The following is a 72,089-nucleotide window of genomic DNA, read 5'->3' as shown; positions in this document are numbered from 1 at the left end:
ATACTTCACGTGTTGTCACGCGCTGCCCAGAAGTGGCCACGCGTCGACAGTAGCTTCCACACGCCCCATGCGCCGGCAGGGTACTCCACGCGCGCGTCACGCACTCACACGAATTCGGGTCGGGTCGACTTGTTTCCACATTCAATTGGGTCAAATCCCGACCCATGTTTAACCCGTTGACTTGTTTGACTTTACGGGTCGAGTGTTGACCGGGTTTGACTGATCCATTTGGTCTTACGGGTCAGGCGGTGACTGGGTTTGACTGACCCGTTTGGTCTTGCAGGTTGGGTTTGACTAATTACAGAGTTTGACTAACCAGTTAGGTCATATGGGTCGTGTCCACGGGTCAACTTGACCCATTTTTATTTTTGTTATGGGTTGGGCCGCATAGGAATATATTGGATTTGTGCATGTAATTAACATAAAACAAAATTAGCCCAGTGGTTAGGGGCTTGGGCTTCAACAATGGAGACTTGGGTTCAAGTCTCATCACTTACGCCTATTTGAAATTTTTTTAAAAAAAGGAAGTCAAACAGGAGAAACGACATGTCATTCATCAGTTTGGATCAAAAACGACATGTCGGTTCTTATCGTCTTCAACCTCTATCCAGGTCTGCAACTGGGTACCCGACTCAGAAATTAACCCATACGAAACCCGAAACTTCAAAGAGGCATATCTAAGTCATTTAACTCCACTTTTTATGATTCAAAAACCATTTTCTTCATAATTTCATAAGGAATCTCTCAGTCTAATTATCATTACCAAAAAAACAACTTTTTACGTACAAAATTTGAAAAATTCAAAACTGCATTTGACAAACCAATAACATGTTTCAACATTAATAGTATGAATTTAAAACAATATGAACTACGGCTCTGATACCAATGTTGGAAATAACATAGAATAACATATATCCTAACATAATCCCAAGATCATAGTCACCATTGCAATCACNCATTATAAATTTATGATAAAATAATAAATAATTAAAATGAAAAGAAATTAAATAATAATATGAAATTATGATGATATTGAAAAATAGAAAAAAAATTGAATAATATAAATAAATTATATGAATAAATTATAAATATAAATATAAATTGAATGAAAAATTGATTGGAGATTTGGAGTTGAGAGATTGAGAGAATGAGAGATTGATTGGTGTGGAAAAAATAAAAGATTTTAGGGTTATTTATAGTGTACTTGTGGGTGGGGGGTGTGGGTGGGAGGAAATTTAAAAAAAAAAAAAAAGGTTATAATTTATATTATAACCGTTGGTTGGTATGTGACCGTTGCCAGCCAACGGTTAAAAAAAATATATATAACCATTGGCTGTTGCAGCAGCAAACGGTTAGTAAAACCTTTTTTTTTTTTTTAATAAATTTTATAAATTTTCATTTTAGCCCTCGTAATTTATGTTTATTTTAAAATTGCTAGAGGGTTTTATGTAATTGTGTACAGGACTACATTGAAAAAATCCAAAAAAATTTAGGCCCGGGCCTAGGACGAGGAGGGCCCTCCTCCTTAGGCTTGGTCCCGTTTTGGGACCAGTCCTAGGACCGAGTTTTGGGGCTGGGCTTTTGGGCCCAGTCCCAAATGCCCACCTCTAATCCTAACTCCAATTATATACTTAATTAATTGAATAATTAATGAATTTAATCTATTTTGAATTTTTTAAGTCTTAATTACATTCCTCAAAACTTTAACATTATAATATCATGATATATACCATTGGCTGCTATTAGTAAAACCTTTTTTTTTTTTTTTTAATAAATTTTGTAAAAAAATTTTTAGCCCTCATAATTTATGTTTATTTTAAAATTGATAGGGGGTTTTATGTAATTGTGTAGGGGACTACATTGAAAAAATCTAAAACAATTTAGGCCCAGACCTAGGACCGAAGGAGGGCCCTCCTCCTTAGGCCTGGTCCCGTTTTGGGACCAGTCCTAGGACCGGGTTTTGCGATTGGGCTTTTAGGCCCAGTCACAAATGCCTACCTCTAATCCTTATTAGAGTAGATGCCCTAGAGTCAATCAATTATTGTAGAATTGACTCTTTGTAATAATGTTCATTAATCAATAAAAGGCATTTTATTCTATATCGCGTAAATTATTATTATTGCAATATTTACTGATATATGTCCTTAGAATGGTAGAACCGTGACGAGGGTATCAAGTGTTTCAAATCTTGATAGTGAGAACCCTATGAGCACATATGGTGGCCATTCTAGAAATGTCTGTAGCCCTAGTATTATTCTGAAGTAAGGGCATATTATTAACGGGTAGGCTATCATAGTGTTGAACAATCTTGTCGAAAGGCAGTAACTGATTCCACTCGTCGAGCTTGTTTGGTGACAACCTGATGCAAACATGAGTGGTTGCGTAGTCAAATACATCACAGCAAGTTCACTAGACTGACCTACCAGATTCCATATGGATGGTAACCCCAGCGTCTATGGAACAATCCTCTAACGAATAGTGGTGCATGTAATCCTTAGACTTGAGATCACCGGAGCGCCTTGTGCACCGATTGGTGTAGTTTGACACTAGCCTAACGCAGTTCTTTTCAGAGCTGTCAATACGGTGGTGATTGGCTGCTCAAGGAGTGTATTAAGACTATGTGGATTGACAGAGGATTCATCACTCCTGGGTATGAGAGAAGTTATCTCACGCACAATTCAGTATACGCAATGACATTAAAACTGGGCCACAGTGGATTGAGTTGTTGCTCTATCCAGTTTATAATACGGGTCATGGTCTAGAAACTGAATACATAATATCGAGAGTAACCGAAGTTGACACATTTCTATGCCTTCGTCTCGTCGAGATAACGTTGATGAAATGATCAAATTGCACGGTAACCATATCATTGACAGGTAGCTCTTTGCTGAATCTAATCTATCGGGTGGCCGATGCTTGCTAGGGACCATCTTGGTCTGCATACAGTGAGACGAAATTGTGTTAATCGCGATACTATACGCTGCTGGTATGATGAGGAGCCTATAGGTCACACACATAAAAGATAATTTAAGATCCAGAAGAAGGAAGGGCATTTTCATCTTTTAAGGCGAATATATTTTGGTAATTTCACAGTGCAATTAAATTTGCTGAAGGGCGTAGCCTTTATTTAATTAGAAATTAAATAGGTGAAATTATCGTTAATATGTGTTCACATATATTTAATTAAATCATCATTATTGTTAAATGTTAATATATAGATAAATATATATTAATTGAGTTTATTGAGATAATGATGAAATAAATAAAATATCTAATTAGGGATGTTTTTGGTAACATGAGGTGTTTGGGTTGGAGCCCAACCTATCCATATGGGAATAAGGCAACTAAGTTTTTAACTATAACAGAAAATGTTAATTGTAATGAGTGTGGAGAGATTCATTATATCATTTGATTAAAAAGAGAGAACTCCTTCAGCCCCAAAAACACTCCCACGCAGAAACCCATTTTGCCTAAAATCAATTCATTTGATTTTTTCTTCTTTAATCTTAAAGCCAAAGAGGATCTAGCAAATCCCTCTTTGGTTCTTTGTGTATTGTCTCGTGTGGACTACGTGGGTTCGATCCTATGCTTGGGTCAGTAGCAAAATGTTCAAAGATAAACGTGGTTGAGCTCCCAACGTGCGTATGGTTCTACACTCTTGATTATCTTTTGTCAGATTTTATTTTAATATAAATTGTAAAATTATACCCTTGATCTTGGCTCATGTAAACGATCCTTAGAACAATATTTTTTTGTTTCCGCTGCGTATATGGGACCGTTTACTAACAATCCTAACTCCAATTATACACTTTTAATTGAATAATTAATGAATTTAATCTATTTTGATTTTTTTAAGTCTTATACATTCCTCAAAACTTTAACATTATAATATCGTTGGAAATAACATAGAATAACAATATCTAACATAATCCAAGATCATAGTCACCATTGCAATCACATTTGTATAAATGAACTACAATGAATTAACACAGCATAAATACCTCTATTCCTTATCTCAAAGCATAAAGTTAATCTGAGAAAACCACGAAGTGTATTTCTCTTTTCCAAATTCTAGAGAGAGAAGCGTATTTTTCCTTGCGTTTTGGTGAGTTTTTAGTGAGTTACCTTTTCTAAAAGAAAAAACCTTCCTTTTATATGGAACGGTTCGTGAGAAACTGCCAAGGCAGTTTCCACTCTCACACCCTTCATCATGGGTGTATTTATCCAATTCTCCCCACTCACACATGATGGGACTTTCTCTCTCTGTGTTCATACTTTAGTAATATCCATGTGACCATGCTACTTCGAGGCACGTTAGTCATATATCTGTTAGGAGTATATAACTTCTCGAATTGTGAACTCAGGTTGTATTTGTATGCATACCCGATTACTTATCACATTTTCTAACAATCTCATTTACAATAAATATGCGTTGTATTCATAATTATGTTTTGTCTTTACATAAAATTAAAACATAATTGGTCGACCAATGAATACACGTGATTATGTTGATAATTCAAAACGTAATCTTCTTTTTTTCTCGATTCTTGCAACTTTCATTTAACTTGCTTTTCTAGAAATGTCCCACAGATTGAATTTATCTTAATCCTTTGGTAACACTCTAAGATAGCAATCTTAAATGAAGTTTTCAGAAAACTGAATAGAGAATAAGGGTATTCTATGAGATTTATTCTTAAAAACTCAGTCTCACACAATGTTAAAGTTGATATTTTGACTTTCATTACCCCTTTGGTCAATGTTTGCACATGTGGTATGAATCACATGCTACAGCATTCATTCCTCCTTTCCCATGGAGTGCATGTCTCTTTCTTGTAAATGCGTACAGATTTTAGTTCAGACATACCTAATGTCTACTGAGTTCACTTACATACTTTTAATTCATCAGAACTCTAATCTGCAATTAGACAGATAAAGTGATCATTTATCACTTATGGTCACATTTCATTATGACATTATTTTATTCTCGTTTTAGGCGACGTTAAACTTTTAAGCTGGCTCTCTATTATCCCTAGATAATAAGCTTAAAATCGTCTCTCTCCATCCCTACGAAGTATGGAGGCGATTGCCTGTGTGAGAAGGCCAATCTTTTACTGTCCGACATGCTTTTCAAAATAACATATATTATTTACATAACTAATATGTATATAATATGCTCCTTCATGTATGTTCCATATATCGAAATTGAGCATTGCAATATGTTATTTAATATTGATAAGACAAATGTGAACAATTTTGGGAAATCTCAAAGTATAAGTACATTCCAACACCTACGTAAGCCTAGAGTCAACATGTTTATTGAAAGCATCTCTTGGTATAGCTTGGTGAATGGATCCGCAACCATGTCATGCATGATATGTACTTCATGTTCACCTCCTTTTGTGCCACAAGGTCTCCACAAAATTATATTTGATATCTATGTGTTTCGTTTTACCATGAATTTGGGATCCTTAGTGTATGCTATTGCTGCTTGACTATCACAGTTTATTCTTACTATTTCAATAGCAACATTATTATTCCCAGATGATTCATAACCGTCTTAACCAAACGGCTTCTTGCACTGCAGCTGAAATGCTACAAACTCAGCCTCCATTGTAGATAAGGCTATGCATGATTGTTCTTACTGCTCCAAGATATGGCCCCACCATTTAGTAGAAAAAACATATCCGAAGTAGATTTCCTTTCATCTAAATCTCCTCCCCAATCAGCATCGGTGTAGCCTCTCAAGTGTAATCATTTCCTTGATACATATGAGTAATCAGCTGTCCCTTTTAGATATCTTAAGACTCTCTTCATGCTTTCCAATGTGCTTGTCCTAGGTCAGATTGTATCTGCTTACCAACCCAACGCTAAACAGATGTCGGCTCTAGTGCACATCATGGCGTACATGAGACTCAATAGCACTTGTATAAGGAACATTCTTCATTTGTTCCTTTTCTTGTGGAGTCTTCGGACACTTTTATGACTTAAAGTCTCGCCTTTCGCGATAGGGTTGTCTATGGGTTTACAATCTTTCATATAAATCGTTCAAGAATTTTCTTAATGTATGGTTCTTGTGAAAGAGATACTAATTTCTTGAGCGATCTCTTGAAATCTTGACTCCAAGAATATATGCAGCTTCACCCATATCTTCATCTCAAAATGAGATGATAACCATCCTTTGATTTCATTGACAAATCCCTTTCATTTCCATCTATAAGTATATCATCAACATATAATGATAATATAACAAATTTGCTATTGGATCTCTTTGTATATACACAGTGATCTTCATTTATCATTTTGAATCATACACTTATCGCATTATGAATCGAATATCCATTGTCTTGAGACTGCTTGAGGCCATAAATTGACTTTAAAAGTCTACACACTTTGTGTTCTTCCTTCTCTAATAAACCTATTGGTTGATCCATATAGATTTCTCTTGTAATTTCCATTGAGAAAAGCATCTTTACATCCATTTGATGCAATTCAAGATCCATGCTAGCAACTATAGCTAGAATAAGTCGGATTGAGGTAAACCGCACAATAGGTGAAAAAGTTTCTTCATAACTTATTCCTTCTTATGTGTATACCCCACGCGACTAAGCGAGCTTTGTATCTTTCAATACTGCCATCAGCTTTACGCTTGATTTTGAGAACCCACTTGTTCCCAATGGCTTTGCGTCCTTTAGGTAAATCAACCAATTCCCATACTTGGTTTGATTTCATAGACTCCAATTCTTCTTCCATTGCTTTCATCCATTTTTCCTTAGAAGGCAATTGAGAGCCTCTTTTACATTCCTTGGTTCTTCGTCATCTTGTGGAGTAACTAGAAAAATTTCCCTCTCAATCTCAAATCGTCGTTGTGGAACTTGTTTCCTATTGATCGACTATTGAAGATTGATTGGCGTACTCCCACTTGGACCAGCTATCATAGTTGATCGCTAGTAGGGAACGATTGGGATCTGAAACTGATTCATCAACTTCCATATTGCTCCCACTGGGATGTAGTATAACCAACTGATTGTCGGAACAGAATTGCCTTGGTCTTGTATTTCATATAGAACACAGTCTATACCTATCTCGCCCTTCTTAGGAAAATCGGTTTCTAAGAATGTGACATCTCGTGATTCAAACTCAGTATGCTACCACTTTCTTGTTCTCCTATGAAGACATATCCCTTTGAATGTTCTGAGTATCTTATGAAGATACATTTCTTCCCCTTGGACCTAATTTTCCATATTATGGGAAGGATCATGAATATAGGCAACACATCCCCATGGTTTTAGGAGACTCAAATCGGGTTTCCGATTTGTCCATAACTCATATGGTGTAGTATATAGATTTGGATGGTACTCGATTAAAGATATATGTGGCAGTCATAAGGCATCACCCCAAAGGTGATGGCAAGTTTGCTTGTGCCATCATAGACCTCACCATCTCAAGTAGGGTTCTGTTTCTTCTCGTTCTACAACACCATTTTGTTGCGGAGTTCTGGAATGTTAATTGACGTTCTATTCCCATTTCTGAACTGATCAGATAAATTCACGACCTCGATCGTTCGTGAACTTTTATATTTATCTAATTGATTCTCAACTAAGTTTTTAAACTTCTGAAAGCATTCTAAGCTTCTGATTTTTGAGAAATCAAGAAAACATAACCATATCGAGTGAAATCATCTATAATGTGATGAATAAAACGCCCCATGTCTAGCCCTCACATTCATTAGACCACATATTCAGAATGAATTAGTTGCAATGGAACTTCAGCTCTTATCCGTTTTCCAAATGTGTTTCTTGCTGTTTTTCCAACTAGGCAATGTTCACAAGTAGTCAAGTCTACTTTTATTAAGGATCCTAACAAGCCTTCTCTGCTAGGATATTCATTCGTTGTTGGCCGATATGGCCAAGCCTTGCATGCCATATATTCACATCATCATTATTTGAAGATGTAATAAAGGAAAACAAACATTACTATATTATAAGCAACATCAAAACCATCCGAATATAACCACAACCATAGTATGTTGTGTCCAAAAATAAATGGACACCAGTACTGGAAAAGTTTAAATGAAACCAAGTTTAACAAGTTCTAACACGGAAATCATTTCAACGAATATCAGGTGCAAAAACACGTCATGTAGGTATAAGATTCGACCTCCACGCTGATCAATTTGCATGTGCTGATCCCTTTAACTTCCACTTTGAATTGTTACCTACATATATCCATTTTGTTTCCCGTGGTATCGTCAAAAATCCACGAAAGCACTCCTGTCTTTCGCTATGTGGTCTGTTGCTGCTGAATCTTTTTCGGCTCGCTACAATCGCGAGCAAAATGTCCCTTGTTACCACAATTATAGCTTTCACCTTTGCCATATTCCTCTTCCTGGCAGATGCTTCCTTTTTTGTGTTTGAAAAACTTTCTCTTCTTCCCTGAGCCTTATCAGAATTGCCTTTTCTTTGGGATCCACCTTGGAATTTACGTTTAAATCCCTCCCACCATGTGAACTGGAACCAGCCATATACACATCAGATTTGCCTTACTCGCATTAAGCGATCTTCTTCCAGTTCCAAATGGCGTATGGCATCTTCTAAATTTCTGATGCCCTCATTGTGGGTAAGGTGTATTTTCATATGTTCCCAATTTTGAGGCAATGTCTTATGATAGCTTGAACCTGTGGTTCATCAGTTAAGACATGCCCTGCATCTCTCAACTCATTTATCATGTTTGACAATGCCGTAAGTGTACTCTCATAGTATGTTCAGGCTTCTTTTTATATGTGTCAAACTTGATAGTGGGTAACCGGAGTTTGATAATGGACATACCGCCAAACTTTGTAGCAAGTGCGGACCCGTGTCCTTTGCTAATTCGTAATCCCGTACTTCTTCATGAGATCATTGTCCATGCTGCTCAACAAAGTGATGCGAGCAATGGAATTCTTCTTCTTCCATATGTCATAAGCGGCACGGTCTCGTCTATGTTGACCGTGACTCCTTCTTCAGGCTCTTCCATGGTTGTAGTAAGAGTCTTAAGAACCTCTTATCTTCCAAAACATATTGGATTTTCATGCTCCATATCTCATAATTGTCGCCGTTAAATTTTTCTCCTTTGTTAAGTTCGGCGACAATGTTCTTAGATGCAGATGCCATTTCTAACAAAATTACTGTTATAATGTATGTTATTCAGTGCTCGGAACATACAATTCATTTAATTAATTATACCAATATAATTGTATATTAGATTTGGAATCAAAAGTTAACAGTGTCAACAATCATCATCCAAATTCCAATTTCCAATTATCATAGATATAATTAACTGCAATTCAAATATATTTAGACACAATTATATAAATATAAATCAACATCAATTCACATAAATATTAAAATTTTAATAATAAATAAAATTAATTCCATTATGTATAGAATTCAACATGTAATGAAATAAAACATACAATTTCAAAAAAAAATTAATGTACAGCCACATTCCTAAAACTGGGAAGGATCTGATAATCCTTATCCTAAGGTCTTTATCTAACTTGTAATTAACCTTAGGCAGGGAACTCCCATTTTTCTTGTGATGTCCTTTACGAGTGGGAACTCCTATTAATGCTCCACTGTCTTTTTCGCATCTCAATCTATGTACTCCTTGATATAGTTATTGACTAAACGTCTATAATTTTTATTGTCATCTTTAAAATTATGAACTTTCAGCTTGGTCCAAACCATATCAAGGAGACCAACGAGATTAGGGTAACCAAGAGCTCTCTTAGAACTTGGTATTCGACTCCTCCTTTAATCCCCCTATCCACAATTTTTTGAATCTTTTCATTCACATAAATGAAATGATTTACGAGTTGCACCAACTCATCCTCTGTGTCTCTTAAAATCAATGTGTGAGTTTGAAGTTCTAATCATGTTCATAACCCTTTCCTTTAACGGGTGTTCTAGCAACCATTGCACGTCTATAACGTAACATTTTTCTGTAACAAATACAAAAAAAAACTATTTATTTATCAAATAAAAGTTGACTATATTTGATAAATAATATATATACGTGTTTATGTTTAATAACAAAATTAACTCATAACAATATCAAGTATTCATTTTATTCCTTACAGCAAAGAAACAAAATTTAGAATACTTCACGTGTTTCACGCGCTGCCCAAGTGGCCACGCGTCGACAGATCTCCACACCGCCCCATGCGCCGGCAGGGTACCACGCGCGCGTCACGCATCCCACGAATTCGCGGTCGACTTGTTTCCACATTCAATTGGGTCAATCCCGACCCATGTTTAACCCGTTGACTTTTTGACTTTACGGGTCGAGTGTTGACCGGTTTGACTGATCCATTTGGTCTTACGGGTCAGGCGGTGACTGGTTTGACTGACCCGTTTGGTCTTGCAGGTTGGGTTTGACTAATTACAGAGTTTATACCAGTTAGGTCATATGGGTCGTGTCCCACGGTCAACTTGACCCATTTTTATTTTTGTTATGGGTTGGGCCCATAGGAATATATTGATTTGTGCATGTAATTAACATAAAACAAAATTGCCCGTGGTTAGGCTTGCTTCAACAATGGAGACTTGGGTTCAAGTCTCATCACTTACGCCTATTTGAAATTTTTAAAAAAAGGAAGTCAAACAGGGAAACGACATGTCATCATCAGTTTGGATCAAAAACGACATGTCGGTTCTTTCGTCTTCAACCTCTATCCAGGTCTGCAACTGGGTACCCGACTCAGAAATTAACCCGAAACCCGAAACTTCAAAGAGGCAATCTAAGTCATTTAACTCCACTTTTTATGATTCAAAAACCATTTTCTTCATAATTTCATAAGGAATCTCTCAGTCTATTATCATTACCAAAAAAACAACTTTTTACGTACAAAATTTGAAAATTCAAAACTGCATTTGACAAACCAATAACATGTTTCAACATTAATAGTATGATTTAAAACATAGAACTACGGCTCTGATACCAATGTTGGAAATAACATAGAATAACATATCTAACATAATCCCAAGATCTATCACCATTGCAATCACATTTGTATATAAATAAACTCAATGAATTAACACAGCATAATACCCTGTTCCTTATCACTGAAGCAATAAAGTAATCTGGAGAAAAACCAGAAGTATATTTTCTTTTCCAAATTCTAGAGAGAGAGAGCATTTTTTTCCTTTGCGTTTTGGTGAGTTTTAGTGAGTAAACTTTTCTAAAAGAAAAACCTTCCTTTTATATGGGAACGGTTCGTGAGAAACTGCCAAAGGCTTTCCACTTCTCACACCCCTTCATCATAGTGTATTTATCCAATATAACATTATATATATATATATATATATATATATTATATATATATATATATTATATATATTATATGTCTACTGACCAAGTGGGGGCCTCCACCCCCTTCGTCACATCACCACGTGTATCTTCTGCTTTGGATTTTTGTTTTTTGATAGCAAAATTAAGAGCCCCCATTCTTTACTATATTCTGTTCCAACCTCAGTTCCAACAAGTTCCATCCTGGTACCCGACCTCGGGTCCAATTCCAGGTTCCAGGTCTAATTCTAGTTCTTACACGAAACAGACCAGTATAGTGTCAGTTTCAAAAAATTGGAACCGAAACCGACCTTGTGAAGGTCGGTTTTGGGTAGGTTCCAATTCTACTCGTCATTCCGATTCTACTCACTACCCATACTCACCCTTCATTGATGCCTCTTGGGATAACTTCAAATCAAAGATCACAATGCTAATTTGAAACATACCATACTTTTAAATTTGTATCCGAAAATTTTATCATTATCTCTATGCAGTATTGCATGTCATTTACATGATGCATTACTTTGGAATTAGATCTTGGGATTCTTCTCCAAGAATTAATGCTTTCTTTTACAATGAACCATTTGATTAATTTATACTTGTGCATAAAACAAGAATGATTGGAATGGAGAATACTCATTGTAACTACACCTGTAACTTTTTTTTATTTTTTATTTTTTAATTTCGATGATGCTTTTTTCGGGTAAACCCTTGAAGAATAGTCCCATTTATAGCTGGAGTTGAAATAACATTGCCCTTCACCATGGAAATAATGTTACAGGAAGAGTGAGTTCCTCTAGGTTTTGTTTCATTCACCAAGTCCAAGGTACAAAACATCAGAAAGTTCTGTGTCTGTTTGTTCTACTTAGTGTTTCTAAACTGGGGCATAATTAGATATGGTTTTGAAGCCTACAGCTCCACCAGGCACGATGAAACATTGAACCAAATTACAAAAGCGTAGAAACATTTATGATTCCCTAGAAAAGCTGATTAATAAGAGATGAGAAATTCAAGTTTAGGGTTATTTTAGCTTAATATGTTGATGGGTGATATGTTATTTTCTTTTCCTTTTTCTGTGTCACAAGGACTCAACCTTCTAGTTTGAGAGGAAGTGCAACAGGCCAGAGAGATTGAGATACCATAGAAATATTACAAAAAACACTCTGAAGACCATAAAAAATAGTGATAAAATCAAAAAGACACCATAAACAAGGTTTGTTATTTCTTTCCAATATATTTTTGGAAGCACACTCAGTTTTTGTTTACTCTTCCAAAGATCAAAGTCAAGGAGTCCCAATCACTGACAGAAAAATCATGCCATGGAAGAGGGAATTTTAGCTTGGAGTGCTATTTGTTATACATAACGAAAAAAAGCATCTACAATATTACATGATTACCACATCCTCCGTAAGATGCGAATATTAAAAAAGGCATAGTCGATGTCAAATGCTTGGGTGGATTTTAATGTATCGACCCATGGGAATGTGTCGCCACATGAGGCTTTGGCCATCAAGTTTGAGTTTTTTCTTACCTAAGCTAGAATGAAAGAAGTTCTAGTTAACCAAAATGCAATACAAGCCAACCCATTTATACGAGCGATCAAATGCATAATCTTTTTTGATAAATTTTATAGATTTAAAGAAATGAATTTTGGAATCAATTTATAATGATTTTAAAAAGAGTTTCATCTATCTGTTTTGCAAAATTTTATAATAGTTCCATATTCAATATCTCACAAGAATTGGAAAACTAAAAAGTAGAATAATATAATTTACATAACATTTCAAAATAGTTTTCTTACACCCACTACAGTATGCACCAATATTTCTGTTTTCTCTCTAATGAATCTTTTACTGTACACAAAATTTGATGACAGTAATAAATTACAGGAACCAATCAATTATAGAAACTTTTTCTAGAAAGTGTAATCAAACAATGACTGTAAAAGACTTTTACGCACTTTATCATCTAGTACCTTTAGAAGGCAAGCAACTTCACATAACCCGACATGATATCTATACAGAGATTCTTCAATCACTTCTAGTTTCATCTCATTATTTTTAGAAGGTTTCAGCCTTCTTAGAGCCCATTGCATTGCCCATATGGCCATCAGACGCATGTAACATAGTACTCTTAAACCATGATCTGTAGTCCAAGCTTCTGGAGTTTGGTAAGAGTAACTACGAAGAAAACAGCAATATGTTAGTGAATCAAGAATAAATAGTTTTGGAGCAGATAATTATCAGTGTAAATTATGCAAAATGGATAGTTTACTATTGGAATCGGAAGAATATATCCTAAAGGCAGTAACCTGAAGAGCAAAAATACTATCTATTAGACATTATTACTACCGGAGTTTTGTCCAACAATTTTCACCACCAAGAATCTGCAAGTAAATGGCTATTCGGCACATCCACCAATTTATGTTTGCAATAAATTTTAATCAATTGACAAAACCAATGATGCAATGAAATCTATAAACATTTCAAACTGATTTAGATCTAAAAAACAGACTTATAGCATAGTTAACAGCCTATTTATGGCAAATGGCTAGCACTAGACCTTGTCCTTCAAGGTTTACAAAGGTAACACCGTTATATAAGATAAAGGGGATCTTACGCATGTCCATTTTTAGACCATGCTGCTTCATAGATTCCACTGACAGTTTGAATCCCATATCAACCAGATCTTCATGGATCATCGTTACAACAACTGAATGCGTGACGACAGAACATATTTCTCTTGACAGCAATGTTGTCATATCAACTGCATTCTTCGTACAGTAACAAAGACAGAGCCTTTCCGCAGCTAGCTGAAGCTTTTGCAGTTTCATATTTCAATGTTGTCAAATAATGCTCTCCTGATAAGGATACTGCTCTGAAAAAGTGAACCACTCAATAAATTTTTATCATGAAAACTTCAAATTGGCTTTTGGACAAGAAATGAAGGAAGCAGGTTCAAACATTCACGATATTTTTGTCTTTCGTTAGTAAGTGCATTACTAAGGACATTGTATGTTTATTCGGTCTAACATTTCTGTCTGCCATCTTATGAAGGAGTTCGACAACTGTTGGTATCTCACTATTTTTTAGGAAACAAAGATAAGCGTATTAAATGTGACTAAATCTGGAGCACAACCTTTTCCCTCCATATATGACAACAACTCATTTGCCATTTCTAGTTGTCCATTTTTACACAACCCATTGATCAAAATGTTATATGTTACAACGTTTGGCACCAGGTATCCATGAAGAGAAAAATTCTGAAATAGGTCCCAAGCAGTTTCGAATCTCCCTGTTTTACATGATCCATCAATGAGGGAATTCAAACCTTCAATGCTAACTGAAAACTTTACTAGAGTATTAAACATATCCACTGCTTGCAAACCACATCCATTCTTGCAAAGTCCATCAATAAAAATGTTATATGTCCAGGAATCAGGAAAAACACTGTTAAATTGCATCTCACCAACTAAATTCTGTGCATCTTTTGCCTTAGCTTTAAGAAAAAAGCCAGTTAACAAGGTGTTTTACATAATCACATCAAGCCTAATTCCTTCTGAAATCATCTCTCGATAAAGACTAAGAGCTTTGTTGACTTCTTTATTCTTGCAATACCAATTGATTAAAGTATTATAGCAAACAACATTGGGTTTATACCCCTTTCTAGTTATAGAATCAAACAACTCCCTTGCATCACCAATTCTATCTACCAAGCAATAACCATTCTTTAAAATGTCATAAGTACAAATGTCGGGATCAACACCTCTTTGAATCATCAATTCCATAAACCTATTTGTTTCGTCCAAATTCCCTTTCTTGCAACATTCATGTATGACCACACCAAAAGTCACCACGGAAGGCCGCACACCTTGATCCATCATCAATATAAATAATCTTTTACCCTCCTCCCAATCACCCACACAACACAAACCATGAATGAGAGTGGTATAAGTGATCACATCGGGCCTACTATCAACAGCAACCATTTTCTTAAACAACTCCCTTGACTCCATAATCCTTTTCTCTACACATAGACCTTTAATCAAACAAGTAAAAGTCACAGCATCAAGGCTGAAACCCTTCTTCAAAATCCCCCAAAAATAGCAAAACCATCCAAAACCCTTTTGATATTACACATGCAATTAATCAAAATGTTCAAAATCATAAGGTCTGGAGACAACCCAATTGAATTCAACACCTTATAAATCACTTCATAACCAAACAATTTGTTGAATGATGACATTGGAGAAATGGGTTGTGAATGAATCATGTAATCAAAAAAGTAAAGGGCTTCATTGAATGTGAAGTTACCTGATCGACCATTTTCTTCAAGGAATTTAGCAAGTAAGGATCGTTCAAGGGGTTTTTTGAAAGAACACAAAACTTCCTTTTTGGATCTTGAAGTTGTGAGGTTCTACAAAGGATTTAATAAACATGAAACATTAAGTTTCAGAGATGGGGTTTGAGAGAATGAAGACGAACAAAATGTTGCTCTAAAAGCCATGAATCGAATTTTTTTTTTTTTTTTTTTTTTTTGTTAGGGTTTCTTTAAGGTAACTGAGGACAATGCAAAATGCAATTGCAAATGCATTTTAAGATTAAGAGACGAATGTTTTGATAAATTTTAGAAATAACCCTTAAGTTTCATAGTATATTGCTTTCGTTTACTTCTGTTATGCCTGAAAAGATAGAGCTGACGCTAAGCCTTATCAGCGTGGGTGGTCAGAGCTTAAGTAGGCTCTGCAGCCATGCAGATGAAGCCACGTCGCATGCTGATGTGAGCAGCATGCTCCTGCCAGTGCAGTGGTATTGGACATGTAGAAAAGGTCCACATATCCAATCCTTGCAGAGGTCGAGGAAATCACTCGAGCAGGTGAGCAACGGGACACAAAGAAGAATTTGGACGACAACCTGACCCACTCACAGATTTATAATCATTACCTCAATTCATCCCACTATAAATAGAGGGCTTCTCTCCTGTTCGTGGGATTAGCTAATTTTTCTCTGAAATAGCATACATTCTCTCTCTCTCTTGTGTATTCACTTGTATTCTCCAAGCTATAAATCAGCTCGTTGAACGCGACCTGGTCTCATATATTAGTACAATATCAGTGGACGTAGGATTCGCTTGTTTAAGCATCCAAACCACTTTAAACATTGTTCTTCATCTCTTATTCAACCCAATATCCCCATATACACGTGTGTCTTCTAAGTCAACTCAGCATTTCCCACGTGCGATTAGTTGGTGTCAAAATCAAGCATCAACAGTTCGACGCTAGAAAGAGGGCCTCATTTAGTACTTGTCTTCATCAGGAGAATCTCTGACTAATCGGTCCCACTACAGTAAATGGCTCACCGATTTGAATCTGAGCGAACCAATCATGGTGATGAAGAGATGCCCCAGGTACAAGAGGACACTTCCCCCAAAATACCCTCAGTCCCACAAAATCTCGTGGGGGATATCCCTTCAAGCTCACGGCTTGACCCAACCGTCATGAGCTACCTAGAGAGGTTTAACAATACTCTCCAAACAGTCAGCCAAAGGCTGGACCGATTGGATCGAGTCGTGCCACCCGAATCAAATGAGGCAGTGCCACTACCAAAAACGCCTACAAGTCACATGAAAGCGCGGAAAAGTGCAATAGCCCATGCCACGCGCACTACAGCGCATCAAAGAAAGGGAAAGCAAATGGCCCATAGTAGGCCTAGAGGCTCCGAGGGACTAGCGAACACCGACCGCGCCTTAGGTAGAATACCTATGGCGCAAAGGCTCGGTGACATGTCGCGGCCCGAGCCATCCCGTGCCACATCGCACGAGCACTCCCACAAAAGTGTACGGCGGGGAGATTCTCATTATCGCCAAAATGACGACTTCGATCGTTGTCGCGCAGGAAGTTCCCACCGTCGGTGGGTCTGTTTGCACCACCGCGAAGGTTAGGAAGGTTCCCTAGACCATTCAGTGCCATCACACGACTCTAACCAGCGTGTGTCAAGATCGGCCAGGATTATCGGTCAAGGCGAGGAGCAATCCGACCTACGATCTTTCCTCAACCTCAACCGTGAGGGTCAAACCCGCGTTGCGGAAAGCAATCCCCAAATGGCTCCGCTGCCTCAAATTGAGGAACTACAGTGAGCCTTGGATCAGTTAAAGGCTCAGCGAGATGATGTTAGAGTAGATGCCATAAAGCCAATCAAATATTGTAGAATTGACTCTTTGTAACAATGTTCATTAATTAATAAAAAGGCATTTTATTCTATATCGTGTAAATCATTATTATAGTAATATGTATTGATATATGTCCTTAGAATGGTGGAACCGTGACGAGGGTATCAAGTGTTTCAAATCTTGATAGTGAGAACCCTATGAACATACATGGTGGCTATTCTAGAAACATCCGCAACCCCAATATTATTTTGAAGTAAGGGCACAGATAATACGGTAAAGCTATCATAGTGTTGAATTTTGAAGTAAGGGCACAGATAATATGGTAAAGCTATCATAGTGTTGAACGACCCTGTCGAAAGGTAGTGACTGATCTCACTTGTCAAGGTTGTTTGGTGACAACCTGGTGCAGCACATGGGTGGTTGTTGTAGGCAAATACACCGCAGCAAGTTCACTGGACTGACCCACCAAAGGATTCCATATGGATGGTAACCCCAATGTCTATGTTAAAAATCCTCTAACGAATGGTGGTGCATGTGATCCTTAGACTTGAGATCATCGGAGTACCTTATGCACCGATTGGTGTAGTTTGACACTAGCCTAACGTAGTTCTTTTCAGAGCTGTCAATACGGTGGTGATTGGCTACATCAAGGAGTGTATCAAGACTATGGTAGATAGACAGAGGATTCATCACTCCCGGGTATGGGAGAAGTTATCTCACGTTGCAATTCAGTATATGGCAATGACACTAAAACTATGGCCACAGTGGGATTGAGTTGTTGCTCTATCCAGATTATAATACAGGTCATTGGTCCAGAAACTGAATATATAATATCGAGAGTAACCGAAGGTTGACACTATTTCTATGCCTTCGTCTCGTCGAGATAACGTATGATGAAAGGATCGAATTGCACGGTAACCATATCGTTGACAGGTAGCTACTTTGCTGAATCCGAATCTATCGGGTGGCCATGATGCCTTGCTAGGGGCCAATCTTGGTCTGTGTATTAGTGAGACGATTAATTGGTGTTAATCGCAATACTATACACTGCCGATATGATGAGGAGCCTAAGGGTCACACACATAGAAGACAATTTAAGATGCAAGAAGAAAGAAGGGCGTTTTCGTCTTTTAAGGCGAAAGGGTATTTTGGTAATTTCACAGTGCAATTAAATTTGCTGAGGTCGTAGCCTTTATTTAATTTATTAGAAAAATTAAATAAGTGAAATTACGTTTAAATATGTGTTCGCATATATTTAATTAAATAATCATTATTGTTAAATGTTAATATATATATTAAATATATATATTAATTGATTTTAATTGAAGATAATGATGAATTAAAATAAATATCTAATTGGGAGTGTTTGGAAACATGGGGTGTTTGGGTTGGAGCCCAAGCCTATTCCATATGGGAATAGGGCAATTAAAAACATCACTATAAAAGAAAAGGTTTCTTTGCAAAATGCAAGAGTTTTTCATTACACTCATTTTTCATTGAAAAGAAAACACACAGCCCCTCATTTCACTCTCTCACGCCAGAATTGATTTTTGCCTAAAATCAATTTCTCTTCATTTCTTCTTTGATTCTTAAGGCTAAGGAGGATCTAGCAAATCCCTCCTTAGTTCTTTGTGATTGTCTTTGTGTGGACCACGTCGGTTCGATCCTACACTTGGGTCGGTAGCAAAACGTTCAAAGACAAAGTTGGAGGAGCCTCCAAACGTGTGTATGGTTTCTAAACTCAAGAATAATTTTTCTGCAGATTTCTACTTTGATATAAACTGTAAAATTATACCTTTGATCTTGGCTCATGGGAACGATCCTTGTATTATGATTTTTGTTTTTCGCTGCGTATATGGACTGTTTCCTAACAGATGAGCAAGGGCAGGTCATAGAGGCGTCTCCCTTTTCTCTAACTGTGTTAGCCACGCCTCTCCTATCCAGATTCAGAATGCCTGATATGTGAGCATTCGATGGAAATTCTGATCCGCATGATCATTTGTACGAGTTCAACGACCTCATGGAACTCCACCAAGTCACTGACTTGGCAAAAAGCCGTTGCTTGGCAGTAACTCTTACTTCACATGCCAAGCGATGGTTTAGGTCGCTCCCAGCAGGATCAGTCAGTTCGTGGCCTCAGATGAGCTCAACATTGCTGAGACACTTCCAAGCGAACAGGAAGTTCTCAGTGCCTTTGACTACCTCAGCAACATAAGGCAAGAGAGGGATGAATCCCTCCAATCTTATATCGACAGGTTCCACCGGGAGCTCTATAAGGTAGCTCACACTCGCGAAGAGTCCGTTTGGACTCTCATCATCGCAGGAGTTCTTCCACAGACAGACCTGTGGAAAGAGCTTCAATCTGGGGACGATATTTCCCTCACCCGCTTTTATAGCCTTACGAAAAAATACCTCCGCATTTAAAACTCTGTGGCGACGCTCAACCTCCACGACCCCGGTCCTTCGGGTAGTATGCCTAGTCGAGGGGAGAATAGGAGGGCTGATCGCAAATGGGCTAATGACGATCAGCGAAAAGGAAAAAAGTAGCAGTATAAGCCCAAGAAATCTTACACCCCAGTTCCTCGTTGCGATTGCGACAAGAGTCAGTACACTCCTCTGAATGCATCGGTCTCTGCTATTCTTAATAAGTCAGAAGAGGTCGGCCTGCTTAGGGAGCCTAAGCCTATGAAAAATCCCTCTTCAGCCAAAAACAGTAAGAAGTACTATCGCTATCATAGGGATAACGGGCATCTCACTGATGAGTGTTGGGCCCTTAAGCAATCGATTGAAGACCTCATTAAGCAGAGGCAGTTCAAAGAGTATGTTGATGACTCTGCTCCTATGCGGGAGAAAATCAGGAAGAACCGGGTAAGAAGCGTCATGGTTGCAAGGGTATCTGCAGCGTAGGGATAATCTTTGGGGGACCACACCTCGGAGGGAATTCGCGAGGTGCCCAAGAGAGGTATGCTCGCGTAGCCCATCACGACCCCATCCGTGTAATGAACACGATGCTGTGACCGTCAAAGGTTCGTAGGGAGGAGGAAATCACATTCTCTGAAAAAGATGTAGTCCAATTGCATCATCCCCATGACGATGCTCTCGTCATCACGCCCCAGATAGGGCGTTGCGACGTCCACAGAATGTTAGTGGATAACGGAAGCGTTGTGAACATCCTGTTCCAGTGAGCTTTCGAAAGAATGAAGTTGGTTGAGGCCGATCTGAAGCCCGCCTCCATCCCGCTATATGGTTTCACCAGGGATCATCTGATCCCTAAAGGGATGATCTCACTCCCGATCACATTGGGTGACTTTGACGAGGTGACCAATTGATTTCTTAGTAGCGGACTATCCGTTCGCTTTCAATGGCATCCTAGGGCAACCTCTACTAAGAAACTTCAAAGCAGTCACTTCGATTTACCATCTCAAGATGAAGTTCCCCACCCCGCGGGGATAGGGGAAATAAGCAGATCTCAGCGTGCGTCTCACGACTACTATGTAAGGGCAGTGCAGATGGCGTGCAGGGGAAAAGGCACTCCACATGGCATTCCCGAACAGGCAATGGCGATCAGTCGGATCAAACCACAGCCTGGTCCAACGGAGGATAACTTGGTTCCTCGTATCCAAGAATGCCCTTCCAGTGGGCTGGTTGAGGATTTATCTAAAGTGTCAGTCGGCCAGAGCGAGTTGAGTTGAGTGTTGAGGATTGGAAGCAATCTCAACCCCCAGCTCGCCAACGACCTGACCTGCTTCCTCAGAGTAAACATCGACGTGTTCGCATGGACGCATGCCGACATGGTTGGGATCAGCCTGAATATCATTTTCCATGCCTTGAACGTCAATAGTGAGGCCAGGCCGGTCCGCCAAAAGAGAAGAGCAATGAATCCGGAGCGATATGCTGCCTTGAAGGTCGAAGTAAATGATCTCCCTCAAAATGGATCCATTTGGGAGGCGCTCTACCCGAGCTGGGTTGCCAACTCGGTTTTGGTAAAGAAGCCCAATGGTAAATGACAGATGTGCGTTGACTTCACCGACCTCAACAAAGCATGTCCTAAAGACAGCTTTCCCCTGCCAAGGATTGACCAACTCATTGATGCCACCTCTGGGCACAAGCTGTTGAGTTTTATGGTCACCTACTCAGGATACAATCAGATTCTGATGTACATACCAGACGAAGAGCATACCTCCTTTGTTACAGATCAGGGGCTGTATTGCTACAAGGTTATGCCCTTCGGCCTAAAAAATGCTGGAGCAACTTACCAGCGACTAGTTAACCAAATGTTTTTCGAACAGATCGGGAAATCAATAGAGGTCTATGTTGATGACATGCTGGTCAAGTCGCATGTCTCTTCTGATCACATAGCACATCTCGCTGAGATGTTCGACATACTCTGGAAGTACAGAATGAAACTCAATCCTCTCAAATGTTCATTCGGAGTCTCCTTAGGAAAATTTCTTGGGTACGTGGTTAACCAGAGGGGAATGGAGATCAACCCCGAAAAAATCCAAGCTCTCCTCAGCATGAAAAGCCCGACCAACTGAAAATGGGTTCAAAGTCTCAATGGGTGAATGGCGACACTCAGTCGCTTCATATCGAGGGCAACAGATCGCTGCTTGCCATTCTTCAATATACTTCGGGCCAATAAGAAGTTTGAGTGGACTCCCGAATGCGAACAGGCATTCCAGAGCATTAAAGAGCACCTTGGAAAGCCACTTCTTCTGTCCAAACCTTTCCCGCAAGAAATTCTCCTCCTATATCTGTCCATCTCTCAGTACACAATCAGTGCAGCTTTAGTTCGGGAAGAGACTAGGGTTCAATGGCCAGTATACTATGCGAGCAAGCATCTGCTGGATGCTGAGATATGGTATCTAGAAATGGAGCGATTGGCTTATGCCCTACTGATCGCCTCCAGAAAGTTGCGACCTTACTTCCATGCCCACACAATTAATGTATTGACTAACTACCCGCTCAGGCAAGTCCTCTAGAAGCCAGAGGCATCGGGTAAATTGCTCAAGTGGGTCATGGAACTAAGTCAGTTTGATCTACAACACAGACCGAAAGCAACCATCAAAGGGTGGGCTGTTGCTGATTTCATCTCGGAATTCTCATGTCATCCAATGAAGGAATCTGAGCAATAAGCCAACGAGGTCACCCAGGAAATTGTTTGGAACCTATCGACCTGGAGCCTCTATGTCGATGGGTCATCCAACAGGAAAAGGGTCGGGGCAAGCCTTCTCCTCTTAAGTCTAGAAGAGACTCGCATTCATGGCATTCTCCATTTTGGGTTCAAAGCAACCAACAATGAGGCCGAGTATGAAGCTCTGCTCTCTGGATTACAGTTGGCAAGAGAAATGGGATCAACCATGATTAGCATCCACAGCGACTCCATGCTAGTTGTCAACCAGATTTTGAGGGAGTATCAGGTCAAGGAAGAAAACATGATCGGCTATTTAAAGAAAGCTAAGGTCGCACTCGAGCCATTTAAGCACTTCACGATCACGCAGATCCCTAGAGACAGCAATTTTCTCATGGATGCCTTGGCAAAGGTAGTCTCATCGCTGGACTCGGATGCGCCAGAGAGCATTCCTGTTCCATTCATAGAGGCCCCCAGTATCAGCTCGCCCGAACAGGCCTTGAATGTGACCGAGTCAGTCCAACGATGGATGACCCCTATCATTCAATATCTCAGAGATGGGACCTTGCCCAACGACAAGGTCGAGGCAAGAACCCTGCGAACCAGAACTACTCGTTACACACTTATAAGAGATCAACTGTACAAGCGAGGGTTTAGCGCCCCTCTTCTCTGATATGTAACTGATGAAGAAACAGACTATATCATGAGGGAGATACATGAAGGAATCTATGGTAATCATATGGCCGCACGATCCCTTGCCAACAAAGTTGTTCGTCAAGGGTATTACTGGCCCCTCATTCAAGAAGACACCTATAACTTTGTTAAAAAGTGTGACAAGTGCCAACAGTTCGTGAACATACCGTGAGCTCCTTCCCACCAACTGATAACCATGTCCAGCCCCTAGCCATTCTCCATGTGGAGAATCAATCTCATTGGACCCATGTCAGCTGGTAAAGGGGGAGTCAAGTATATGATGGTTGCGATGGACTACTTCACCAAGTAGGTCGAAGAGAAGCCTTTGGCCGCGATTACCACCAAAAAGCTTAAGGATTTCGTCTTCAAGAACATTGTGTGCCGCTATTGGATTCCTCATACTCTTATCTCTGATAATGGAAAGCAGTTCGATAACGAGAAATTCAAGTAGTTTTGCGACTTGCTAGGTATCCATAAGAAATTTGCCTCAGTCACAAGACCGAAAGTAAATGGTCAGGTTGAAGCTGTCAATAAAACCATCAAGCACACTCTGAAGGCCAAACTTGGCGCAGCCAAGGGAAATTAGGCCGACAACCTCCCAGAAGTGCTATGGGCATACAAGACAACTCCGAGAACCTCTACCTCAGAAACACCCTTCTTGCTAGCATATAGTTGCGAAGTAATGATCCCTGTGGAGGTAGGAACGGGTTCGCTTCGGAGAGACATGTTCAGCGAAGCAGACAATGAAGTGCTCATACATGCAAGTCTGGATTTAGTTAAAGAACATCACTGCAAGACTCAGCTAAGAATAGCAGCCTATCAGCAGCGCACGAAAAGGTTCTTCGACTATAAGGTTAGAAGAAGAGACTTCCAGGTCGGCGACCTCATCTTGAAGGAAGTTCTTCTCGGTACAAGAGAACCAAGCGTGGGAGTCTTGGGGCCAAATTGGGAAGGCTCGTACCATATCGCCAAAGTGATAAGACCGAGGACTTATCACCTCAAAAAGCTGAACAGTTCTGAAGTACCGCGAGCTTGGAATGTTGAGCATCTCTGCCTATATTATCATTAGAATGCGACCTCAACATCTTCAGGTTGGTCACCAATCACCTGCCTAGGTGTGGGCTCCTCTGGGACATCCTCCGGGTGCTTCTCTTTCGGGTCAAGTCCCATAGCCGCTTCCTCATCCTCGGCCCGCACCATAGAGCTGAGGGCATCCTGGTACTCTTTAGGGAGGTTGGTCAAATCCATCCTAGGGTTCTACAGTTGAAGGGTATAGATAGACTAGATTGTCAACTTGACAGCCCTCCTCTCAATCTCTAATTCTTACTGCTACATCTCTACAGTTAGTGAAGTGACTTGGCCTTGGGTGAATTGGAGTTCGGCCTCAAGCGCCCACTCTGCTTTTTGGTGGTCTCCCACAGCTCCGCCCTTTCCCACTCTACTCGCAAGGCCAGCTCAGAGTTCGTTTGTAGCTCATTTTCTTTCTCGCCATCCTCCTTGGTGAGTCTGGCCACTGTTCTTTGGAGCTCCTTTACTTCCTTACCTCGCTTCTCTAGCTCAGCCTTCTGATTGTCCACCGTGCGAAGAGTAGCATTCCTTTCGGACAGGTACTGATTCACCTGAACGGTGGATAAGTCTTTCTCTGATTGAGCGGCTTCTAAGTCCCATTTAAAGCCGTGTGTTCTCTTCTCTTATCTCGACCAGCCCCTCAACTGAGCTTTCTGTATGGACAAAGGCATGGAGAGCAGGGCCTACATAACGAAGAGAGTTAAGAGTTAGTTTCCGTTCTACTGAAAAAAGCAAATGTAAAGTCCATGCTGAGGGCAGCTCGTTTTACCTGGCTTAGGTGTTGGAAGGATGTGGACATTAGGTCCATGGGGTTGGAGGCCAAGAACTACTCGAATGCCTCCGTGAGCCCGCACTCCAATAGGGTGAAAACCACTAGCTACAAATGATCCAGAAGTTGCCCTATGGAGTCTAGCCCGACCTCCTTCCGGGACCTGCATCCTCCCTTTGCCTTGACCGCGAACCCTCTGGGCAATGGAGATGCCGATCGCACCCCAGAAGGCCCTCCCGAGCGGAATGCTTGGTAAGGCTGTGACCTCTCGGGCTGAATGCCCAGGCCCTTCGGCTCGGACTCTGACTCCTCAGCCCGAAGTTGCTTTCGCTTCTTGGACTTTTGGGCCATAGTCTTGTGCTTCGGGCGAACAGCCAAAAGCTGGGGAACGCCTGCAGATCAGACCGGAACACTTGCCACTGTCCCTCCGATGGGGGGACTGCTAAGAGCCTCTCCAGTGGGTCCGGTGACGCTTACTCAGGGGAAGGTGAACTGTTTTGGTCGCGGTGATCTGGGCACTTTAGGAGGCATGGTCACTGCATGCAAACATCGTTAGCAAAACAGTTCGTTGCATGCAGGATAAAGAAAAACAGGCCAAGGTTATGGTGCTTACTCGGTATGGTCTCTAAGGTCGCTTCGGGATTGAAGAAACTGTATTTCCACAAGTTCGCGGTTGTCACTAGCAGTCTCACGTCGCGACTCTCTTCGGGCAAAAAGCCGAAAGCAGTGATTCTGTCAGGGTCCTCGAGAGTTGATAACCTAGTCGTCTTGTTAACTACGAAGAAACAAAAAGCTCATTAGCAAAGATTAAGAGGAAATTCGTGAGCTCAAAGAAACGAGAACCTACTTGGCTCCTTAAATTGGCAAATGCCATCATATCGAAATAAGGAAAACCTTGTCTCATACGCCCCAACATTTCTAGGGTAGCTATGTATTCCTGCTTTGATTGTATGTCATTTCGAGAGGTAGAAGGAATCCTTGTCCTTACTCTTCTTCAGGATGTACGAGCAACCAAGCTCTAGCGCGGTTAGCTCGCCCAAACCGTTTTCACCGCATGCGATATACATAGCCACGACTATCATATATGCATGATAATCATATTCTACACTGTGATTTTGCATTGAATTTTGATAGGATTTAGGATAATTTTCATACAATTTGGACCATAATTGCTACCTAATTCTATTAATTTGTCTTTGCAGGCCTAAACGATGATTTTGAGCATAAATAATAGTTTTGAGCATAAATTGCGTAACTTGAGCTTGGAAACTCATAATGACCTGATTTTAGAAGCTATCAATTTGGACCATAATTGCTACCTAATTCTATTAATTTGTCTTTGCAGGCCTAAACGATGATTTTGAGCATAAATGACAGCTTTGAGCGTAAATTGTGTAACTTGAGGTTGGAAACTCGGAATGACCTGAATTTAGAAGATTTGGAAAGATAAGAAGAAGAGCTACAACTTTCATGTTTTGGGTGTTTCCTAATTCTGATTGGACAAGGGTGGCACCTTGGCTTGAAGTCGTGAAAAGTACACTGGGAACTGAAGAAAAACGTCTTTGGACGTGCTTCAGTATTTCTGAGATAACTTGAGCTGTAGATCTCAGATTGTGCTTACTGCTGAACGAATAGAAAGATAATTTAAAGGGCTAAACCTCATATGTTTAACACGTTTCCAGATTCAGACTCTATCATGCTCAAAATTGGCCCGAACTTTCTTGCCGTGGCGAAACCTGCATCAGTTGTAAAAATAAAACGACGCGTTTTGGCTTGCTAGGGCTTGGTCCTTAAGTGAAAAAGNAAATAAAAAGAAAAGAAATATGGTTTTTCTTGGCTAAGGTCATTACCTTATCAAATGATGAATCTGATTGCTCTCTCTCCCCTTCGTAAAAACGATTTTCCAAAATCTTTTCCTCAAACATCTCTCATGTTTAACAAATAAAGATAAATAAAAAAAAATAAAAAAACAAAAACGAAATACAATTAACTAAATGCAGACTTTAGTTTTTACAATACAACAAAATTTTGAAGATCTAGCATGGTCTATTGTTCTTTAATTAGACTCTTAAAATAAATGCTAGACTTGATCTAGACTCTCAAGTTTATCATAGCTTGGCGCGATAAATTAGTAATATCACATTTATTATTTCACTAAGGGTATAATTGGTAATTTGGAAATTGTGATTTTTGAGTTCATTATATATGTCCAAAACTCATAATAATGTGTATTTTATTTTTTTGTGGAAACACCGTTTCGCCCTCACTTTTGTTGAAGACATAATTTTTTTTTCTTGAACAAGCAAATTTTAGTTTAATTAAAATATTATTAAGTTTAGTTAACAACAATAGGGTTAAGAGTAACTAGTGCTTGATTAATTTTAACAAATCAACAATGACCATATCTGTGGTGAATTTGGTCGGAAAAGGCCATATCGGCACACGATCGGCCAGATCTGGTCAGTTATATGTCATAACGCCAAATCTCCACCAGATTCCGACGATGGTGCCTGGTATCTGGCAAATGTGGGTGGGTGAGGGTTTTTTTTTTGTCAATTTATAAAATTTTATTATTACCGGTGTTTAGCTAAATTAACAAACCTAAGGGTTTTTTTTGTTAATTTTCAAATTCTATCTCGTAATAACAATCCAACTCAACTTTTTAAAAAATACTACTCCAAACAATAAAACAAGCAGAGCCTAGCATTTTTTTTAGTTGTTTGTTTTTGTACGTGTGTTAAATAGACAATAAAAAATATAATTTTAATATTTTTCTATTTTAGAATAGGTTTAAGTAAAAGTCAACAATAAGTGTCATTAAATTATTAAATCATTTTTCTAGAAAACAAACCTTCAAGGAGGAAATACCGTGAACCAATAAAACAGTTCCTAAATAAGATTAATATATAATATTTAGATATATGTGTTGAACTTCTTCAAATATTAGTTTTCTTAGTTTTATTTGATTTTCTTATATTTTATAGGTGTATGGGCCAAAAAATACCTTGGGCCTAAGCAGGCCCAAATACGAAATGTCTACTATGTGATCCAAAGCCATGGCCCAATTCTGGTTAGGCCTACGATATAATTCGCATAATGGGCCAGCCCATTATACCAACCAGGCTACTCACGAATTGGATTACCCAATCATTAAGGCTTTATCCCAATTAGGCCTCATTGTTAGTCTATGTGGGCTTGAGCCCATTAGCCCATAACAACTATAAAGGGTTTAGAATTCTACTTCAACCTTAGGACATCTACTTCCTATTTCACCACTATCCTAATTAATTACATCCTAATTCATATAAGATCCTGAATCTTATATTGAATAGGACTCCTACTCCTACAAAGGAAAGTGAATCAAAGATTTTCCTATTAACTAAACCTCTTCCATTATGGACTTAGAATACTACTAGGATTTGAAAATCTTATGACTACTATATAAACAAAGGCATGCCCTCTCATAAAGCATTCAGTTTCGACTACTCAATACCACCTATTAGCTCTCAAGTTCTTGCTCCTAAGAACTATACACTTTCGCCATAGTTCTAGTCTCCGACTAAACTTTCGCTAACCTTTTCATTCCCTTACCGTCATTAAATAGCCTCTTTCAGTCTTGTTGACTTGAGTGTCGGACTGCCCATGGCAGACACCACCTGGTGTTTTCCGTAAGCTTCACTTTGCTTCTTTGTGCAGGTGCAACAGATTGTCAGTGACTTCAACCTTAGAAGATCAGAACCTTCCCGTAATTGTAGATTTTATCGTCTACAGTTTGACACCCACAGTGGGGCCTTTGGTAATCATCCTTCCGTCGACACTCTACTCCACAAGGAATCACATCATGGCTGAAACTAGAGACAATGCCTCCCCAAACCTCGCAGCTAAGCTCAAAGCCCTCACCGCCCTAACGCAACAACACTCGGACAAAGTCACAACATTGGAAGTCGATAACACCACCATTCAGGCTAAAAACCAAACCTTCAAAGAAAAGGTCAATCAATTCTACAACTTTGATCTCCCACCTAACTAAGTGCCACCCAATCGCTTCATGCAACCTCTCATGACCAAACCAACTAAAGTAAATCTTGCTATTGAAATTTGAATTTAATTTACAATGATATTAAAAATGTTTTTTTTTTCTATTTGTTCTTCAAAATTTTAAATATATCAAAATTTATATTTCATATAGACGAATGTGATATATTAAAAATTAAAGATATTGGTTTTACTTTTTAGAAGTTATATGAATAATTTTTTCATATAGATTATCAAGCTAATCATGTTTGTTGAAATATTTGTATTATTAAAATAATATTATGTATAATTAATTATGATTACTAATTTTATATTATATAAAAGAGTTATATTGATGGTCTTGAAGTTTGATATAATAAAAATAATCTAATTTATAAAATAATAAAAATCTTTACTATTAAATTATAAAGGTTAAAATAATATAACGAGAATTATAAAGGTTAATTTTTAAATATATGTTTAAGCGGCAGACTAATAGTTTATTAATAATAAAGAGAATTTTATTATTTCAAAAATCTTAAGAGAATTTATATAATTATAGTAAACCCCAAAACAGTTGACCTGATGTCTTTTTAACTCTTTATGATACTATTATAATGTTTCACATTATTTTATCAGTAAATAATTTTTGTTATGAATGTGTTTCCAATAACATTATAGTCCCTGTTATGACCCTGACTGCTTACAAATTTCGAAACAATGATATCCATTTGCAAGAATTGGATAACTGATGGTAGAACAATGATAATTTGCATAAGAATTTAGCAAGTGAGGATCGTTCTAGGGGTTTTTCGAAAGAATACAAAACTTCATTGTTGGAGCTTGAAGTTGTGAGGTTGTGCAAGTGAGCTAACAAAGATGAAATATTACCTTTCAGAGATGGGTTTTGAGAGATTGAAGACGAACGAAATGGGGATCTCAAAGCCATGTATGAAGAGCGTTTTCTAGGTTCAGGATTGGATGGTTGCTTTTCGGTTTCAGGGGGTTTTACTTTTTAAATTCCAAAATTATCCACTTGACCAAACCAACTAAAGTAAATCTTGCAATTGAAATTTGAATTTAATTTACAATGATATTAAAAATGTTTTTTTTTTTTTTCTATTTGTTCTTGAAAATTTATATTTCATATACAGGAATGTGATATATTAAAAATTAAAGATATTGGTTTTACTTTTCAAATGTCATATGAATAATTTTTTCATATCAGATTAACAAGATTATCAAGCTAATTATGTTTGTTAAAATATTTGTATTATTAAAATAATATTATATATAATTAATTATAATTACTAATTTTATAGTATATAAAAAAGTTATATTAACCCTCTTGAAGTTAGATATAATAAAAATAATCTAATTTATAAAATATTAATTATGATTACTAATAGAAATACTAGCCTTACTTCTTCTTACTTACTTACTTACTTATGTAACAGAGCCGCATCACTCAGCAGCCACGTTTCTCCCCTTCAAATTTAAAAAAAAAAAAAAAAATTATTTTAAACCCTAGGCTGAAATTTGGAGGGAACCCAAAGAGAAAGAGTAAACACCCTGTTTTTCGCAAGTTTCAGAATCGGCAACTTCCCCTCTTGTTCTTGCTACTTGGGTCTCCCTTGGTTTGCTAGAATAGATAGGGCATTACCGCTCTTTGCTAGGATAGGAGAAGGACACGCATTAAAACCCGGGAACAAATGCTTCAAGGCTGTACCTCCTTCGTCCCGATCAGCCATTACCAGTAGCAGAAGATTACCCAACTACAGGACCCCAGTCATCTTCTTCCCATCCCATAGTTTCTGTCCCTTCATCCCCGCCCAGTCGCTAGGCACCTGCGAAGCAATGCCTTGTGCGTTCCCCATTAGCCGCATTTGGAAGATCGGAACTGGTTCATTTTATCTTCTTCCCTGAATCAGATTAACCCGACTCCAATCTCAACCAATTTCCATTTTCGATTTTGATAAACCATAAGCCTTAACCTTCCAATCTCAGCCACCTTCTCGAATCCAAAAATAAGGGAGTACGAAGTTCACATACGGAGAAAGGGATGAAGAAATGTTGGATTCTTATCACAAATGAAACACAAACGGTGAATGACAGTGGTGAAAACAAGCAGTGGTTAGGTGAGTGGCCGATTTATTTGCTCTCATTTCCATTCTCTTGTTCTTTTCTTCCTTTCTTGTTGGTTTCATTGGCCGTGGCCGCGACTTTGGTTGTAGAAGCTATCATGAACGACACTTTAAATGTTTGTGTTAATGGTTGGATGTTAAATGTTTGTGTTAATGTTTGAATGAAGGGTAGATGATGTCAAGGTTTTGTGTATTTTAGTAGTGGATTTTGATTACATGCTAATTGTTTGTGCTAATGCTTATGTGAGGAGTAGACATATCTGGTTTTTGTATTGTAGCTATGGTATTAATTGATGTTCGGTGAAGAGGAAATGATGATGTTGATTTTGATTGTGCTTGGGTAATTTTTGTGTAGAATTTTTTGTGTAACTGCATATTTAAGAGCTTAAGTTGCTTTGGTATGACTTCTAAGAGTTCTTTGTTTAGTGTAGGTTTAGTGTCTTTCTTGGCTAACAAATACCTAACTGCAACGTGGTTTGTAAAGACAACTATCCTAGACCCAAGAAGATAAGATCGGAACTTACCAAGGGAAAACACTACTGCAAGCAACTCTTTCTCCGTAGTGGTGTAATTACATTGAGCATCAGAGAGGGTCTTACTTGCATAGTAGATCACAACAAGCTTTTTATTCCCCTGTTGGCCAAGGACTGCATCAATCGCATAGTCCGACGCCTCACACATCACTTCAAAAGGTAGGTTCCAATCAGGAGGTTGCATGATGGGTGTTGTGGTCAACGCTTCTTTCAAAATGGTAAAGACAATCATACAAGAGTCATCAAAAACAAATGGCACATCTTTAGCAAGCAAATCACACAAAGGCTTGGAGATCTTGCTAAAATTCTAGATGAAACGCCTATAAAATTCTGCATGGCCTAGGAAAGATCTAATTTGTTTGACCGACGAAGGCGGTGGTAGTTGAGAAATCAACTCTACCTTTGCCTTATCCACAGCTATCCCCTTCTTGGAAACTACATGACCTAAAACAATTCCCTCTTGAACCATAAAATGGCTCTTTTCCCAACTAAGAACAAGATTTGTCTCTTTACAACGTTTCAGCACCAACTCAAGTTTTTCGAGACAATCATCAAAAGATGCACCAAACACAGAAAAATCATCCATGAAGACTTCGAGGAATTGACCCACCATGTCAGAAAATATCGATAACATGCACCTTTGAAACGTTGCCGGTGCATTGCATAACCTGAAGGGCATGCGACGAAAGGCAAACGTGCCAAAAGGACATGTNATATAAATATGAATAAACAAAGCAAAAAATAGAATGAATGGAAAGAAAATACCATCACCACGATTGTTGGTTCGGCCTAATTTGAAATGGAGATAACCAGCATCCCCCAATCTCTTCTCATAAATATTAACAAGCTCTTCATTTCCCACCCAAAACTCCCGAATCAATCAATTCGTACCCATTATATCATTATACTACATTCATTTAAAAAGAAAAATTCAACCAGAATATTAAAAAAAGACAAATAATTGAAGATCTTTCACACAACAACCAGTCCAACATTCTTTGACAGCTTCTACAACCCAAACACAATCACTTCTTACAAACTTTTTTTCACCGATAGCTAGCTTGTAATGGGTTGCACTTGATAAATTGTGGTTGAGTAATTGCGAATTGCTACATTGAGGGTTATGAAAGAAAGTTTGTGAAAAGAAGTTGTGAGCGTAGCATTACTAAAAAAAAAAAAAAAAAGAACACTCGTCTAAAGAAAGACCACCATTTGCAGTTGCAAAATTCTTCTTTCTCAATAATTTCCATTTAACATTTTCACAATTTTCAGTTGCTCTCTTTCAACAGTCCTCACAAACCACTGTGGTTTTCTTGTTTGTTAATGCAATATTTTTTTATTTTTTTTTTTTACTTTCCAATAAAACCAGCATGAGTTATTGTGTTCTTCATGGAGTGTTGGTGTTGACTCTGGTGCCTCATCATTGTTACATTTTTTTTTTTGACAATGGTCATCGAGGTAAGCTTTTCAATTGGATAGAAATCTTTCCAGCAAGTTTGTTTGCAGAAAGGTCTAGCAATTGAAGTTGGTGGAATATAACCAGTTAGAAAGTTGAGCACTATGAGTGAGTTAAGCTTTCCAATGACTGGAGAAATTTCGCCCTGAAATTGGTGGTTTAACAAATCAATAGTTGTGAAAATAGTCAGATTTCTGTCCATCTTTCTGCTAACTCCTTTCACTGAGAAAACCACAGAATCTTGATAGTGATATCCTCCTATATACTTTTGTTATCCCCTTGCATCATTGATTTAAAATTTTCGAAAAAATTTGACCAGAAATTATGTTGTCGGAAAGGTCTAAAGTCATCAAATTTATTGAAGCTCTTAAGAAAACTAGAAATTCAGTTATGTTGGAACAAGTGAAAACAAATGTGCCAAAAGTTGTCACTAGCATTGGATGTTAAGGACAATTGGCTGTTATAGGAAGGGTCAACCCTCGTGAGATTTTCGAGCTTGAAGAACATGTCCGACTTTACGATGCCACTCAAGATTTAATATAACCAAGGTAATATGTTTACTAGCTGTGTTAGGTAATTTTCCTGAGAAACTTGTGTAAGACAGATCCAAGATTTTGAGAGGACTACTCCAGATAGACTTTGGCAAATAGCCTATGAGATCTTTATTGCCTGATAAACTTAGCTTTCTGAGGAATTTGAAAGTCGAAAATGCCATCCGGAAACTTCCCTTTTAGTCCACGACGACTAAGGGTTAAAGATATCAAAGAGGAAGACGAGTTCATCAAGGATTCAGGTACAACTGAAAACTGTGTTGGTCAAGTAGTAGAACGTCATTGTAAGAGAGATAAAGTGAAACCAATTTTGGCAAGTGAGAGATTGCTGAGGAAACATGACCATAAAATAAGGAAGAAGAAAGATTAAGATGTGTCAACTCTGTGAACAGACAGAAATTTGAGACAATTCTGGAATGGCTAAAATCATTGCAAGCAAGACTGAGCCTCAGGAGATGGTGAAGGAAGAAAAGAATGCTATTGCCTATTGGCATGGATAGTGCCATGTACCCAACTATGACTAAACCTGAGGCCAATTACATGACTTGTCAGCCTATCACAAGTCACCCCATCCCATAGGCAACACTCATTACCCTTCTTCCAGGAGTTTGTCTTAGGAAGACAACCAACAGGGTTGCTACATACAATGACTTTAAGTGAAACGATTGGTTGTAATGGAGTAAAGCAGAGGTTTCTTGAAGAAAGCAAATTTTTACTGATACGGGAAAATAATTGAAAGACGAAGAACAAATAACTCGAAGATGCAAGAAATAGAAGCTGATGAGAAGTAGATACTGTGACATTATTCTCCACATCTTTTTCTTTTCAGGAAACATGAAATGAGAAAGGTGTTTCCAATGTTTCCTAAGCCTTCAGCAAGGGACGCAGTCAAAATTTGAGTAAGTGAGGTCAAAACATCAACTATAAACCTAAACCTCAAATCTTATAACTTAGGTTTTTTGAACAATTTATACTAATCCAGTAAAATTCAACTCATAAACCCTTGAAAACTCATTAAATCCAACTCTAAATATTAAACAATTAACATATATATCAAAATTAAACCAAATCCTTAAATCCTTACAACTTAAGGTTTCATCAATTTTTTAAACCCATTCAAAATTAACTCAATAACTAAAATTATCAAAACCTACTTAAAACAATAACTAATTAACTCATACTAAACATAACAAGATTAAATCAAAACTCACATAAAAATCTAGAAATTTAATTCCAATTCAAACTTATTTATTAACTCAACAAAAACTCATGTTCATAATCTTTCATCAATTAGAAAGCTAAAAGAAAAAATTTATAAGCCAAAAAAAAAAAAAAAAAAAGGAATAGCTTTTCTTGAATAATCCAATCAAAGGAAGAAGAAAATATGATTTAAAATGAGAGGAAACGAATAATAAATAAAAAGTAAAAAAGTATTATTACAAATTTTTGTGAGGCAAATATGAATTTAAGTAAGGTTAAGATTGTAAATTCCATAATACATAAAGCCTTTTTGATATATTTTTTTCAAACGTTGAGTGGGTTCAATTGAACCCATAAGTGTGGGTGTGGCTACGTACCTGCCTTCAGCAATTTATACTGCCTCAACCTGGCACTGTAATCCGACTGAACAAAACAAATGCTTGTTGTCTAGTTTATATTTGCGATGATATTGATGGACAAATCATGAAGATCTAAATGCAACAACCCTGTATTATGCACTGATTTCTTAGTAAAAAAAAACCATTCCATTTTAAACACAATTATTATTGAGGGTCTATTTGATACGATTTCTTTAATATTAATTCAACAACCAGCATAGCACCTCTGTCGCAACAGGGATTAGAAAGAAAAAAAAAAAAAAAAAAAATTCTTGTCAATGTGTATCCTCAGGTCTAATTTACCCACCAAGTTAAAAATTAGGTAATGACAAAGATCAAGCTATTTCTCAACATTGATTAGAAAAAGGGCTTAGTTTGGTATTGTCACAGCTTTTTTCATACGTATGAACCAACCTTTATAATAATCAATTTTAATTATGTTATATATATATATATAATATAATTCTTTAAAATAAAAAGAAATTTAATGACAAAATCTAAAAAAACACTGGCCATGGGGGCTGTCCAACCACTGTCTCCTATAACGTGTCTGACCATATTGCCAGCACCATCTTCAAATTATGTGTTCTTCCTCTTTCAATAGTTCTTCTCCATCTTCAAAACTTTCCTAAGATCTAACCATGGGCTCAAACGTAATGTGTCTAACGCAACGAAAATTACAAGGAAAACCTGAGTAGAAAAGAGAGAAAAACAACTTTATCCCCTAAGTTTCTGCAGAGGAAGCAAAAAGCCAAATACTAAATTCAAGTTTACACACCTCAATCAATGATGATGACCTTAAGAAACTCTTGCTTTTAACCATTTATCAACAAGATGAGCTGCTTGCATTATTGTATTTCTTAGGTTCAGTTGATCCAATGTAGATATGTGGAATGCGAGCAATTTTCGACCAATCCTTGGTGAGATTTTTCCGGCAGCGATTTTCAAGCCTTGGACATTCCCAGATGGATACATGTTGGAGGCTAGTCAAAAGATGCAGTCCTTCTGGAGTGAAACTATGCCATGACAATCTGATAATGCTGAAAAAGTAAGACCATAAAGGTTTCCAATCCATCCGGTCAAATTTTCGAAAGCAGGCAGCTGTGGATTTCCAAGCTTTGAATTTTTTGATGGAAAGGGATCGCCCCAAATTCAAACCTCGAAAACCTTTTGGCAAAGTTATAAGGTTGATGCACTCACTAATCTCCAAAAAAGCATCATCCAAAAAAAAAAAAAAAAAGGGTTACAACAATCACTCTTGGAAAGTATGGTATTAGTCTCATATTAGCTTTGAGATCTCCACTTCGAAGTTATCCCAAGAGGCATCAATGTCATTCATGATGTTATCACATTTTTGCTTATCCTTCTCCAAGGCATCAAATCTATGATTGTATTGACTCAGAGCATTTTTGGATGTTCACAATGATTCCGCAAGACTCCTGGCTTGTTCCTATGAAGAAGCAATACATTCATTTTTCTGCTGAAGTTGCTTTCTTAGGTCCTCTTTCTCCTTCGTTGCAGCCTCCTCAAAAGTTGCTGCTTCTTGATCGGACTCAAAGATACTAGTCATGGGTTCTAATGGTGGAGCTGTTTTCAAGAAAGAAGCAGTTTGGATAATCTTATATACAAACTAATTCACACAAGGAGGAGCCTGGAAAATTTAGCTGCAACATCTATTATATCATTTGAGCAGTAAGGAATTCCATTGCCTTCAAGATTAGAACCAGGATTTTCAGTTGTTCATTGGGCTGATTCAAGTGAGCCAACATCATGCTCTTCTTCTGTTTTACCATCCTCGTATGCAGATTAAGGATCTTGAGTGTCTGCAATTACTTCTGGAACCTAATTCAACAACCACAATTGTTCTGATGGAGTCTCAAGCATCACCTATAGTCGAGAATGAATCTTGTGCAGCGCCCTGCAAATAGAAAAAAAAATATATATAAAAAATTTAAATTCAAAGTGAATGCATATAGAAGTTAAAGCATATTTTTTATCAAGATCTGAGAAGAAATGAATTACCTCACTCTCTAGATTGGTTGAAGGTAAAGAGCTAGCATGGCTTCCGGCAGAAGCTTGAAAAGAGGGATGTGGAGCTACTAAAGGGATCAAAAAAATGTTGGAAATATCTGGTGGAGAAGTTGGCAAAGATGCTGTAGATTTAGCAGAATTATCTGGGAGGGAAGGAATCTATACCAGCAATAAAAGAAGTTAAAAGAAACTGAGCGTAAAGAATTTTCATTCATATATCGGAAGGGGAGAAAGTTACCATGGTTAAAGGAGGTGCAGTCGGTTGTACTGAGGGAGCAGAATCTTGGTCTTGGAATGAAGAAGAAATGGAAGCTAGTCCTGGTTCCAATGCCATTGCAGGCTCATCTATCAAAATGAAAAAAAAAAAACAAAATGATATGTTAGCTGAGATAAAAATTGAAGTGAACATAAAGCAATTAAGGAAAGAAATTACCGGCGGTTTCCTCAACTAAAAGGGTCCTGACTTCCGTTGTCTCATCGACAGTTGCTTCTTCTTGATCAGACTCAAAGATACTAGTCAAGGGTTCTAATGGTGGAGCTGTTTTCAAGAAAGAAGCAGTTTGGATAATCTTATATACAAACTAATTCACACAAGGAGGATCCTGGAAAATTTACCTGCAACATCTATTATATCACTTGAGCAGCAAGCAATTCCATTGTCTTCAAGATTAGAGCCAGGATTTTCAGTTGTTCGGAGGGCTGATTCAAGTGAGCCAACATCATGCTCTTCTTCTGTTTTACTGTCCTTGTAGGCAGGTTAAGGAACTTGAGTGTCTGCAATTACTTCCGGAACCTGATTCAATAGCCACAATTGTTCTGATGAAGTCTCAAGCGGCAACAAGCAATCCACTATTTGGCATCCTTTCTCTCAAACATTCCAATGATTACTTTCTGCTTACACAAACTGTTGTTTCAGTTTGGTAATAGTCTAATTTTGTATGAAAAACTACATCATTAAATGATTTTCTTCCACGCAATTCCTTTCATTTGCTTGATCAATGTAATTTTCTAACAAAACCAGCTCTCTAGCAATCCACTATTTGGCATCCATGGAATGAAAAGAAGAGCAAATAAGTCAAAAGCAAGCAAAGAAATATTAAATATAACAGATCCAAATACGCCATAACAAAAATCACAATACAAGTCTGCAGAAATAATGCATGTTCAATGGTTCATTCATCACAGCCCCAGAATTATTTACTCTAAAATTAGTGAATCCTAATTTTGGATTTTATATGTAAAAATACATACATGTTTTGTTATATCCTTATGCAGAATGCCAGCCTTCTGACCAAGCCCCACCTGAAATCGCCACATTCTAATTAAGGTTGTCTATAATATTTTTATAAATTATTTTACTTAACTAAATGGTACTTCTATATATGCAGTTGGCCTCTTTAGCAGGCCATCTTTCATTCTCTGAAACAAATCCTCACATTCTCCCTACAAAAAATACTACTAGAGTAACTATTTGCTTTGCAAGAACTAAAATAAATTATCACTAGTCATAAATGATCAATGGAAACCATTTTTGGAAAAAAAGTTGAAAAATCAACATTTTGTCACTCTTATACAAAATAAGTTTTCCAGTTTGCCTTAAATGTACAAATAGTTTCACTTCAATATCTCCATTCTTTCAAAAGGAAAGCTATATGAATTCCAACAATATTTTTACCTTAGTAAAGTCATCATCCAACAACTTTCTGATCAATATCTCTTTTTCAATATTCGAAACATGAAGGAGGATTTCTGCATTCACGCTTGAGGTTCTCTGGGTGCCTGTAATCATCCAGCTTGTCAAAACAATGTAAAGATGGAATTGACTTTAATATTTCATTTAAACAAATGAAAATGTAAATTGTGTAAAAAATTATCAATGAATGCCTGCTTAAAAGACAATTCACATTTATCTTGAGACAATCACCTGTAACTTGCACAAACTGGCAGGCATTTCTCTCCAAATGGTCACTTTGGTCAAAAATCATTCACAGTCTCCTGCAATGTCACCATTCCGGTTATTTCACTGCAAAACCTAGTTGAAAACAGGTTTGTATAACAAAATTTCTCATCCTTTGCACTTAAGCGGCTACCATTATTGTCATAGTTGAAAAAAGAACCATTCAACAATTTCTCAGATACAACTTCTGCTTACTGAAATTTGCACCAGAAATAATCCTCAGACCCTTAAAGACCTACTTCATGTGCAAACGCTGATGCGGCCTGCAATGCTGCCATCTGCACTATTTGCACTTAAAACAGAGACAGATCACGTATCGTATGTCTTATCAGAGAAGCCATCATTCTCAATCATCCCCATCACCCTCCCTATCAAATTCGAACAGATGAAAGTGTTTTCTGAACTTTTTTCTTACTGTAACCAAAGTAGATCATTTGGGCAGCTGGATGAACTTTTGCAGGATCCTACTCCAGAAAAAGTATAATACTCACTAAAGTTTTATCACGTAAACTTCAATTTCGCTTTTGGACCGGAAATTGAGGAAGCTGGTTCAAACATTCACGATAATTTTCAGCCTTCATTAGTAACTGCATGACTAAGGACATTGTACATTCAGTTGGCTTCACATTTCTCTCCACCATCTTATGAAGGAGTTCAACAACTTGTGGTATCTTATTATTCTTGAGCAAACCGAACATGAGCGTAGTAAATGTGATTATATCTGGAGCACAACCTATTTCCTCCATATGTGACAACAACTCATTTGCCTTTTCTAGTTGTCCATTGTTACAAAGCATATTGATCAAAATGTTATAAGTGGCTACGTTTGGAGTAGTTCCCGAACTCTTCATTTCGAAATACAATTCTATCGCCTTCTTAACTAATCCAGCCTTCCAAAGACCATCAATTATAGTACTATAAGTAACAACATTTGGCCTACAAATAACACCAGATTCTTCATTTCCCTTGGCCAATTCTTTAAGCAACTTAATGGCAGGACTTATCTTCCCTGTTTTACACAATCCATTCATTAAAATGCTGTAAGTATAAACGTCAGGAACCACACCTCTCTGAATCATAATCTCCAACAACCTATTTGCTTCGTGCAATTTCCCTTTCTTGCAACGTTCATCTATGAGCACACTAAACGTCACCACAGAAGGCTGCACACCTTGATCTATCATTTCAATAAATAAACTTCTACCCTTCTCCCAATCACCCACACAACAAAAACCATGAATTAGAGTGGTATAAGCGACTGTGTCTGGACTGATTCCAGAACCCTTCATTTTCAAAAACAATTCTCTAGCCTTCTCACTTAATCCAGACTTACAAAGACCATCAATTATAGTATTATAAGTAACAACATTGGGCCTACAAATAATACCAGATTTTTTATTCCCATTAACCATCTCTTCAAGCAACTTAATGGCAACACTTATCTTCCCCGTTTTACACGATCCATCAATCAAAGTGTTGTAATTGATCACATTAGGCCTACAACCAGCAGCAACCATTTTCTGAAACAATTCCATCGACTCCACAATCTCTCTCTACACACAAACCTTTGATCAAACAATTAAAAATCACAGCATTTGGGCTGAAACCCTTCTTCAAAATCTCCCCAAAAACCGCAAAACCATCAGAAACCCCTTCAATTTTACACAAGCAATCCATCAAAACGGTCAAAGACATTAAATCTGGAGACAACCCAATTGAATTCAACCACTTATAGAGCGAAAGCACTTCATAATAATGCTTTTTCTTTGCAAGTGCACTAAACAAAGTAGTGAATGATGAAATTGGAAAAATGGGTTGCGAATTAATCATGTAATAGAAAAAGTACAATGCTTCATTCAGGGTAAAGTTACCTGATCGACAATTTTCTTCGAGGAATTTAGCAAGTGAGGATCGTTCAAGGCGTTTTTCGAAAGAATACAAAACTTCATTATTGGAGCTTGAAGTTGTGAGGTTGTGTAAGTGAGCTAACAAAGATGAAATATTAGCTTTCAGAGATGGGTTTCGAGAGACTGAAGACGAACGAAATGGGGATCTCAAAGCCATGTAGGAAGAGTGTTTTCCAGGTTCAGGGGCGGATGATTGCTTTTCGGTTTCAGGGGTTTTTCTATAATACCAAAATTATCCAGTTGATCAAACAAAATGCAAACCAAACCAGCTAAAGTTTGTCCTTGTAAGATTATAAGATTTAAATAAATCCTGCTATTGAAATTTGAATCTAATTTACAATTATATTAAAAATGTTTTTTTCTATTTGTTCTTCAAAATTTTAAATATATCAAAATTTATATTTCACATACAGGAAATGTGATATATTAAAAATTAAAGATATTGATTTTACTTTTTAAAAGTTATATGAATAATTTTTTCATATCAGATTAACAAAATTATTAGGCTAATTATATTTGTTGAAATATTTATACTACTAAAATAATATTATACATAATTAATTATGATTACTAATTTTATATTATATAGAAGAGTTATATTTAGGGAAGTTTGATATAATAAAAATAATCTAATATATGAAATAATAAAAATCTTTAATGTTAAATTATAAAAGTTAAAATAATATAACGATAACAATTTAATAATACTTATTAATTTATAAATATATGTTTTAACTGCAGACTAATAGTTTATCAATAACAAATGGAATTTTATTATTTCAAAAATCTTAAGAGAATTTATGTAATTATAGTAAACATCAAAACAGTTGACTTGATATCTTAACTCTTTATGATACTATTATAGTGTTCCACGTTAGTTTATCGGTAAATAATTTCTATTATGAATGTGTTTCCAATAACATTGTAGTCTTTATTATGACTCTGACTACCTACAAAATTTAAAAACAATGGTATCCATTTACAAGAATTGGATAACTGATGGTAGAACAATTATAATTTGTATAAGCATTTCAAATGTTATAGGAACCAATTAATTATATAAACATTCTCTTGACAGTGTGATAAAGGAGTGGCTGTAAAAGATCATTAAGCATTTTATCATCCAATACCTTTAGAATACGAGCAACTTTTCAGAATTCTGCTTGATATCTATACAAAGACTCTTCGTTTATTTTTAATTTCATCTCATTCTTATGGTTTTGGTCTTGTTAGAGCCCACAGAATTGCCCATATGGCCAACAATGCATGTAACATGGCCTTGTTAGAGCCCATAGAATTGCCTATGGCTACATCAAAGCCAACTACCAAAAGCATCGTTATTTTTTTATCAAAAACATTGAATCAAATTTGATTCGAATTGAGTTGGATACGATACAAACTTCTGTTATTTGGTTGAAGTGAGATGACTTATGATGTTGGAATATTTGGAGTTCACATATCCTTGATCATCTTCTCAATAATTTACAACATCAAATTCAGTGCAAATATATCTAATGGTCAATGAAAAGATACCTTGAATATTTCTCCTGCTTCAGACTTTTGGTTAAGCAGATGAGATAAGATTCAACATTTCGAGTAATCCAGACAATTAAAGACACTAGATACCTAATGGTCAATTAAAAGATTGAACATCATTAACAACTGGAATTTGCACTATATGAATATATACCCCATCTATATTATTTTTTAGGGGACACAATCATCTCTACAGTTTTGAGACAAAGCCTAATTAAGTTACCAGATCATGTACAAGCAGTTTAAAACTCAGTCGAGAAAAACATCGAGTCGTGGAATCATTGCCAATCGTTTACCACTGTGTGGGTGTTGGGTTCATGCAATATCCTATAGTTACGAAGAAATGATGCGACGGGAGCTGGTAGATAGCATATCAACAATGTTTTTGATTTCTTTCTACAATTAAGAAGGAGCCATCTAGTTATGATTCGTATTGCTCGTAAACAAAGAATATAGTGAAGGAGAAGACCAGAGTTGCGTAAAATTTCCAAAAAAGGTCAATTTGATGAAAATATATTGAGATATCAAATCATGGTAGAACAACTAAATTAAAAATTCCTTACCTACGGCTATCAAGGCAGTTAAGGATGATTGCAAAAGAATTAGCTTGAGAAGATAAAGTGCAAGTACCACCTGAATCGATTTCAAAACAGTGAAAGCCCAAAATTTGACGAAGCAAATATCTAGCATAGAGCAAAAGAGATAAAGGATAACAACATAATTTGATGTTAGATCTACACCCATCAAATAACAAATATTTACTACAACAATTTCCAATTGTAAGAATAGCAAGGGAGAAAATAACTTATAATTAACCAGTAATCGTATTTATTATGATCCCGGAGGATCATAATGCCAAAATTCCAAATTTTACATGAAACATGAGAACAGAGAACTTTAATGTAACATGCAAGGCAGAAGAATCAGTGTCAAAATATACCTTGATGAAGTTATTCACATCATCTCCTTTAGCCAATGTTCTAAAATTCCAAATCCCCCCGTTCCACAAAAATGCTATTCTTGCCATTGAATTTTTATTAGAGTTTTTGAGATCTCAAAACTAGACAAAGGTATGTTTGGAACTTTGAGACCAAATATGTAGAGAAAGCATATCACATAGTCGAACAGACCTGAAAAATCTTCCAAACAATCAACTTGACGATATAACCACATAAACTGATAAAAGCAAGAGGATAGTGAAGGCAAAAGCTTGCATCTCTAATAAAAATCATATAAACATAAATTTTAATGCTAAATCACTTCAGATTCTGGACTATAAACTAAGTAATTCCTGAACAAATCAAGAAAAGAAGAAGTAGAGCATCCCAGATGCATTGTGTCAAAGAATTTTAGAAAGTAAATAACGAGCTTTCAACAAGTGTGAAAAAATGGTCAACTGTTGGAAGACCGATAAAACCAGGGAAAAGAAAAAGATTTTACACCACAAACTTTTGTACTTACATGTTTGATGGTAAAAAGCCATATCCAAAAAGAGCAATTGAGACCAACAATAGAAGGTTGGCTGCAGACAAGGTAAAAGTTCTTCCAACAAGGAAAAACCAGTAAAACAACACAACCAGAGCGATAAAGCATGTAAATGATTTCTTCTCATCTCTCCAAAGCAAAATGTCTGCAATTGCAGCAACAAAGTTCAACGTCAATTTACAGTGGTAATCATATAATGAACTTGATATACAAAGCCCATTGAAATGTACCATATCGAAAATGATGAACTAATAAAATCTAACTTAGAAACGTGTTCCACAAAGCAAGCTATTTTAGTGAATATCAGTAGTTGTATTTTACTTAATTTGGGCAATTTATTGCACATAAGCTTTCAGTTGCAATAACACGCAAAAATGCCTCATTCATCAATACAAAAAGAAATATACAGAACCAATTAACATATATCCTTCGGACAGTGATACATGACATAAGTAGATATCAAGTATCAGACAGTAACTTGAGTGCTGATGCAAATTATTAGGGCTTGTACCGAGCAAAACCCAGCAAAAATATTTTTTATATACCTGGAACAGTTTTGATGTTCCTATCATGTTGATATCAAGCCACTAGGTTTGCCACCCAACATAACCAAGTGAACTCTAATAGACTTATAAGAAAGTATTCTTCAGCCATACAATTTCAAAAGGTTCACTTTAGAGTCTATTTAGAGAAATTTCTCATGTTATAAGCTCTAACCTTTGCCACCGCCTAGCAGTTTTTCCACTTTCGATTGTTCATTTAAGTCATTGTAATGCGCTAAAGGTGAGTCCTTGGCTAAGTAAGAGAATGATTCAATGGTTGAAGAGACACCTTCCTGCATAACCAACAATTATCACAAACATAAGATGTCAGACCTTAAAATTTCTGCATCCTATTCAAACACATCATGACAAAATACTCCTTAATGATATGTCATCTAGAAAATGGAGAAGTTGCCTCCATATTACCATGTGCTATGTAGTGGAATCAGTTAATATGAGTATAGATCCAAAACTATTTTGGCAAGAAGTTGAAGACAGAGAATGGTAATGGGAAAGAGAACATGATAGTCCTTTCATCCATTTGTTAAGTTAGATGAAGGACTTACAAATACATTTCTATGATAGCTATGTTTTTTTTTTTTTTTTTAATGAACTATGTTGGGCATTTACATGCTTGTCTTGGTTGGAATACCTTGAGAAAATCTGTTGTTTGTATAAAGTCTTAAAGTGAAAGAGGTTGTGGAAGTGTTAGAGAATGACGTATTGTACTTTAATGAAGATTGGTAAGATGACTCAAGTATCCTTCTTCTAGTAAGGCAATCTATGCAATTGTTTTGGGTGAATGACATTAGAAGTGAGATTAAGGGTAGTTAAATGTGTTGGAAAATTGTATGAGAACAAAACAAGGCAAGGATAGAGGAATATGACTTTAGGAAACGAAAGGGAAATTGTGATCGTGATATGCTAAAGTATTTAAGAATGTTCCACGTCAAATGATTTTGTCGGGCAGTTGTGCAACAACAGTGTTGGAATAACATAGAATAACAATATATCCTAACAAATCCCAAGATCATAGTCACCATTCAATCACATTTACATATAAATGAACTATAATGAATTACCACAGCATAAATACCTCTTCCTTATCTGAAGCAACAAAGTAATCTGGAAGAAAACCCCGAAGTGTAATTTTGTTTTTCACATTCTAGAGAGAGAGAGCGTATTTTTCTTGCGTATTGGTGTGTGTTGTAGTGAGTAATGTTTTCTAAAAGAAAAAACCTTCCTTTTATATGGGAACGGTTGTGAGAAAATGCTTTGGCAGTTCCATCTCACACCCCTTCCATGGGTGTATTTATCCAATATCTCCCACTCACACATGATGGGACTTTTCTCTCTGTGCTTTTTTAAGGTTCATACTTTAGTAAATTGTCGTGTGACCATGCATACTTCGAGAGCACGTTAGTCAAATATCTGTTAGGAATATATAACTTCTTGAATTGTGAAACACAGGTTGTATGTTATATACAATAACCTAGATTACTTATCACATTTTTCTACACATCTCATTTACAAAAAAATATTGTGTATTATAATATGTTTATCTTTACATAAAAGTAAAACATAATTGGTCGACCAATGAATACACGTGAGTTAGTGTGATAATTCAAAATTGTAATCTTCTTCTTTTCTCATCTTGCAACTTTCATTAACTTGCTTTTCTAGAAATGTCCCAGCAGATTGAATTTATCTTAATCCTTTGGTAACACTCTAAGATAGCATCATTAAATGAGGTTTTCAAGAAACAGAATGAGTAATAAAGGTATTCTATGAGATTTTATTCTTAAAAAAAAAAACTCAGGGTCTCACAATGTTAAAGTTGAGATTTTGACTTTCATTACCCCTTTGGTCAATGTTTTGCACATGTGGTATGAATCACATGCTACAGCATTCCTCATTTCCCATGGAGTGCATGTCTCTTTTCTTGTAAATGTTGTACAGTTTTAGTTCAGACATACCTAATGTCTAACTTGGTCACTTTACATACTTTTAATTCATCAGAACTCTAATCTGGCAATTAGACAGATAAAGTGATCATTTATCCCTTGTGGTCACATTTCATTATGACATTATTTTAATTCTATCTTCTAGGTGACATTAAACATTTTAAGCTTGGCTCTCTATTATCACCTAGATAATAAGCTTAAAATCGTCTCATCTCCATTCCTATGAAGTAATGAGGGCAGTGTCTGTGGGAGAAGACCATTTTAGCTGTCCGACGCTTTTCAAATAACACACACACACACACACACACACACACACACACACACACACACACACACACAACATATATATATATATATATATATATATATATATATATATATATATAATATTACATAACTATATGTATGTATATATATATACACACTCTCTCATGTATGTTCCATAATAATCTAAATTGAGCATTGACAATATTTTGTTTAATATGATAAGACAAATGTAAACAATTTGGGAAATCTCAAAGTATAATTATATTCAACACCTTAAGCTAGAGATCTAACATGTTATTGAAAGTATCTCTTGGTATAGGCTTTGTGAATGGATCCGCAACCATGTCATTCGTAGATATGTACTCATGTTCACCTCCTTTTGTGCCACCAAGTCTCGCACAAAATTATTTGATATCTATGTGTTTTGTTTTACCATGATATTTGGGACTAGTGTATGCATTGCTGCTTGACTATCACAGTTCTTACTGGTTCAATAGCAACATTAATTATTCCAGATGATCATGAACCGTCTTAACCAAACGGCTTCTTGCACTGCAGCTGAAAATGCTACAAACTCAGCCTCCATTGTAGATAAGGCTATGCATGATGTTTTCTTACTGCTCCAAGATTGGCCCCACCATTTAGTAAGAAAACATATCCAGAAGTAGATTTCTTTCATCTAAATCTCCTCCCCAATCGATCGGTGTAGCCTCCAGTGTAAATCATTTCCTTGATAATATAATGAGTAATCAACTGTCCCTTTTAGATATCTTAAGATTCTCTCACTGCTTTCCAATGGGCTTGTCCTGGGTGAATGGTATTACTTACCAACCCAACGGCATAACAGATGTCGGCTCTAGTGCACATCATGGCGTACATGTGACTTCCAACAGCACTTGTATAAGGAACATCTTCATTTGTTCTTCTTGTGGAGTCTTCGGACACATTTTACGGCTAAAGTCTCGCCTTTCGCGATAGGGTGTCTATGGGTTTACAATCTTGCATATGAAATCGTTCAAGAATTTTCTAATGTATGGTTCTTGTGAAAGAGATACTAATTTTCTTGAGCGATCTCTTGAAATTTGACCCAAGAATATATGCAGCTTCACCTATTCTTCATCTCAAAATGAAGATAATCACCTTTGATTTTATTGACAAATCCCTTATCATTTCTAGCTATAAGTATATCATCAACATATAGATAATATAACAAATTGTTGTGATCTCTTTGATATTCACAATGATATTCATTTATCATTTTGAAATCATACGAACTTATCGCATCATGAAATCGAATATACCACGTCTTGAGGACTGCTTAAGGCCATAAATTGACTTAAAAGTCTACACACTTGTGTTCTTGACCTTCTCTAATAAAACCTTGGTTGATCCATATAGATTTCTTCTTGTAATTCTCCATTGAGAAAAGCAGTCTTTACATCCATTTGATGCAATTCAAGATCCATGTAGCAACTAAGCTAGAATAAGTCGGATTGAGGTAAACGCACCAACAGGCTAAAAAGTTTCTTCATAATATTCCTTCTTGTTGTGCATACCCTTTTGCGATTAAGCGAGCTTTGTATCTTTCAATACTGCCATCAGCTTTACGCTTGATTTTGAGAACCCCCTTGTTCCCAATGGCTTTGCGTCCTTTTGGAAATCAACCAATTCTCATACTTGGTTTGATTTCATAGACTCCAAATTTCTTCCATTGCTTTCATCAATTTTCTTAGAAGGGCAATTGAGAGCCTCTTTAATTCCTTGGCTCTTCGTATCTTGTGGAGTAACTAGAAAATTTCCCCCTCAATCTCAAATCATTGCGTGGAACTTATTTCCTATTTTATCGACGTATGGAGATTGATTGGCTTTACCCACTTGGACCAGCTATTATAGTTAGATTGCTAGTAGAGAATGATAGAGGACAAAACTGACTCATCAACTTCCATATGCTCCCACTGGGATGTAGTATAACCAACTGATTGTCGACAACAGAATTGCCTTGGTCTTGTGTTTCATATAGAAACAAGTCTTACCTATCTCGCCCTCTAGGAAAACGGTTTCTAAGAATGTGAATCTCATGATTCAAACTCAGTGATGTACCACTTTCTGTTCTCCTATGAAGACGGATCCCTTTGAATGTTCTGAGTATCTTATGAAGATACATTTCTTCCCTTGGACCTAATTTTTCATATTTATGGGAAGGATCAGAACATAGGCAGCACATTCCCATAGTTTTAGGAGACTCAAATCGGGTTCGATTTGTCCTAAGTCATATGGTGTAGTAGATAGATTTGGATGGTACTCGATTGAGGATAATGTGGCAGTCAATAAGACATCACCCCAAAAGGTAATGGGCCAGTTTGCTTGTGCCATCATAGACCTCACATCTCAAGTAGGGTTTTGTTTCTTCGTTCTGCAACACCTTTTGTTGCGGAGTTCTTGGAATAGTTAATTGACGTTCTATTCCCATTTCAACACAAAAATTTGAACTGATCAGATAAATATTCACGACCTCGATCGGTCGTAGAACTTTTATCTTATCTAATGATTCTCAACTAAGTTTTTAAACTTCTGAAAGCATTCTAAAGCTTTGATTTTTGAGAAATCAAGAAAACATAACCAATCGAGTGAAATCATCTATAAATGTGATAAAATAACACACCCCATGTCTAGCCCTCACATTCATGGACCACATATGTCAGAATGAATTAGTTGCAATGGAACTAGCTTTTATCGCTTTTTCAAATGGTTTTCTTGCTATTTTTCCGGCTAGGCAATGTTCACAAGAGTCAAGTCTACTTTTGTTAAGGATCCTAACAAGCCTTCTCTTGCTAGGATATTCATTCGTTGTTGGCCAATATGGCCAAGCCTTGCATGCCTATATTCACATCATCATATTTGAAGATATAATAAAGGAAAAACAACATTACTTAATTATAGCAACATCAAGTACTATAAAACCACCGAAATATAACCCAAACCATAGTATGTTGTGTCCAAAAATAATGGACACCAGTACTGGAAAAGTTAAATTAAAACCAAGTTTAATAAGTTCTAACACGGAAACAAATTTTGACGATATCAGGTGCAAATAACACATCATGTAGGTATAGGATTCGACCTCACAAATGATCAATTTGCATTTGCTGATCCCTTTAACTTCCAATTTGATTGTTACCTACAGTATCCATTTGTTTCCTGTGGTATTCGTCGAAATCCACGAAAGCAGTCCTGTCTTTCGCTATGTGGGCTGTTGCTGCTGAATCTACAGTCCACAAAGGATGAGATTCAGTTAGAAAAACAGAACTGGAAACATTATATAACTTACTTGTGCAAACAGTAATTACCTCTTCGGCTCGCTGCAATGCGAGCAAAATGTCCTTTTTACCACAATTAAACATTTCACCTTTGCCATATTTCTCTTTCTGGAAGGATGCTTTCCTCTTGTGTTTGAAGAACTTCTCTTCTCTTGAGCCTATCAGTATTGCCTTTTCTTTGGGATCCACCTTGGAATTTACGTTTAAATCCCTTCCCACCATGTGAACTGGAACCAGCCATATACACATCAGTATTTGTCTTACTCGCATTAAGGCGATCATCTTCCAGTTCCAAATAGCGCATGGCATCTTCTAAATTTATGATGCCCTCATTGTGGGTAAGGTGTATTTCATATGTTCCCAATTTGAGGCAATGATCTTATGATAGCTTGAACCTGTGTTCATCAGTTAGACATGACCTACATCTCTCAACTACTTATCATGTTTGACAAATGCCGTAAATGTACTCTCATAGTAGTTCAGGCTTCTTTTTATATGTGTCAAACTTGTAGTGAGTGACCGGAGTTTGGTAATGGACATACTGCCAAACTTTGTAGCAAGTGCGGACCATATATCCTTTGCTAATTCGTAATCCTGGTACTTTTTCATGAGTCATTGTCCATGCTGCTCAACAAATTAATGCGAGCATGGGAATTTCTTCTTCCATATGTCATAAGTGCACGGTCTCGTCTATGTGAGCCGTGACTCCTTCTTCAGGCTCTTCCATGGTTGTAGTAAGAGCTTCAAGAACCTCTTGTTCTTCCAAAACATATTAGATTTTCATGCTCCATATCTCATATGTCACTGTTAAATTTTTCTCCTTTGTTAGTTCGGCGACAATGTTCGCAGATGTCATTTCTAAACAAAATTACACGTTGGATAATGCATGTTATTCAATGCTCGGAACAAACATATTCATTAATTAATTATACCAATAATAATTGTATATTAGATTTGGAATCAAAGTTAACAATGTCAATAATCATCATCCAAAATTCCAATTTCCATTATCATAAATATAATAATTGCAATTCTAAAAATATATTTAGACACAATTATATAAATTAAATCAACATCAATTCACATAAATTTTAAATTTTAATAAATAAAATTAATTCCATTATGTAAATAGAATTCAACATGTAATGAAATTAAAACAAACAATTTCAAAAAAAAAAATTAAGTGTATAGCCACATTCCTAAAACTGGGAAGGATCTGATAATCCTTATCCTAAGGTCTTTATCTAACTTGTAATTAACCCTAGGTAGGAGAACTCCCAGTTTCTTGTGATGTCCTTTACGAGTGGAGACTCCTATTGAGGCACAGCTGTCTTTTCGACCCCAATTTATGTACTCCTTGATGGTGTTGACTAAAGTCTAATAATTGTATTGTCATCTTTAAAGTTATGAACTTTCAGCTTGGTTCAAACCATATCAAGGAGACCAACGAGATTAGGGTAACCAATAGTCTCTCTTAGAACTTGGTATTTCGACTCATCTTCCTTTAATCCCCCTATCCAGACAATTTCCTGAATCTTTTCATTCACATGAATGAAATGATTTATGAGTTGCACTCATCCTCTATGTCTCTTAAATCAATATGTGAGTTTGTAGAGTTCTAATCATGTTCATAACCCTTTCCCTTTGAGGGGGTGTTCTAGCAACCATTGCATGTCTATAACGTAACATTTTTCTGTAACAAATACAAAAAAAAACTATTTATTTATCAAATAAATGTTAACTATATTTGATAAATAATATATATACGTGTTTATGGTTTAATAACAAAAATTAGACTCATAACAATATACTAAGTATTCATTTTTATTCCTTATAGCAAAAGAAAAAAAATTAGAATACTTCACGCGCCTCCACGCGCCGCCTAGAAGAGTTCATGTGCCACCACGCGCCACCTAGAAGAGTTCACGCGCCACCACGCACCGGCAGAGATACTCCACTCGCGTGACACGCGCTCACACAGATTCGGGTCGGGTCGGGTCGACCCGTTTCACATTCGCCCGGGTCAATCCTAACCCGAGTTTGACCCGTTGACCTTGTTGACTTTATGGGTCGAGTGTTGACCGGGTTTGACTGACCCGTTTTGTCTTGCGGGTCAGGCGTTGACTGGGTTCGACTAACCCGTTTGACTTTACGGGTCGGGTTTGATTCATTACCGGGTTTGACTAACCCGTTTGGTCATATGGGTCGAGTCTACGGGTCAACTTGACCCATTTTTATTTTGGTTATGGGTTGGGCCGGATAGGATTATGTTGGGTTTGTGAATATAATTAACACAAAAACAAAATTAGTCCAGTGGTTAGGGAATTGGGCTTCAGCCATGGAGATTTAGGTTCAAGTCACACCAACCACGCTGATTTGAATTTTTTTTTCAAAAAAAAGTAAATCAGAAAAAAACCGGCATGTCATTCATAAGGGTAGATCGAAAACGACATGTCGGTTCGTGTCGTTTTCAACCTCTGTCCGGGTTTGCAACTAGGTACTCGACCCGGAAATTAACCCATACGAAACCTGAAACTTCAAAGAGGCATATTTAAGTCATTTTAACTCCATTTTTTATGACTCAAAAACCATTTTCTTCATAATTTCATAAGGAATCTCTTAGTCTAATTATCATTACCAAAAAGACAACTTTTTATGTACAAAATTTGAAAAAAAAATAAGAACTGCATTTATCAACCAATAACATGCTTCAACATTAACAGTATGAATTTAAAACAATATGAACCACGGCTCTGATACCAATGTTGGAAATAACATAGAATAACATATATCCTAACATAATCCCAAGATCATAGTCACCATTGCAATCACATTTGTATATAAATGAACTATAATGAATTACCACAGCATAAATACCTCTTTTCCTTATCTCTGAAGCAACAAAGTTAATCTGGAAGAAAACCCCGAAGTGTAATTTTGTTTTCCAAATTCTAGAGAGAGAGAGCGTATTTTTCTTTGCGTATTGGTGTGTGTTGTAGTGAGTAATGTTTTCTAAAAGAAAAAACCTTCCTTTTATATGGGAACGGTTCGTGAGAAACTGCCTTTGGCAGTTTCCACTTCTCACACCCCTTCATCATGGGTGTATTTATCCAATAAAGAGTGATTAACATAAAGGAAATAGTGAGGAAACTATCCAAGATCTTTGTAGTTCCATTCAAGACCCTAAGAGAGGACTTGACTTATGAAGGATGGTCGATTTAGATCATAGGTCATAAATTATAAATGTTTAATGCAAGAAATATCCTTTGCAATAAAATTTCATGAAATGACCATATAATTGAAGAGTGATATGGAAATGCAAGATGTATGAGAGGATGCATTCTCCACATATCCTTTATAACAGTCAATTTTGAGGACAAAATTTCTTTAAGGGTGGAAGAATGTAATACCCTGTATTTTTTTGTATAGAATTTTATTAAATTTTATTTTGTGATTTTGGGGGGTAAAGTGTTAGATTTTGAAAGTTTTATGAGAGCAAAGTGTAATAGGTGAAACAAGTAAGGACCAAGGTGAAATTTATCAGATATTTTGATGAACAGTGGCCAATCAAAGAAACGAAAAATGGGGAAGAAGGGAACGACGGGGAGAAGAAGCGACAGAGGAGAAAAAGAAGAGAAGAAAGAAAAGAGAGGGAAGAGAGAAAATGGAGAAAAGAAAAGAGAGAAAGAAGAAAGGAAGAAGGGAGAGAACGTAGAGAGAGAGGAGTAGAGAACGATGAAGGTGGTTGGAAAAGTGCCCGCCGGTGAACAAAACTCCGATGATCGGAAAGAGTGGAGAAAGATCAAGCGAATGGGAGGTGAGTAAAGCTTAAAATTTCCCTATTTGACGAATTTTAGTTCAATTGATTTGTGTTGTTCATAATTGAATACAATGGCATGAGACTGAATTAAAATAGGGAGATTGATTTCAATAATTTTATGTGGGTAGAATATACATATTGTTCCTAAACAAAAATGGGTTAAAGATATGATTTTTGATGTAGGGGTTTATTGTGTAAAATCTGTCCATCTGGGATTCCAAAAATTGTTTACATGTTTTGGGTTTTTTTATTGAAGTTGAATTTTGGACATCTTGTTGTAGGCTTTTTGAGGAGTGTTGAAAAATTTATTTCACTCAAAAACTCGAAGGATTGAATTTTATATGGATTTTTGAAGTTGCCTTAACAATTCTGGAATTTTTGTTTTCTGCAGAGCGTATATTTTCGGAAAATGATTTAACGCATCTATTCTTATCCAAATTGAGTGATTTTAAATTATGGTGAATTCTATATGTGACTAGTTTAATTCTGGAGAGTTTTGTGAGGTTTAGATTGAGGATTGAATTGTTATGAATTTTTCAAGTTAGTAACTTCAATTCTGGAAACAGTTGGTAGATTTGAATGAGTTGAAAGAAAATTGTGTTTTAAATAGTTATTGATTCTAAATGACTTGAGAAAATTACGGGAACAACTTATGTGTCTCTAGAAGGCCCCATCAAAATTATGGCTTAAAATGATGAATAGAATTTTTATGAAAAATCTGAGAGTGACCAATGTTCGGTTATAAGACAGTTTTGTTAAAGAAGAAACTAGGTTAATCTTTTGGTGTATGAAGTGCCCAATGAATTTAATAATGAGGTGTTACCTTAGGGGGACTTACGTGTAGATGATTTATTGGATTTTGTGTATAGGGAGGGAAGCGGGGGCATTGTTAGAGGATTTCAATCTTTTTTGACTTAAGGGTCAAGCTCCAAAATTGAGAGTGGAAAATCCAAACCCTAACTTTCATTTTGAATTAATTGTTTGTTATAAACTTCAAATGAGTTGTTTTGGTTTACTATTTATCATAATTTAGTGATTTACTTTATATAAATATGATTCATTGCTAATGTTATTGGTTTACATGAGAAATTGAGTATTTTATTGTTGTTGATAATATAAAAATGGGGCTAAGCTATTATTATGAAATCATGTTGAAAACTTACATTTTAGCCTTATACTGCACATGAGAATTTAATGTTATGTTTTATGTTTTCTTGATGAATGAAGGCATGAAATTTATGTAAACTGGTGAGTTAAAGGTATGTATATTGATGTAGTAGTTTTCAAACCACCATATATAGTACTCATCCCCCTCATGATATTGATTTGATTCTACGCATGCGTATGACATAATTTTGCCGGCCCAAGTGCGTTGAAGGCCCAAGCAAGACATATATCGCTACATATGATTTTGCCGGCTCAAGTGGGTCAAAGGCCCAAGCGAGGCAGATATCGCTACACATGATATTACTGGCCCAAGTGGGTCAAAGGCCCGAGCAAGGCAAATATCGCTACATATGATTTTGCCGACTCAAGTGGGTCAAAGGCCCAAGCAAGACAGATATCGCTAGACATGATTTTGCCAGCCCAAGTAGGTCGAAAGCCCAAGCGAGGCATATATCGCTAGACATGATTTTGTCGGCCTAGGTGGGTCGAAGGCTCGAGCGAGACAGATATCGCTAGACATGATTTTGCCGGCCCAAGTGGGTCGAAGGCCTGAGCGAGGCAGATATCGCTAGACATGATTTTGCCAGCCCAAGTGGGTCGAAGGCCCGAGCGAGGTAGATATCACTACCCATGATATTGTTGGCCCAAGTGGGTTGAAGGCTCGAGCGAGGCAGATATCGCTATACATGATTTTGCCGGCCCAAGTGGGTCGAAGGTCCGAGCAAGGCAAATATTGCTAGACATGATATTGTCGGCCCAAGTGGGTAGAAGGCCCGAGCGAGGCAGATATCGCTAGACATGATTTTGCCAACCCCAGTGGGTCGAAGGCCCGAGCGAGGCAGATATCATTAGACAGGATATGATTGTGCCGATCCGAGCGATGCATGGTCTCGCTATGTCAAAGACTTGAGTGGTGACTGATTTTGCCTAGGAGGATGGATCTAATGGTTCGACCCGCACGATGTTAGATCTTACTAGGTTGGACAGATTTACCCTTGGGTACCAGTTGGATGAGAGTTTTCACATGTGATTAAGAGATGGTTTATATATGTATATGTATATCATGAAATTAAAATGGAAATTTATAAATGCAAGTGCTATTTGTATATGAAATGTTTTTAGAAATGAGATTTTTTAAAGAAAATGAGTATTGATTTGTTACCATAAAAGTTTTCAAAAGAAGTTTTTGCAGTAAGAGATTTCAGCATTGGTTATGAAAGATGGTTTATATTATAAGATGTGTTTATGAAAATGAGATTTTATGAGCTTGAATGTTTTATTGTATATTAAAATATTTTTATTACATACTAACTTATTCTTCACTCACTGAGCATTATAGCTCACATGTCACCTTTTGTTTTTAAATGTTTTTCTTTTCCACCCCACCAAGTCAAGAAGGAGATCGTGCAAAAGAGTGAATCTTACTCAAGCTTGAACTACATGACTTCGTTTCATTATGTGTCATAGTTTTGTTTTATTTTCCATTGCAAAGTTTATATTTTATCATCATATATATAAACTAATATATATATTACTAACTGATACTATACGTTTCATTTCGTAAAAAAATTAGTTGCATTTGTTTATTTACGAATGATGTTATAATTATTTGTGAGAGACAAAAAGGAGTGTATAAATTTTTTTAGCTATAAGAGTTTTATGATGTTTAAACTTCATTATTTTGAAAATTGTTAATTTATCACCCCCCTTCAATTAACTGCACAGAGGTTAAAAAGAGAAATTTGCATTAAATTTGATTGAAAAATAATATTTTGTTCATAGTCAGGAGTCGATTGTTTCTTCAACTTCGTTTTCTTTTTGATAAATTTAATGTATTACAAAAAATACCCAAACAAATTACAAATTAATCCCCAAAAGTTTGAAATACTAAAATACCCCTAGAAAATTAAATTAACCCCTACAGGTTTAAAATATAACAAAAACCCCTTAGAACTTAAACCGGACCGAAGAGATTGCCGGTTCTCGGTCCGACTAGCCGATCCATTGATCTTATCTCATTTACTATTATAGTGTTACATATTAATACAAAATTTGTGGGACAGACACGTGCACTCAATACTACATGCTAACATTTGTGATGTGCACGTCTAAGTGATTATAGAAGATTGCACATGAACAAGTCCCATTGAAAAAGCATCATTGAAATTAAAAACGAAAAAAAAACACAAGTCACAAGTGTATTTACCATGACTATTCTCCAAATCACAAATATACTAATTAATAAAAAAGGTTTCTATTGTAAAAGAAAGCATTAAATTCTTAAGAGTAGAATCTGAAGATTCTAATGCCAACGTAATGCATCATGTAATACTGCATAAGATCTGAAGTTGAACTCTTGTCAATTAGCTTTTCAGGATACAACTTGAAAATTATGGTATTAGTCTCAATTAGCTTTGCTTTGCTATCTCTATTCTGAAGTCATCCCAAGAGGCCATCCATGATCACAATCTTGCTTATCCATCTCCAAGGCATCAGATCTATGATTGTATTGACTTGGAGCATTTTTGGATGTTCTCGTTGATTCCGCAAGACTCCTGGCTTGTTCCTCTGAAGAAGCAATACATTCATTTTCTGTCGAAGTTGAAGTTGTCAGTGCTCATCAACAAATGCAAGAAACTTATCCCTTTGATCTTGACAGAGAGATGCTCAAATCCCATGAGGCAGCAGCGACGAATAAACTCTTTTGCGTCACTGATCTCATGACTAGTTACCGTTGGCTACTGTGAACACCCTGGTAGAGCCTCAAGAGAATCATCAAGCATATTCTCATGTTTTGCAAAGAAGATCCTTGCATCACCTGTAGTTGAGAATGAATGCATACAGAAGTGAAAGCATATTTCCTGATCAAGATATGAGAGGAAATGAATTACCTCACTCTCCAGATGGGTTGAAGGTACAGAGCTAGCAAGGTTCAGCAGACTTATCTAGGAGGGGAGGAATCTACACCTGCAATAAATGAAGTTAAAAGAAACTGAGCCTAAATAATTTTCATTCATTTATTGGAAGGGGAGAAAGTTACCATGGTTAAAGGAGGTGTAGTAGGTTGTACTGAGGCAGCAGAATCTTGGTCTTGGAATGTAGAAGAAATGGGAGCTAGTCCTGGTGCCAATTCCATTGCAGGCTCATCTATCAAAATGACAAAAAAAAAAAAAAAAAAAAAATGATATGTTAGTTGAGATACAAATTGAAGTGAACATAAAGCAATTAAGGAAAGAAATTACCTGCAGTTTCCTCAACTAAAAGGTTCCTGACTTCCGCTGTCTTATCGACAGTTGCTACTTCTTGATCAGACTCAATGATTCTAGTCAAGGCTTCTGATGGTGGAGCTATTTTCAAGAAAAAAGCAGTTTGGATAATCTAATATACAAACTAATACACACAAGAAGAAGCCTGGAAAATTTACCTGCAACATCTATTATATCATTTCAGCAGCAAGCAATTCCATTGCCTTCAAGATTAGAGCCAGGATTTTCAGTTGTTCAGAGGGCTGGTTCAAGTGAGCCAACATCATGCTCTTCTTCTATTTTACTGTCCTCGTGGGCAGGTTCAGGATCTTGAGTGTCTGCAATTACTTCCGGAATCTATTCAATAACCACAGTTGTTCTGATGGAGTCTCAAGCAGCAACAAGCTGTTCTTTTTCTTGACAATAGTATACAAAAATGAGGGTTAAGGATCAATTACATTTCGAAACACAATTGAACATGCTTTAGAATGAAATTTTCAGTTCCCTTTTACTGGTCCTTTCTTTAAAACATTCCAATGATTACTTTCTGCTTACACAAACAATTGTTTTCAGTTCACTAATAGTCTAATTTTGTATGAAAAACTACATCATCGAAAGGATATTTATTCTTCCACACAATTCCTTTCATTTGCTTGATCAATGCAATTTTGTAACAAAACCAGCCCTCTAGCAATCCACTATTTGGCATCCATGAAATGAAAAGAAGAGCAAAGAAGTCAAAAGCAAGCAAAAAACACAATACAAGGCTTCAGTAATAATGCATGTTCAATGGTTCTGATTCATTCAGCACAGCCCCAGAATTACATACTCTAAAATTAGTGAATCCTAATTTTGGATTTTATATGTACAAATACATACATGATTTCATAATATTTTTAAAATTATTTTACTTAACTAAAAAAACCTGTAATATTGTCAACACTTACAACAGTTGACCTTTTTAGCAGGCCATCTTTCATCTCTGAAACAAATCCTTACATTCTTCCTGCAAAAAATACTACTGGAGTAACTATTTGCTTTGCAAATAGATCATCACTGGAAACCATTTTGGGAAAAAAAGTTGAAAAATCAACATTTTGTCACTCTTATACAAAACTAGTTTTCTAGTTGCCTTAAAAGTACCAATAGTTTCACTTCAATATCTCCATTTTTTGAAAGGAAAGCTGTATGTGTTCTAACAATATTGTTACCTTAGTGAAGTCATCATCCGACAACTTGTTGATCGATATCTCTTTTTGTGTCTTTGTCTGAATTATGCTTGAGGTTCTCTTGGTGCTTATAATCATGCAGCTTGTCAAGTAAATGGTTAATCGGCACATCCACCAATTTACGTCTGCAATAAATTTTAATAACTGACAAAACCAATGATCCAATGAAATCTATAAACATTTAAAACTGATTTAGATCTAAAAAACAGACTTATAGCATAGTTAAAAGCCTATTAATGGCAAATGGCTAGCACTAGACCTTGTCCTTCAAGGTTTAAAAAGGTAACACCGTTATATAAGATAAAGGGAATCTTACCCAAGTCCATTTTTAGACCATGCTGCTTCATAGATTCCACTGACAGTTTGAAATCCCATATCAACCAAATCTTCATGGATCATTGTTACAATAACTGCATGTATGACAGCAGAACATATTTCTCTTGACAGCAATGTTCTCATGTCAACTGCATTCTTCTTACGGCAACAAAGATAACGTCTTTCTGCAGCTGGCTGAAGCTTTTGCAGTTTCATATTTCAATGATGTCAAATAATGCTCTCCTGACAAGGATACTGCTCTGAAAAAGTGAACCACTGGATAAATTTTTATCATGAAAACTTCAAATTGGCTTTTGGACAGGAAATGAAGGAAGCAAGTTCAAACATTCACGATATTTTTTGTCCTTCATTAGTAACTGCATGATTAAGGACATTGTACATTCATTTGGCCTAACATTTGTCTCTGCCATCCTATGAAGGAGTTCAACAACTTTTTGTGTCTCATTATTCTTGAGGAAACCAAATATAAGGGTATTAAATGTGACTACATTTGGAGCACAACCTTTTTCCTCCATATGTGACAACAACTCAATTGCCTTTTCTCGTTGTCCATTTTTACAAAGCATATTGATCAAGATGGTATATATTACAACGTTTGGACTAATTCCCAAACTCTTCATTTCCAAATACAATTCTCTCGCCTTCTTAACTAATCCAGCCTTACAAAGACCATCAATTATAGTGGAATAAGTAACAGCATCTGGCCTACAAATAACAGCATATTCTTCATTTCCCTTAGTCATTTCTTCAAGCAACTTAATGGCAAGACTTATCTTCCCTGTTTTACACAATCCATTAATTAAAAGGTTGTAAGTATAAATGTTAGGAACCACACCTCTCTGAATCATAAGCTCCAACAACATATTTGCTTCATCTAATTTCCCTTTCTTGCAACGTTCATCCATGAGCACACTAAACGTCACCACAGAAGGCCACACACCTTGATCCATCATTGCAATAAATAGATTTTTACCCTTCTCCCATTCTCCCGCACAATACAAACCATGGATTAGAGTGGTATAAGTGACCACATTTGGACTAATTCCCGAACTCTTCATTTCCAAAAACAATTCTCTAGCCTTCTCAATTAATCCAGCCTTACAAAGACCATCAATTATAGTACTATAAGTAACAACATCTGGCCTACAAATAACACCAGATTTTTTATTCCCCTTAGCTATTTCTTCATGCAACTTAATGGCAACACTTATCTTCCCTGTTTTACACAATCCATCAATCAAAGTGTTGCAAGTGATCACAGTAGGCCTACAACCAACAGCAACCATTTTCTTAAACAATTCCATATACTCCATAATCTTCCCCTCTACACACAGACCTTTGATCAAACATTTAAAAGTCACAGCATTTGGGCTGAAACCCCTCTTCAAAATCTCTCCCAAAACCGCAAAACCATCGAAAACCCTTTTGATATTACAGAAGCAATTAATCAAAACGTTCAAAGACATTAAATCTGGAGACAACCCAGTTGAATTCAACCACTTATAAAGCGAAATCACTTCATAATACTGCTTCTTCTTTGCAAGTGCACTAAACAAAATAGTGAATGATGAAATTGGAGAGATGGGTTGCGAATTAATCATGTAATGAAAAAAGTACAATGCTTCATTCAGAGTAAAGTTACCTGATCGACAATTTTCTTTGAGGAATTTAGCAAGTGAGGATCGTTTAAGGGGTTTTCCGAAACAATACAAAACTTCATTTTTGGAGCTTGAAGTTGTGAGGTTGTGTGAGTGAGCTAACAAAGATGAAATATTACCTTTCAGAGATGGGTTTTGAGAGATTGAAGACGACCGAAATGGGGATCTCAAAGCCATGTATGAAGAGTGTTTTTGTGGGTGGTTTACTTTTTCCGAAGTAAGGTCATCGCAAATGCATTAAAAGAGAAATGTTATGACAAATTCCAGAGACAACAAGGTTTTCAAAATTGCAAGCTTATGTCAAGTATCGATCTTTCCATCACAAACCACCTTCATGATTTCGAAAATTGTTCACTTAGCGCCCTGAAGGTTAAAAATGTAGATCAGGCTCAGGTGTCGATGGTTGGTTTTCGGTTTGAAAAATAACAACAAACAAAAATAGTTGTAATGCGCTAGATTATCAAATCTATCATGGTGGATTATTCTTTAATTAAACTATCAAATCATGTTGTTAAATGTTAGACGTATTAGGGGTGAGCGGTTCCGGGTACCCTGCACTTTTCCAGAGAACCGGAACCGGAACCGTACAGTACAGGTTCCCAAAAAAAGGAACCGGAATCGGAACCGCACAGTACAGGTTCTTCAATTCAAGGAACCGGAACCTAAAATGTAGGTTCCGGTTCCTTTCCAGGGTACCCAGTAAAAAATCAATTACCCCCCTATTAGTTTAAAAAATAACAAAAACACCTTATAAGTTTACAAATACACCCCTAACAAATTTTCGTTATTCATTCATTTGTGTCCAATGTAACTCATAACCTGTAATCTCTAAGCAACACTTGAATTCAATCAATTCATCACAATTCACATAATATTCGTCAATCAAAACCAAAACACAAACAATTATTCATCACAATTCACATAATAACTTCACCAAAATCATTTAAATAAACAACAATTCTTAATACATTACTAACATGCCATTTGCCAGGGGTCTATTTGATAAGTTATAAATTATTAATTTTATAAATTTATTAATTTAATGTTATAAGGGTTAATTGGTATTTATAATATGCCAATAAATTTAGTAAATTTATATTAGAAACAAGTAATGTTTAATTAAATAAGTGATCATACTACAATGTAAATTGTAATGTTATAATATTAAGTGATCATACTACAAGTAAATTGTAAGTTATAATTAATAAGTAATATATTATTTAATTATAATGTAATATATAATTATTAATTGTTAATCATTTAATTAGTATTATAATATTGTTTATAATAGAATGTTATAATTAATTAATAATCATACCATAATTTATAATATAAGTTATAATTAAAATTTAATAATTCGATTAAATATTGTGCAAATTAGTAAATTATTAATGTTTATATATAATGTCATATATCAATTAAGTAATCATTTAATTATGTATGTTATATTAATTAATGATCATACTATAATAGTATAGTAATGTTATAATGAATTAAGTAATCATACTACAAATCTATAATTTAATATTATAATTAATTAAATTTCAAATCATTTAATTAATATACTAATGTTTATAATGGAATGTTATAATTGATTAGTAATCATATTACAAATATATAAAGTAATGTTATAATTAAAAATTTTTAATCGTTTAATTAAGTATGTATAGTATAGTAGATTACTAATGTTTAATGTAATGTTATAAATTCATAACTAATTAAGTAATTATGTAATCATTTAACTAATAATTTTATAATTAAGTAAGTGATCATAATATATGTAATTTAATATATAATTTTTGAGTAATTATTTAACTATAATATGCTTAATTAATGTTTATAAGGTATGTTTAATTAATTAAATTTCTTATCATTTATTAAGTATTGTGCTATGTTTATGTAGTAAATTAGTAATTACTATGTTAAAATATAATATCATCACTCATAATCATTAAGTAATTATTTAATTATGTAATGTTATATTATTTATGATCATACTATAAATAGTATAATGTATGTTTATAATGAATAAGTATCATACTACAAATCTATAATTTAATATTATAATTAATTAAATTTCAAATCATTTAATTAATATACTAAGGTTTATTGGAATGTTAAATTGATTAAGTAATCATATTACAAATATATAAATAAGTTATACTTATAAATTTTAATCGTTTAATTAGTAATGCAATAGTATAGTAAATTACTAATGTTTATAATGTAATGTATAAATTCATAACTAATTAAGTAATTATGTAATCATTTAACTATATATGCTATAATAAGTAAGTAATCATATAATGTAATATTATAATATTAAATTTAATTGAGTAATTATTTAACTATAATGTATGCTTAATTAATGTTTATAATGAAATGTTTATGAGATATGTTATAATTATTAATTTCTTATCATTCAATTAAGTATTGTGCTAAGTTTTATATGTAATTATATTACTTGTTTAAAATATAATATCATAACTCATATCAATTAAGTAATTATTTAATTATGTAATGTTATATTACTTATAGATCATATATAATAGTATAATGTAATGTTATAATGAATTAAATATTTCTATAAATCTATATTTAATATTATAATTAATTAAATTTCAAATCATTTGATTAATATACTAATGTTTATAATAGAATGTTATAATGATTAAGTAATTATATATAAAATATAAGGTATGTTATAATTAATTAAATTTTAATCGTTTAATTAAGTAATGTAATAATATAGTAAATTAGTAAATTACTAATGTTTATAATGTAATGTTATAAATTCATAACTATTATGTAATTATGTAATCATTTAACTATGTAATGCTATAAAGTAAGTATGATCATAATATATAATGTAATATAATAATATTATATTTAATTGAGTAATTATTAACATAATGTAATGTTTAATTAGTGTATAATGAAATATTTATAAGGTAATGTTATAATTATTAAATTTCTTATCATTCAATTAATATATGTGCTAATATTTATGTAGCAAATTAGTAATTACTAATGTTTAAAACATAATATCATAACTCTAATCAATTAAGTAATTATTTAATTATGTAATGTTATAATTAATTATATAATCATACTATAATGTAATGTTATAGTGAATTAACTATTAATAATCATACTATAAATTTTAATGTAATTTATAATTATTAAATGATTTTTAATCATTTAATAAGTTTGTACTAATGTTTATAATAAAGTCAATTAATTAAGTATAATCAATTATGTAATGCTATATTAATTATACTATAAATCAATTAAGTAATGTTATAAAATTATAATTAATTAAGTAATCATTTAACTATAATGTAATGTTATAATTGATTAAGTATGATATTTAACTAGTAATTAAATTTATTAATGTTTATCAATTTATCATTATATATTTAATTACTAATTTATTATAGATATACTTGAGACTTGATAATTGAAGTAAATAACTAATATATATTACTCAATCAAATATACTATTTTATTCAAAAATAATTCTTTTAATAACATTAAAAATGTAAAACACTCTTAATTGGATCATATCCAATTATTCACTTAATTGATCAAAACTTTAATATTAATATATTATAATATATTAAAGCTTTTAATATGGTGTATTTATATGTAATAAGTATAATTTATTCGTATATTTATTTAATTAGGTTATTCTAAAAATTTAACTTTTTCTATTTTAATTTTTTTTATATGTAAAAAATAAGAAACTCCCCCATTATTTATATTTCACAAATATTTCATTATAGTCTAGGTTCCAAAATAGTTCTAAACAGGTTCCAAAACAGTTCCTAATTAGGTTCCAAACGGTTCCAAACGGTTCCAAAGATTCCAACAGGTTCAAAACATTCCAAAACAGTTCCAACAGGTTCCAAAACAGGTTCCAACCAGGTTCCAAACAGGTTCCAAAACAGTTCCACCAAACAGGATACCCCCTACAGTTCCAAACAGGGTACCCTTTTTACAGGTTCCGGTTCCGGTTCCGGTTCCTCCAAGGGGTAAGAACCGGAACCGGAACCGCACAGTAGCGGTTCCAAAAAATTGGAACCGGAACCTACCCGCACAGTGCAGGTTCTGGATAGGTTCCGGTTCCGGTTCCGGTTCTTACCCCCGGTTCCGGTTCTACCCGCTACCCGTGCTCACCCCTAAGACGTATGGTATATTCTTGTGCTATATATTAGAAATATTGGATTTATTATTTTATTAACGGTATAATTGGTAAATTATTGAATTTTATGATTGGCTTTATACTTTAAATAAAACCTGGACATATCGGGAAATTGTGATTATTGAGTTGGATATATACGTCCGCACCTCATAATAATACGTATTTAAAATTTTTTGAAAACACTATTTCGCCCTCGCTTTTGTTGAAGAAAAGAAATTTTTTTTTTTTTTTTTGAACTAGTGAATTTTATTTTAATTAAAAGATTATTTAGTTTAGTTAACAACAATAGGGTTAAGACTTAAAAGTAACTAGTGTTTGGTTAATTTTAATTATGGGTGGATTAAATTCACCCCTGTTTGGTTAATTTTGAAATGATCATAATGCTCTGAAACTGTGAAAATAATTTAATATTATTAGTGATGAGGGCTATTTTGTAATGATTTTAAGCGTAACAAAACATCATTAGTAGATTTTAAAGTTTCCCCAAAAAAAAAAAAAAATAGAGTAAACGACATATTCCCACCCAAGGTTTGACGAAATCCCAAGTTAGTACCATTGGTTCCATTTATTCCAGATTCTCACCCTTAAAGTAACAATGTTATGAATTTTTAGGGCTTAGAGGGTGCAATTACCATAATGCCCTTAACCCTAAATTAATAAATTATGTTTTAACCCCTAAATTAGTAGAGTTATAACTTACCATTTTATTTTCAAATTATATCAAAAACACCCTCGGTCACTACACATCGAACCCCTTGGTCACCTCCATCACCTTCCCCGTAGTCCGTCGTCCAAAACCCCTCTGGTTCCCTACTCATTTGCCCCTCCAATCATCAGCGCTGTTAGGCTTAGGGTTTCGGTGTTCTTCACCGGATTCTGATAGATTCCGACGGCGAAAATCCAATTGGACACCACCAATGCAACCACCGTCTCCAAATCTATAAAACCCCTATGTCCTCAGCAACCCTTTCGTCATCGTTCGTCGGCCGAGGGTTCATGTTCATCGGCCGTTTTTCGATGCTGTGGCCAGCGATCGGCGAGTGATGAGGGGTTGTGAATGGTATGGTTTTGTAGAGGGGAGGATGAGGGTTCAAATGGTGGTAATAAGGGTGATTTTAGGTGGAAGAATCGCCGGAAAAAAGAGCGAAAAACGTTGGGAACGATGGCTGCTAATGTGCGGGGGAGGATTGTTAGAAGCGGTGGTCTGCTAACATGCGCCGCCCTTGTAAAATGACCAATTTACCTCTTTATCGTTACATCAAACATTTTTCTGTCACTTTAAGGGTGGGAATATGAAATAAATGGAACCAATGGTACTAACTTGGGATTTCGTCAAACCTTGGGTGGGAATGTCGTTTACTCAAAAAAATATAACATGTTGGTATTTGAAAATTTTCAAAAGCTTAATTAATAAGAGAGTTAAATTAATATTTTCCTTTTCAGAAAAAAATTAATTGCTTTTATTTGATAAATTTGAGATTTCAATAGTATTTATAGCTCTCCAAAATAGCAGGCCCAAGCTAGAGGAAAAATATAATGGCAAATTAGTAAAGTAATAGATGGTCCACTTTTTCTTTTTTCTCTTTTAACTCAAACGTCAAAAAAATTAATTAAATTTCATTGATCTTTTGACCCTTTTTTTCTTATTTTTTCTAGAAAATAAACTTGGAAGAGGAAATACAATGAACCAATAAAATAGTTCCTAATTAAGATTAATCTATAATATTTAGATATATGCGTTGAACAACTTCTTCATATAATAGTTTTTTCTTTTAGTTTTATTTGATTTTCTTATGTTTTATAGGAATTTCATTTTATAAAGTTAAGTTATTTTGATTAATAAACTTATAAAATTTTCCGTTCGAAATTTTCTGTCATGGATTCGATATTATTTCGTGGACTAAAAAATTATCACTTATATATTCAAACTTCTATGCTAAAAGATATCTAATATTTAATCTTATTCTGTTATGTTAATAATGTTACATGTTTTATGTAATATCCTAAAATTTTCAAAATGATTTATCAACTTATGTAATTACTTTATCAAGTCATTTATTACATGTCAATTACCAATTCAATACCGATTTTTATTAATTACTGATAATAATAATTATCGATTCTGTATTGGGTTAGAAAGTCCAATGAATTGGGGCAGGTCAAAGAATGAAACCCATTAAGGGTGGTGGATTTAGAATTATTTGAGAAAATGTTCAAGAGGCTTGAGTGCATGTTAAACAGGCCCAGAATTATATAAATATAGATAGATTATCAGATTTTTTATACAAGTTTATGTGATAAAGTTTTGCATGATATTGATAAGAAGTTACTTATGATAGATTTTATAAAACCATCACAGTGATAACATTATTATTATCACAATAATATAAAAAAATTGAAATACTGATAAAACTTATATCAATTGATAAATGAATTATTAACTTAGTAAATATTATTACGAAATGACTTATAATATTTTTGTAATAATCAATAATTAGCTATATAAATTGGAAGAAATTTATTTTAAAATATTGAAATACTGATTTCCAGAACATTGATCTTATCCCATTTGTGACGTGCACGCCTGAGTGATTATAGAAGATCGTACATGAACAAGTCCCATTGAAAAAGCATCATTGAAATTAAAAAAAAAAAAAAAAAAGTCACCATGACTATTCTCCAATCACTCTTGTTCATGCACAAATCTACTAATTAACAAAAAAGGTTTCTATTGTAAAAGAAAGCATTAAATTCTTAAAGTATGGTATCAATCTCAATTAGCTTTGCTATGTCTATTCTGAAGTTATCCCAAGAGGCATCAATGCCATCCATGATGTGATCACAATCTTGCTTATCCTTCTCCAAGGCATCAGATCTATGATTGTATTGACTCAGAGCATTTTTGGATGTTCTCGATGATTCCACAAGACTCCTGGCTTGTTCCTCTAAAGAAGCAATACATTCATTTTCTGTTGAAGTTGAAGTTGTCAATGCTCATCAACAAATGCAAGAAACTTATCCCTTTGATCTTGACAAATGAGATGCTCAAATCAATAAACTCTTTTGCATCACAGATCTTACCGTTGGCTGCTGTGAACACCACCTGTAGTTGAGAATGCATATTTCTTGATCAAGATATGATAAGCAATGAATTACCTCACTCTCTAGATTGGTCAGAGTAACTACGAAGAATACAGCAATATGTCAGTGAATCAGGAACAAATAATTCTGGCGCAGATAATTATCAGTGTAATGCAGAATGGATAGTTTCCTATTGGAATCGGAAGAATATATCCTAAAGGGAGTAACCTGGAGAGTAAAAATACTATCTATTAGACATTATTACTACCAGCGTTTTGTCCAACAATTCTCACCACCACAAATCTACAAGTAAATGGGTAATCGGCACATCCACCAATTTATGTCTGCAATAAATTTTAATACCTGACAAAACCAATGATCCAATGAAATCTATAAACATTTCAAACTGATTTTGATCTAGAAAACAGACTTATAGCATAGTTAAAAGCCTATTAATGGCAAATGGCTAGCACTATGCCTTGTCCTTCAAGGTTTAAAAAGGTAACACCGTTATATAAGATAAAGGGGATCTTACCCAAGTCCATTTTTAGACCATGCTGCTTCATAGATTCCACTGACAGTTTGAAATCCCATATCAACCAAATCTTCATGGATCATCGTTACAATAACTGCATGTATCACGGCAAAACATATTTCTCTTGACAGCAATGTTCTCATGTCAACTGCATTCTTCTTACGGTAACAATCATACAGTCTTTCTGCAGCTGGCTGAGGCTTTTGCAGTTTCATATTTCAATGATGTCAAATAATGCTCTCCTGACAAGGATACTGCTCTGAAAAAGTGAACCACTCCATAAATTTTTATCATGAAAACTTCAATTTCGCTTTTGGACAGGAAATTGAGAAAGCTGGTTCAAACATTCACGATAATTTTCGGCCTTCATTAGTAATTGCATGACTAAGGACATTGTACAATCAGTCGGCTTCACATTTCTCTCCGCCATCTTATGAAGGAGTTCAACAACTTTTGGTATCTTATTATTCTTGAGGAAACCGAACATTAGGGTATTAAACGTGATTACATTTGGAGCACAACCTTTTTCCTCCATATGTGACAGCAACTCATTTGCCTTTTCTAGTTGTCCATTATTACAAAGCATATTGATCAAAACGTTATAAGCGACTACGTTTGGAGTAGTTCCCGAACTCTTCATTTCGAAATACAAGTCTATCGCCTTCTTAACTAATCCAACCTTCCAAAGACCATCAATTATAGTAGTATAAGTAACAACATCTGGCCTACAAATAACACCAGATTCTTCATTTCCCTCAGCCAATTCTTCAAGCAACTTAATGGCAGGACTTATCTTCCCTGTTTTACACAATCCATTCATTAAAATGTTGTAAGTACGAACGTTAGGAACCACACCTCTCTGAATCATAAGCTCCAACAACCTATTTGCTTCGTGCAATTTCCCTTTCTTGCAACGTTCATCTATGAGCACATTAAACGTCACCACAGAAGGCCACACACCTTGATCTATCATTTCAATAAATAAACTTCTACCCTTCTCCCAATCACCCACACAACAAAAACCATGAATTAAAGTGTTATAAGTGACTGTGTCTGGACTGACTCCAGAACCCTTAATTTCCAAAAACAATTTTCTAGCCTTCTCAATTAATCCAGCCTTACAAAGACCATCAATTATAATAGTATAAGTAACAACATCTGGCCTACAAATAACACCAGATTTTTTATTCCCATCTACCATCTCTTCAAGCAACTTAATGGCAACACTTATCTTCCCCGTTTTACACAATCCATCAATCAAAGTGCTGTAACTGATCACATCAGCCCTACAACCAGCAGCAACCATTTTCTGAAACAATTCCATCGACTCCACAATCTTTCTCTCTACACACAGACCTTTGATCAAACAAGTAAAAGTCACAGCATTTGGGCTGAAACCCTTCTTCAGAATCTCCCCAAAAACTGCAAAACCATCTGAAACCCTTTCAACTTTACACAAGCAATGCATCAAAACGTTCAAAGAAAATAGATCTGATGACAACCCAGTTGAATTCAACCACTTATAAAGCGAAATCACTTCATAATAATGCTTCTTGTTTGCCAGTGCACGAAACAAAGTAGCGAATGATGAAATTGGAGAGATGGGTTGCGAATTAATCATGTAATGAAAAAAGTACAATGCTTCATTCAGAGTAAAGTTACCTGATCGACAATTTTCTTTGAGAAATTTAGCAAGTGAGGATCGTTCAAGGGGTTTTTCGAAAGAATACAAAACTTCATTATTGGAGCTTGAAGTTGTGAGGTTGTGTAAGTGAGCTAACAAAGATGAAATATTACCTTTCAGAGATGGGGTTTGTGAGATTGAAGACGAACGAAATGGGAATCTCAAAGCCATGTATGAAGAGTGTTTTTGTGGGTGGATTACTATTTCCGAAGTAAGGTCATTGAAATGGCAAATGCATTAAAAGAGAAATGTTATGACAAATTTAGGAAGCAACCTTTAAGGTTTTCAAAATTGCAAGCTTATGTCAACATCAATCTTTCGTTTGCAAAGCACCTTCATGATTTCGAAAATTGTTCACTTAGCACCCTGAAGGTTAAAAATGTAGATCCAGGTTCAGTTGTTGATGGTTGCTTTTCGGTTTGAAAAATAACAAAAACAAAAATAGTTGTAATGCGTTAGATTATCAAATATATATTGTTAACTACTAGACTCGATCTATAGATTCTAGACTATCGACTCTAGCATATTCTAGATTCATTATTTTATTAAGGGTATAATTGATAAATCATTGGATTTTATGGTTGGGTTTGTACTTTAAGTAAAATCTGCACATACCGGGAAATTGTGATTATTGTGTTGGATATATATATATCCAAGCCTCATAATAATGCGTA

The 72,089-nt window shown here is 35.7% G+C and overlaps 3 protein-coding genes across 19 annotated transcripts; all 3 read right to left on the bottom strand.

Moving 5' to 3' along the window:
- Positions 1-13,240: 13,240 nt before the first annotated feature.
- On the bottom strand, positions 13,241-24,565 carry LOC116109194 (pentatricopeptide repeat-containing protein At1g12775, mitochondrial-like). Its single transcript, XM_031395428.1, has 5 exons — positions 24,425-24,565; positions 15,639-15,741; positions 14,859-15,363; positions 14,107-14,202; positions 13,241-13,505 (listed from the first exon to the last, which is right to left on the bottom strand). Exons 1-5 carry the CDS (start codon positions 24,563-24,565, stop codon positions 13,241-13,243), a joined length of 1,110 nt encoding a protein of 369 aa, XP_031251288.1.
- An 11,381-nt stretch (positions 24,566-35,946) lies between these two features.
- LOC116109182 (pentatricopeptide repeat-containing protein At1g62910-like) lies at positions 35,947-41,549 on the bottom strand. Of its 8 annotated transcripts, none has more exons than XM_031395416.1 (8): positions 39,406-41,549; positions 39,157-39,260; positions 38,733-38,783; positions 38,097-38,517; positions 37,915-38,019; positions 37,720-37,826; positions 37,473-37,640; positions 35,947-37,368 (listed from the first exon to the last, which is right to left on the bottom strand). In XM_031395416.1, the coding sequence occupies exon 1, from the start codon at positions 40,971-40,973 to the stop codon at positions 39,951-39,953; it is 1,023 nt and encodes a 340-aa protein (XP_031251276.1). In that variant the 5' UTR covers positions 40,974-41,549; the 3' UTR covers positions 35,947-37,368; positions 37,473-37,640; positions 37,720-37,826; positions 37,915-38,019; positions 38,097-38,517; positions 38,733-38,783; positions 39,157-39,260; positions 39,406-39,950. The 8 variants fall into 8 exon arrangements, 7 of the variants coding, with proteins under 7 accessions (XP_031251276.1, XP_031251277.1, XP_031251275.1 ...); XM_031395417.1 differs by lacking the exon at positions 38,733-38,783 and having other exon boundaries at positions 35,947-36,140; positions 36,229-37,368; XR_004124741.1 differs by lacking the exon at positions 38,733-38,783 and having other exon boundaries at positions 41,310-41,549.
- Positions 41,550-57,650: 16,101 nt separating this feature from the next.
- LOC116109181 (putative pentatricopeptide repeat-containing protein At1g12700, mitochondrial) lies at positions 57,651-71,600 on the bottom strand. Of its 10 annotated transcripts, none has more exons than XM_031395413.1 (8): positions 60,234-61,572; positions 59,900-60,061; positions 59,636-59,694; positions 58,868-59,386; positions 58,686-58,790; positions 58,484-58,590; positions 58,335-58,410; positions 57,651-58,261 (listed from the first exon to the last, which is right to left on the bottom strand). In XM_031395413.1, the coding sequence occupies exon 1, from the start codon at positions 61,564-61,566 to the stop codon at positions 60,535-60,537; it is 1,032 nt and encodes a 343-aa protein (XP_031251273.1). In that variant the 5' UTR covers positions 61,567-61,572; the 3' UTR covers positions 57,651-58,261; positions 58,335-58,410; positions 58,484-58,590; positions 58,686-58,790; positions 58,868-59,386; positions 59,636-59,694; positions 59,900-60,061; positions 60,234-60,534. The 10 variants fall into 10 exon arrangements, with proteins under 10 accessions (XP_031251273.1, XP_031251272.1, XP_031251270.1 ...); XM_031395412.1 differs by having other exon boundaries at positions 59,900-60,042; XM_031395410.1 differs by having other exon boundaries at positions 59,900-61,572.
- Positions 71,601-72,089: the final 489 nt, after the last annotated feature.

This window comes from Pistacia vera, unplaced genomic scaffold (assembly GCF_008641045.1).
Source record: "Pistacia vera cultivar Batoury unplaced genomic scaffold, PisVer_v2 Contig575, whole genome shotgun sequence".
Lineage (NCBI taxonomy): Eukaryota > Viridiplantae > Streptophyta > Magnoliopsida > Sapindales > Anacardiaceae > Pistacia > Pistacia vera.
Note: the sequence above shows the minus strand (reverse complement) of the source record. Positions and strands in the feature narration are given on the sequence as shown.

Coding starts and splice junctions, on each gene's coding strand:
- LOC116109182 (XM_031395416.1), bottom strand. CDS start 40,973: ATGGAATTGTTTCAGAAAATGGTTGCTGCTGGTTGTAGGCCTAATGTG.
- LOC116109181 (XM_031395405.1), bottom strand. CDS start 71,586: ATGGCTTTGAGATTCCCATTTCGTTCGTCTTCAATCTCACAAACCCCA. Junction 71,154..71,528: donor ACAAACCCCATCTCTGAAAG/GTAATATTTCAT, acceptor ATGGTTTTGCAG/TTTTTGGGGAGATTCTGAAG.
- LOC116109194 (XM_031395428.1), bottom strand. CDS start 24,565: ATGGATTTGACCAACCTCCCTAAAGAGTACCAGGATGCCCTCAGCTCT. Junction 15,742..24,424: donor AGGAGCCCACACCTAGGCAG/GTGATTGGTGAC, acceptor AATCCTTTGTAG/AACCTCACAACTTCAAGATC. Junction 14,203..14,858: donor ATTAGGCTTGATGTGATTAT/GTAAAACACCTT, acceptor TCACTTTTTCAG/AGCAGTATCCTTATCAGGAG.